This window comes from Zingiber officinale, chromosome 3A (assembly GCF_018446385.1).
Source record: "Zingiber officinale cultivar Zhangliang chromosome 3A, Zo_v1.1, whole genome shotgun sequence".
In the NCBI taxonomy this organism is placed as follows: domain Eukaryota; kingdom Viridiplantae; phylum Streptophyta; class Magnoliopsida; order Zingiberales; family Zingiberaceae; genus Zingiber; species Zingiber officinale.
Window position 1 is genome coordinate 6,998,221 of NC_055990.1, and position 71,810 is coordinate 7,070,030.

Genomic DNA, 71,810 nt, shown 5'->3' on the forward strand with positions numbered 1-71,810 from the left:
TAGGGATGACAATGAGGCGGGGCGGTGGCGGGTTTGCTATTCTCATCCCCGCTCCATTCTCATTTTTTCGGGTTCGGGGATTCCTCGAACCCGAACCCATGGGGATCAAATCCCCATCCCCGTCTCATTCCCAAATTTAATTTATATTATTATTATTATTATTATTTAATAATTATTATTAATGATAATATTAATATTAATATCAATGTTAATAATATTATTATTATTAATATTTTCAAAAATTTTAATATTAATATTAACACTATTATTAATACTTTTTTTAAAAAATCATATTATTATTTATTAATATTAGTAATAATAATATTCGGGGTGGGTTCGAGGATGGGGATAGTATTCCCATACCCGCCCCGAACCCGCCCCATCCCGAAAAAATCGAGGATCCCCATCCCCATTTCGGGTTTTCCCCACGGGGCCCCAAACCCGCAGGGAAAATTGTCATCCCTAGGCTCGAGGCAGATCCAACGAGTATATAAGTACAAATTAAGATGCATAATAATGACAAGAATGTAGAGTGAGTACGGAGAAAGTACCCTGGCCCAGGGGGGTGCCCTCGTATAGGACGTAACTCGTGTGGTCGTGACTCGGAAGACCAGATGACTCTGAGTTAGATGAAGAGCTAGATTTGACGGCACCTAGCCGAGCACGACCTAGATCCGGCTGGAAGATTTGACACAGATCGGGCTTTGACATCGGCACGCAGGCGGGGATATGACATCGACACGTAGACCGAGACAAGGCACTAGCACACAGATTAGAATAGGATATCGACACACATGTCAGGATGTGACAACGGCACACGGGAAGGAATAGGATATCGACATGCAGACCGAACTATAACAACAACCTGAAGGCTAGACACAAAGCACACAATCCGAAATACAATTGTGGCTCGCAGGTCGGGACACAATGACGATGACACATAGATTGAGATTCAACCACAGCTCGAAGGCCAAACACATAGTAGTTATGTACACTATGGTTGTAGCTCGGGATATGACACACAACTGGATCGGCACGGGGGTCGACATACAATAATGAATCGAGGCGGAGTCGGCACATGGACTGTCGGCGTGTGGTGGTTGCCGACCAGGAAGGCTGCGGCAAGTGGAGGCGGCTGGGGAAGGGGTTGTTGTGCGTGGAGACTGTCGGCGAAAGGGGGGAGGAAGAGATGGCAGTGGGAAGTGGCACGAGGGGAAGCGACACTCGGGCGGCGTTGGCAGTCAAAGTGAAGAAGGGAGGAGGTGGCGACCGGAGTGCTTGTCGGCTGGAGGAGAGGGATTGCAGAGGACGAGAGAGGTCGGCATCGACGAGGAGAGGAGTGTGGAAGGGAGAGGGAGACTGTGGCCTACGTCGCGAGGCGAAAGAGGAAGAGGAAGGTTGTGGCCGGCGTCGCAAGGCGAAAGAGGAAGAGGAAGGTTGTGGCCGACGTCGCGAGGAGAAAGAGGAAGAGTAAGGATGTGGCCGGCGTCGCGAGGAGGAGAAGGAAGAGGAAGGAGGTGGTCGTCGTCGGCAGTCGTCGCTCGAGGGCCGCATCCAGAGAGGAAGCTGTCCCCCTTCCATTCCTCTTGGCGATAGAGAAAAAACCAAGCCCCCCTGTTGTGCGTACAATGCTACCCTCAAAAGCCCTAGTTAGCAATTGACCACAATGCCCTCCCCCCTCCTCTTAATTTCTTCTCTGCCCTTAACCTATATCCACATCATTTTAGAATTACAAATGATGAGCACAATATACAAAATTTGAATTATCATACTTATGTAAAATTATGAAACAAAGGTAGCGTTTAATATAGGAGTTTAGTAATGAGGGAATGGAATAAAAATTTTAGAATGAAACATAAAAACTTGGGTTTTGATGAAGCTCATCTTCTCCTTTGAATTTTGATAGGAATGAGAATAAAAATTAAGTTTTAATGAAAATACTCTTAATATATTTGTTCAATTTTTTTCAAATCACTTATTCTCTTCTTGTTCTCTCTCATCATACTTTTTCTCTTCTTATTCTATCATTACATTTTATTTCTTATCATACTTTCTCTCTCCTCAATTTCTCCTATCATATAGTCTGTCTCCTCATTTTTTTTCATCATACTTTTCTCTCCATTCTCTCTTATCATATTTTCTCTCTCCTTATCTTCTCTCATCATGCTTTTTCTCTTCCATCACACTCACTTTCATCAATTTTTCTTATCACATTTTCTCTCTCATCATATTTCTTTCTTCTTAATCTCTCCCATCGCTCTCTATCATACATTCTCTCTCCTTAATCTCTCTTATCACTCTCTCTCCTCATTTTCTCTCATTATATTTTCTCTCTCTTCTATTGGTGCAATACTCCCTAGGTCAAGGTTGATCAGATTGACTAAGCTTGAGTTGTCTCAAGTTTAAGTCTTGATGTTTGGGTTTCGATATTTGACAATATATGGAGATTGTTGGTGATATTTGACTGGGAAAGTCCTAGCTGGAGGTTAGGCGATGGGACGTCCTAGTGAGTGAAGACAGGCAGTTGGAAATCTTGGTAAGTGAAATCAGGTGAAAGACCTAGTGAGTGAAGCTAGGCAGTTGGAAAATCTTGGTGAGTGAAGCCAGGTGAACGACCTAGTGAGTGAAGCTAGGCAAGTGAAAGTCCTGGTGAGTGAAGTCAAGCAGATGGAAAGTCCTAGTGAGTGAAGCTATGCAGATAGGGGTGTTAAAAATGAACCCCGACCCGGCGACCCAACCCGAGTCAACCCGAAAAAATCAAGTTCGGGTTGGGCATTTTCGGGTTCGGGTCGGGTTCGGATTTGAGGGTTGGAGAGTAAAAAAATTTCGGGTTGGGTCGGGTCGGGTTCGGGTTGACCCGGGTTGACTTAAATATAGGGTTTTGTGGATTTTTTGGGGGTTAAATCAAATTTTATTTTAAAAATTTAGATGTTTTTATGTATATTAATATCATGTTTGTATGATAATGATGGAGTATTGAGATAAAAGTGAAGAATTATAGGGAAAATAGCCCAAAAAAGTCATTTTGAATAGGATTTTCGGGTTATATGGGTCGGGTTCCGGTTGATCGGGTTGGTCGGGTTCGGGTTCGGGTTGAGGTGTTTTGGGTTGAACTCAGGTTCGGGTCGGGTTCGAGTTGGGTTAAAAAAAAAAAAAAAACTCAACCCGACCCACCCGAATTGGCACCCCTATATGCAAATGACAAATCTTGGTGAGTGAAGTCAGGTGAAAGACTTGGTGCGTGAAGCCAAACAGATGGAAAATCATGGTGAGTGAAGCCAGATAGATGGAAAATCGACCATTGCGCAGGAAGCGAGCGATAGACAGCTGCGATTGCATGGATGTGACGTGACAATCGATTGAGAGCCCTAGAAGCGCAGAGTATAAAGTCATGGCAAACTTTCTTCTTCGCAGCTCTCTCGACACAATGACATACGATTTTCTCCGACAGGTCTTAGAAGCTCTTGGGGACAAGTGTTACTACACTTCCAAGGTTCAAGAGGTGTTCTTCAACAACAAGGTCAAGCAAGAAGAGGTTGTTCTTTTGTACACTTGTATTTTCTTTTTGTGTGTGTTGTATTTTGTTGTGTGAGTGTTGTACAAGGCTTCTCCGCCTTCAGTAGTTACCGAGAAGAAGTATTTTTCATAATGGAGAGTGTGTCGTGTGTGAATCCTTGGATTAGTCTCCTCTTCTTAAGGTGGATGCCAAGTAAATCTACATGTTAGCGTTATGAGTCTTATTTCAAGTCTATTCCGCTGCATATCATCATACCAAAGCAAGTAAACGAAGCGCAACGAGCTATTCCTCCACCCCCTCTCTAGCTACAAATCGACCCTAACGTCTTTCATCCTCTCTCATCATACTTTCTCTCTCCTCATTCTCTCTTATCATATTTTCTCTCTCTCTCATCCTCTCATCATGTTTTCTCTCTCATCGCACTCTCTTTCATTTTTTTTTCTCATCACACTTTCTCTCTTATTATACTTTCTCTCTCATCATACTCTCTCTCCTTAATTTCTCCCATCACACATTCTCTCTCTTTATTTTCTCTCATCACACATTCTATCTCTTCATTCTCTCTTATCACACTTTCTCTCTCATTATATTTTCTCTCTACTTATCCACTTTCATCATGCTCTCTCCCATCACACTATTTTTTCTCATTTTCTTATTTTCTCTCATCACTCTTTCTCTCTCTTCATTCTTTCTCATCATATTTTCTCTCTCATTAGACTTTCTCTTTCATCATCCTCTCTCATCGTATTTTTCTCTCACATTCAACTTTCTTTCACATCTAATTTTGTAAACCCCTCTAGTTTTAAATAAATAAATAGCTTTTTTATACAAATAAATAACAAAAAATGAAAATAATCTATAAAATAATTTATTTAGTTAGTTTATAGGTATCTGAACCCAATGCAGAACCAGTCAAACTCAAACTAATGCGATAACCATAAAGAAGTAAAAGAAAACATGTCTTTTTATTTTAACCTCCCTCAACACTCCAAAAGAAAATCATGTGGAAAACATAGGAGTCACTGGGTCGAGTGCCTTGCTTCCATGCAGTCCGCTCAAGAATCCTGCCCCTTCGCCTCTGGTTCATGCTCTCCTACACCAAACAACCACAGTGAGTCTTAAGACTTGACTCAACAAGTACAAAATTCGTAAATAACAAGTACCACATATACAAACCCATGCAATTTAAACTAAGTGAACTCAAGTAAATATTTATGAACTAAAAAAAAAAAGATGAATGAACTTTCTCAACTAAATTTCTTAAGAACTCATCTTTCAGATTTTTATTTCTATTTTTTTTTCTTACCACTCAACCTCATGTCGCTTGATCAAGCTCTGTCAAACCATGGTACCAGGCTGATATGGCATCCTAGTACTTTTCTGGAATCCATACTTGTCAAGAGTAGAGCACCCCGGTGCTTGTCCGAAGTCCACTACGCGTCAATTTAATATGGCTAAACGAGATGACTCTCGGCTCCATATCCGTCAAAAAACACTACATTCAAGTCACCCTATAAAAAAATTATTTTTTTCCTCGCCTCAAATCTCAAAACCCTTTGTTTTTTTTTTCAAACTAAAGTTTTGAAATAACTACTGAAACATCATAAGACATGCTTGACAATCGAAATAATCATTCAATGTAAATCGGCTGCCGCTAGGAATCCAAAAACTCCTCTTGCTCAATTCTGCCTTGACAATACGCAGTTTGAGTAGTTTCACCGTAAAATTCATAACTTATTCATTTCTAAGCCAAATCGCTCCCCGTTTGAACTCACATGACCCTAACTCGAAGGACTATCACCTGGACTTGATCCTAACCGTGCAGACCCAAGAAAACGGCATGTACTACTCAAACCAACTTACTGGTCGTGCACAGGCAGCAAACCGGCGTACACTCACCAAATAAATTCATAACTGACTCATTTCTAAGCCAAATCGACCTCCGTTTGAACCCACACGATTCTAACTCGAAGGACTATCACCTTGACTTGATCCTAACCATGCAGACCCAAGAGACAGCATGTACGACTCAAACCAACTCACTGGTCGTGCAGAGGCAGCAAACCAGCGCACACTCACCAAATAAATTCATAACTAATTCATTTCTAAGCCAAATGGACCTCCGTTTGATTCCACACACTCCTAATTCGAAGGACTATCACCTAGACTTGATCCCAATCCATGAAGACCCAAGAAAACAGCATATACGACTCAAGCCAACTTACTGGTCGTGCACAGACAGCAAACCAGCGCACACTCACCAAATAAATTCATAAGTAATTCATTTCTAAGTCAAATCGACCTCCGTTTGAACCCACACGCTCCTAACTCGAAGGACTATCATCTCGACTTGATCCTAACCGTGCAGACCCAAGAAAACAGCATGTACGACTCAACCCAACTTACTGGTCGTGCACAGGCAGCAAATCAGAAATCCAGCATATTTTTGGGGACCCTAAGCAGCCTTGACATGAAAGGAATATCATGAAACATCAACTTTAACATTCTAATATGTCTAAAATGAAAGAAAAATGTATAAATCATAACATACAATAACTATGGACGAATGGTGCATAGAGAAAACTTTGTACTTGCCTTCACCTGGATATCTTACAACCACGACGTCACGAGGCGGCAAAGGAGACTGGGGAACACACGAGCACCCTTGGATCTCTCAATTCCAAGCTTGAAAATTGACGGGGAAAACTTAGGGGGCGGCGGCCAAGGGTTCTTGGTTTTGTATCCGAGGAGGTTAGGTTATTTTAAACTTTATATAATATGCAAACAATTGTTACACAATACTTATAAAAATATTGATCAAAAGTCTAGCCATTTACCCCCTTTAATTTTTTTTCTGAAATTAAGGATTATTTGAAGAGGAAAACTTGTTTTGTAAGAGGGGAAAAAGAGGATAATCAAATAAAAATAAAAATAAAAATAAAAATAAAAAAAATAAAACGTGTGCACAAAAGTTGTTATTTTATTAATAAAGGTGCTATCCAATCTTTTATATATATATATATATATATATATATATATATATATATATATATAGCTCAAGAACCCATTCTATAAAAATAGTCTTTACATCGGTGTTCCCGTCCTCTCCTTTCGGGGCCTCGTAAATTCTAAAATTCTAAAAGAACTTGTCATTAAACAATTTAATTAAATCAAACAATATTATAATGAAATAAAATTCATAATGCTACTACTAACAATAATACTAGAGCATGTGACTTAGTAGTAAAATTTTTTGGACGCTACAAATTTTTTCTTTTATTTTTCTCTAAGGGTAAAAAAAATTTAGGTGCATTCCGATAGAAAATATTCAACTAACCAAATATCATTTTTAAAAGTGATACTCATACTCATTCTCATTCCACAATACTATGATTTTCATTTTAATTTCGATTCCTAGGAAAGAACCAAACGACATCAAAATCTTGTTAAGGTTTTGAATTGTGGATTTGTTATTTCATAGTTTTGTAGTCGTTTCATGAGAAGGATCAAGTATACAGTTGAAAAAAAGCTGTGATAAATATAAAATTTAAAATATTTTCTAAAAACGTAAATTAACATAGTGTAAGTATCCCATGATCGTTTTAATGTGGTTAACTAAGTTAAGTTAGATCTTGTGTATTTGATCCTTATTTTTTAGTGTGTAGGAGCTTAGAAACATAAGAAGTCGAGTGGAAGACGTAACTAGCAAGAATGATGACACTGAAAAAGAAGTCGATTGGCTTAGTGCATCCGAATGACAAGATGCTGCGGAAAAGTATATCGATGGGTGAGAAGGACGTGCGTGGCGTCCGAGGGACGAGAAGCCGAGGAGAAAGTCTACTAGAAGAGAAGGCCGGAGTTGGGTTCAGATGAGCTCAACTCCGGAGAGTTGGAGCATCACCCACACAAGAAGAGATCAACTTATGGGAGCGATATGCCTTCTGTTTTATGGAAGGCGCCTTCGATGGCTTGAAAGGCACCTTCTATCCCATGGAAGGTGCATTCCCTATCCATTACCCGAGGATAAAGTTTTATCTTCAAAAGATAGAATTTATTCGATGGAAGGCGTGTTGGACCACCTTGAAGATGTCTTTAAGCTGCAGAAAATATTTTCCAAGATCTATAAAAAGAGCTCTAGACTTAGAAAATATTCAACAACTCTTATATTAATTTCTTAATTTATTTCTGAGTATCCGTAAGAAGCTTCTCAACCGTTAAAGGAAGAAATTTTCTAATGCTTTTCATTTGCTAATAACCTCTTAAGTGGTAATCAAGTAACTTTTTATCTCTTTTATTTTATTAATTCTTCAACTATTTTAATTTAATTATATTATTAATCTGAGTTAAAAAATAAAAAAAAAATATTTTTGTTTGACAAGTAATTCACCCTATTCTTATCAGTCGGCCCAGCTGGTCAATCACAGAGTATTAGATAAAACAAAAGCTAACTCATTAAGCATTTAAATAAGTTAAATCTAAAATTATATAAAAGGTCCTTTATCCCACGGGCTAAAATTTAATGTATATGTGCCTTAATTTAACAAAATATATAATTAAATATTTTAGATAATTCCAACTGGGGTGGTGGCGCAGTTGGCTAGCGCGTAGGTCTCATAGCTTGATGAGTCATCCTGAGGTCGAGAGTTCGAGCCTCTCTCACCCCATGCATTCCCTTGGCGATGAGGATTAATGCGCTTCAGTGATGTCAGGGTTCATCACAACCATCTGATTAAGATGACAAAAGTGCTTCTGAGCCCAGCTTTTTTTTTACCCATTTTTATTGAAAAGTGCTTCTGAGCCCAGCTTTTTTTACCCATTTTTATTGACATATGTTTATCACTCGGCCGCTCCTTTCTTCTTGATTTAGACAATTATAACCTAATTTACTAAAATATTATTTTTTTTTAAAACAAAATCTTTGTTAATCTTTTCATAGAGGACTCTCCTTCTGCAGTTCTACTGCACTTCTGCCATTTTGTCTTGTCAAGCAGCATCACTTTTGGCTGCGAGATCGAGAATTCGAGATGAAGGCCGTGGTGATCACGAACCCTGGCGGCTCCGAGGTTCTTCAGGTGCAGCTAGGGTTGTAAATGAATCGAGTCGAGCTTTGGGGTGTTCAAGTTTATTTGATAAGATAATCGAGCCGAGCCGAGCCGAGCTTAAAATGAACCAAGCTTTTGAAATGAGTGTTCAAGCTTGGCTTGGTTTATTTTTTATGAGCTTGAGCTTGTTTGAAACTTGACTTGAGCTTGGTTCGTTTATATGTTATCAAGCTCTCAATTCAAGCTTGGCTTGGGCTTGGTTCGAGCTTGGCTTGAGCTTGGTTTGAGCTTGATTCGTTTAGATGTTATCAAGCTCTCGATTCAAGCTTGTTTGATTGGTTGAAACTTTTAATTGTTTGATTAGTGATTAAGATTGATAATTTAAATTTATTTATTTTATTTTATTTTATTATTTATTTAGCATATTGAAAGAGTTTTATTAATAAATATGGTTCGTGAATATTGTTCACGAACGTTGTTCACGAACATTGTTCACGAACGTTGTTCACGAACATTGTTCACGAACGTTGTTCACGAACGTTAACGAGCTGAACACATATGTGTTCAAGCTTGTTTGTTTAGCTTAACGAGCTGTTCAAGCTTGTTTGTTTAATTGATCTTATATATATTGAACGAAGATAAACAAGCTCTTACCAAGCCGAACACCAAGCTTGTTCACGAACGCTTGGTTCATTTACAGCCCTAGGTGCAGCAGGTGGACGATCCGGCGGTTGGTGACAACGAGGTCCTCATCCAGGTGGCAGCCTCCGTCCTTAACCGCAGGCTGACCCTAAGGCATGTCACCGGAGACGATGATCAATCATTTTTAAGGACTCCCAAATTTTACATACATATATAATATATATTATATGAGCTATGATATTCATCTAGAAAATTCATCTAGAAAATTCATTTAGATAGACACATAAAGATGGGACCCACCATTTCACTTTTTGTGGGTCCCATCATTTATGTGTTTATCTAGATGAATTTTCTAGATGAAATTTCTAGATGAATATCATTTCTCATATTATGTATACTTAGATTGTTTTAATAAAAATCTAAAAAATATATTTGATTGGATTATTTTAATAAAGGTTCAAAAATATATAAATTGTTGAATTGTTTTAATAAAGGTAAAAAAAAAACTATTAAAATTTAAGAAAAAAATCTAAATAAAAATAAAAATAAAAAAATGAAGGTAAACGATTTTTTTTTCTCTTTCTAAGATTTTATTTCTTGTACAATTCTTTCTTCGTTAATTTATTTTCTAAAGAGTAAAGTATGAATTTTAAACGCTAATTTCCTTCTTTCTTCTCCTTTGTATCTCTTCTAATTAAATTAGAAAAGTTTATTAATTTTAATTTCATCAACATCATCATTCATTAATATACAAACTTACAACATAAGTTACCTACTTATTTATATTTTTTCTTATTGCCAATATTTAATATTGATTTTTAATATTGTATTAGAGTCAATATTTTATAATTTTTCTTACAGATTTAAAAGAGTTTAAATAAATCATCCCAATTTTAATCATTATAGAATAAGCTATATCGATTGCTTCAAGCACAAACCAGACTTTATTGTTCTTTGACTATTATTTTCACTACTTTGTTTGTTTCATTGTTAGCTTTGTTGTTGGTTTTGTGTGTTTTATTTATACACTTGAAATTTGTAATACAAACATATTTCTAAAAAAATATCAATCTTGGAGTTAGAAAAGAAAAAAAAAGTGAAACAAATTATTAAAACTCACAAAGGTGTTTTTCGTAAGTTTTTTAAAACTAACTCTTCAATTGAAAATTCAGTTGATGAATTGCAAGAAGAAAGTCAAAAAGAACTAAATGATCATGTAACAAATAAGAAGCAATCGAGTAATCAAGAAAAATTAAATAATCATACAATCAATGAGCGGAAAGAATTGAGAGAAAATGATGATCATAATCATGCAACGAATGAGCAAGAAGAATTGAAAGAAAATGATGATAATGATTTGAATATAAATGACTTGACAATTTTATGTATCGAAAATAAGATGTTAGTTAAACTTAATTTTGAAGACCTTATTGATGATTTTACTTCTCAAAATATTAAAAGATATAGATTTTTTCAATGATTATTTCATACTTATTGATCCGGTGGTCAAGGCAGGGGACCCCATTGCGAGGGGTCAGCGCCACGTGGAAATCAAAGGGCCGGGGGGTCCACCGGAGAAGGGTGAGCCGACCGGACTTGGGAGAAAATGATAGACCGATCGGCCGACCGATGAGCATCCAACAGTAAAAGGTGCCCTGACAGGGGTCGGGGTTCCGACGCTCAGTTGAAACGATAGCTAAGAGCCAAGCGGAAGGCCTAAGAGAAGGTGACATACTGCTAACAGTCCTTACGTAGCACCCGCCCGGAAGTCTCCCCAGCATATCAAGGCAAATGACAGGCGGGACGTGATGGGCGTGCCGCCCGGCCGGCGCAGGGGATGAGGGCCATCCGGACGACGCTCTTCGTCCAGCTGGCCGGACGGACGTCCCGGCCGGTGGTGGGTAAAGAAAGGACAGGAACATCTTCTGACAGCCGTCAAGTCCTATGGCTAGGCTATACTCCAAGTCTGACAACGAGGTGTTCTGTTGTCCCATCGAAGACATGATTGGACTGTAGCAGTATGGCATTAGGTAAGCTTTCTGACAGACACATACCGAGGTATGGGCTGCGGACACGTACGCACCTCGGTGGACGTGTAGGAGCTCTTTCACCGCTCTATATAAAGAGCCGCATACTTCGCCGGAGGTACGCGTTGAACACCTTTGGAGCTACTTTTTCCACCACTTGCTTACCTGACTTGAGCGTCGGAGGGTCGCCACTGGGAACCCCTTCCCGGCCCGACTTCTGTGTTCGCAGCTTCGTCGACTAGCGAGATCTATATCGAATCGGAGAGCACCACGTGCAGTCCAGATAGTCGGTCGGACAGGATCAAATTGGCGCCGTCGCGTGGGAGCCTCACGATCCGAACGGAAACAATGGACGAGGTTGGACGACAACACACGGTGGCGCTTTCCACGGAGGAACTCGACGCTCGGTTGAGGGCCGCCAAGCTTGTGGAGCAAAAAAGGCATGGTAGGCGGCGAGGCGGAAGCAACCTCGGCCTCACGGTGGCGGCGGGGCACCTCAAGCCACCGTTGCATTCCACCGGGCCCTATTCCTCACCCCCGAAGCCGCACCCACTCATAGAGATCGGGGATCTTCTTCTGATGAGAGGCCGAGACGAGATGAAAGAAAAGGGAAAGCCCCCCGAGCGGACTCATCGCCCGAGCGGATTAATCGCCAATTTTCAGAGGCTATTCTACGAGACCCTCTGCCCAAGCACTACGTGCCTCCGACGATTGGCGAATACAATGGAACCACCGATCCGGACGATCATTTGGGCAAGTTTGATAACACGGCAACCCTGCATCAATACACAAATAGGGTGAAGTGTCGGGTTTTCCTCACCACCCTATCTGGATCGGCTCAACGATGGTTTCGGAGGCTGCCGGATGGATCCATCACCAGCTTCAAGGACTTCTGGACGACCTTCCTCCATCATTTTACAAGCAGTCGGCGCTATCAAAAAAACAGCGTTAGTCTGTTCGCCATTAAACAAGAAGCCCGTGAATCGCTCCGAGCTTACATCCAGCGATTCAACAAAGTGGCCATGGATATTCCAACGGCCACCTCGGAGACCATGATGAATGCCTTCACACAAGGTCTCGTGGATGAGGATTTCTTCCGATCGCTCATTCGGAAGCCGCCCCGAGACTATGATCACATGCTACACCGGGCCAACGAATACATCAACGTGGAGGAAGCGCAAGCGGCCAGGAAAAAAGAAACTCCAACCGAGCGGGCCCCTCCTGCCGAGCGGAAACAACACGCCGCTCATCAGCCGCCCAGAGGACCGAGGGCCGAAGTAATCCGCTCCCCCCATGCCAGGTCTCACGTGCAAGAGGTAGCTGCCGCCCGGCCCAAGCCAAAGAAGAAATGGACCCCGATGTTCTGCTCCTTCCACCGGACGGATACGCACAACACAAGGGATTGCCGAAGTCTTCCCTTCGTGGCTCATCCCGTTCCCCGGAATGTTGGCCCACGGTCTCCCTCAGTCGACAGGCGACAGAGAACTAATGAAGCCGACCGGACGCGAGCTGATAGGCGACAGCAACAGACCCCCGATCGGCATCGCTCTCCAAGGCAGGAGAATCGTCGAACGTCAAGAGAACGGTCTCGACCATCCGCTCGGGAGGAAGAAAATAGAAGTAATACTTCCCGAGGCGAGATCAACATTATCGCTGGCGGGCCGACCGGAGGAGACTCCAACCGAGCAATAAAGGCGAGCGTCCGGCAGCTCCAGATCCATGCTGTCGGCTGCAGCCGGGAGCGGGCGAGTGGACCCGAAATTAGTTTTGGGCCTGGGGACTTGGAAGGAATTGAAGTGCCCCACGACGACGCTCTGCTCATCAAAGCGGTAATAGCCAACTACACTATTCACCGCGTTTTTATTGACACAGGAAGCTCGGTCAACATCATATTTAAAAAGGCGTTCGATCAACTACAAATTGACCGAGCGAGCTGCTGCCCATGACAACCCCGCTCTACGGGTTTACGGGCAATGAAGTCCTGCCGGTCGGGCAAATCCGGCTAGCCATCTCATTGGGAGAAGAGCCGCTTAGGAGGACGCGGACAGCGAACTTCGTGGTGGTGGACTCTCCCTCATCCTACAACGTCATTTTGGGACGACCGGCGCTTAGTGAGTTCCGGCCAGCCGTCTCCACCTTCCACCAGAAGATCAAGTTCCCCGTCGACGACAAAGTAGGAGAAGTACGGGGAGACCAATTGGCAGCTCGGCGATGCTACATTGAAATGGTCCGAGCAGAAGCAAGTTCCGCTCGGAAATCGCCACGGATCGAGGTGAATGCTATAACTGAAAAACCTCCCTCTTTAGTTTATGAAGAAAAAGAGGAAGTGCAGATACACCCAACCCGATCGGAGTCTACGACATTCATCGCGTCCGATCTGGAGGCCAACCAGAAGGAGGAGGTGATCCAATGCCTCAGAAGAAACCATGATGTCTTCGTCTGGTCGACACATGAGCTGCCCGGAATTTCACCAAGTATTGTGCAGCATGAGCTCCACGTCCGACCGGACGCTCGGCCAGTCAAGCAGAGAAAAAGAGATTTCAGCGCCGAGCAGAACGCTATCATCCGGGCGGAGGTGGAGAAGCTTGTGCAGTTCCCGAGCTGACTGGCGAACGTAGTATTAGTCTCCAAGCCGGGCAACAAGTGGAGAGTATGCATAGATTTTCGGGATCTCAACAAAGCCTGCCCGAAAGACTTTTATCCTCTGCCCCGGATAGATCAGCTAGTGGACTCTACGGCCCGCTGTGAATTAATATGCATGCTCGACGCTTACCAAGGCTATCATCAAGTGCCGCTCGCCCGTGAAGATCAAGAAAAAGTCAGCTTCGTGACGGCCGACGGCACCTATTGCTATAATGTGATGCTGTTCGGATTGAAGAATGCAGGAGCCACTTATCAGCGCTTGATGAACAAAGTATTCAGAGAGCAGATCGGGCGAAATCTGGAAGTGTACGTGGACGACATTCTCATCAAGTCCGTCCGAGCGGCCGATCTCTTCAAAGACATGGAGGAAACCTTCCGAACGCTACGCAAATATGGAGTCAAGCTAAATCCCCAGAAGTGCCTGTTCGGAGCAAAAGGAGGGCGTTTCTTGGGGTACATAGTGACCGAACGGGGCATCAAAGCAAATCCCAGCAAGGTGAAAGCCCTACAAGACATGCCGCCTCCAAGAAATACAAGGGAAGTGCAGCGTTTGACCGGACGGATAACTGCTCTGTCCAGATTCATCTCCAAAACTGCCGACCGGAGCCTTCCTTTTTTCAAAATCTTGCGCAAGGCGACTAAGTTTCACTGGGATGAGGAATGCGATCAGGCGTTCGAAGACTTGAAGGCATATCTGAACTCCCTCCCGGTATTAGCCAAGCCGGCTGCGGGTGAGCCATTATGTATTTACTTGTCTTCAACCGAGCAAGCAATCGGCTCGGCATTAGTGAGGGCGAGCGGAGAAGAGCATGTGTATTTCCTTAGTCATATTTTAAAAGATGCTGAATCTCGCTACACTGGGCTCGAGAAGCTGGCTTTCGCTCTGGTCCTCGCCGCTCGGCGCCTTCGTCCATACTTCCTGGCGCATACCATCATTGTCAAAACCAATAGCCCACTCGGACGTGTATTACTGAATATAGAAGCGTCCGGGCAGCTCATCAAATGGACGACAGAGTTAAGCGAATTTGACATTCAATACCAGCCCCGCTCGGCAATCAAAGCGCAGTCCTTGGCAGATTTTGTGACTGAGGTGCAGAATTCAGAGTCAGAAGCTATGTGGAAAATATTTGTGGACGGATCCTCCACTCGGCTCGGAAGCGGGATTGGAATACTGTTGCTCTCCCCACAAGAAGAAAAGATGCACTTATCCGTCCGGATGGATTATAAAGCTACGAACAACGAGGCAGAGTATGAGGCCCTCATAGTCGACTTGCAGGCAGCACGGCATGTGGGTGCCGGTCGGGTAACACTTCACTCGGATTCCCAGTTGGCCGCTCAGCAACTCACAGGTACTTTTGAAATCAACAACGCTCGGCTCAAGCTTTACGCTCAAGCCTTCGAGAAATTCAGGGCCGACTTTAGAGAAGTTATTATCTAGAAGATACCCCGAGCGGAGAACCAAGCGGCTGACGAGTTAGCCAAACTTGCAAGCTTAATAACACCGATCGCCATCCAGCAGCCAATTGAACAAGTATCTTTGGTGGTGCACGTCGACCGGATGGAGGGCCTTACGTTTCCGAGCGACTGGAGGACACCCATCACGGAGTTTTTGCGCTCGGGAGCCACACCGTCCGATCAGAATGAAGCCCAACTGTTAAGGAGGAGAGCCGGTCGGTTCACACTCATCGGCGATCAGCTTTATAAGAAGGCTTTCTCACGGCCGCTGTTGAAATGCGTGAGCTCGGAGGACTCGGCTTACATCCTCCAAGAAGTACATCAAGGATCAAGCGGAGGGCATCCGGGTGGACGATCGCTGGCTAAGAAGATCCTGGCGGTACTCGCCAACATTACATGAGCGTCGCCGGACCAGTATCGGCGTGTCTTCGTGCATACCATAACTTCTACCACCGACCGGCAGAGGAAATGAAGGCATCAGCCCTCATGTCCGTTCGATCGCTGGGGAATGGATATCGTGGGTCCATTTCCTATGGCGACCGGCAGCGAAAATTCTACTAGTGGCGGTTGATTATTTTTCTAAGTGGGTGGAGGCCGAGCCGCTAGCCAAGATCACCGAGCGGATGGTCAAGAAATTTATTTGGCAGAACATCATCTGTCGGTACGGCATCCCCCGTCGACTTATCTCCGATAATGGGCGGCAATTCACGGGAAAGTTGCTCGAAGATTGGTGCAAAAGCTATGGCATCGAGCAACACTTCACATCTGTAGCCTATCCCCAAAGCAACGGTCAAGCCGAAGTAGCCAATCGGGAAATTCTTCGCATTCTGCGCGCTCGGCTTGACCATTTGGGTGGATGAAGTGTCGGGCGTCCTATGGGCCATCCGAACGACGCCAAAGGAAGGAACGGGCGTCACGCCTTTTCATCTGGTATACGGCGGCGAAGCGGTGATTCCCGTCGAAGTCGGCGTCGAATCCGCTCGGATCCAAAATTATGATGAGGACAACGCCGAGCGGAGGAACATGGAGCTGGACTTGGTCGAAGAAGAAAGTGTCAAGGCGTCCGTTCGGCTGATGGCGTACCGGCAGCGGATGAAGCAAAACTACAACTGCCGCGTAATCCCCAGATTATTCCAGGTCGGCGATCTTGTCTGGAAGAAAGTCAAGCCGGTAGGCGACGTCGGCAAGCTAGAAGCTCCTTGGGCGGGCCCCTTCAAGGTTATTGAAAAGCTCCGCTCGGGCGCTTATTATTTGGAAGATGAAGAAGGGCGTCAACTGGACCGGCCGTGGAGTGCGAATCATCTCCAGCCTTATCGGGCTGGGTGAAAGGTGCACTAATGTAACTTATTTTTGCATATATTTTAGTCGCCCGTACCCTTGTAATGCAGGAGGCAAAATTAATTCAAAGGATGGCCAATGGGTTTGCCGAAGCTATTGAAGTTAGCCTTTAAAAAGCCGTCGAGCTCCGGTTAAATATCGAGGCGAGCGGCGTCTATAAACGTCCGAGCGGAAGACCGTCGAGCTCCAGGCGTTAAATATCGAGAGGCGAGCCGGCGTCGATCCAAGCGGAAGACCGTCGAGCTCCGGCGTTAAATATCGAGGCGAGCCGGCGTCTATAAGTCCCGAGCGGAAGACCGTCGAGCCGACGTTAAATATCGAGAGACGAGCGGCGTCTATAAGCCCGGCGGAAGATCGTCGAGCCGGCGTTAAATATCTAGAGACGAGCGGCGTCTATAAATGTCGAAGCGAAGACCGTCGAGCTCGACGTTAAATATCGAGAGGAGCTATAAACGCCCGGACGGAAGACCGTCGAGCTCCGGCGTTAAATATCGAGAGACGAGCCAGCGCCTCCCGGCGGAAGACCGTCGAGCTACGACGTTAAATATCGAGAGACGAGCGGTGCATAAGCGTCCGAAGCGGAAGACCGTCGAGCCCGACGTTAAATATCGAGAGACGAGCCGCCGTCTATAAACGTCCGGCGGAAGACCGTCGAGCTCCGACGTTAAATATCGAGACGAGCCGCCGTCTATAAGCGTCCGAGCGGAAGACCGCCGAGCTCCGACGCAATATCGAGACGAGCGTCTATAAACCGTCCGGAAGGAAGACCGTCGAGCTCCGACGTTAAATATCGAGAGACGAGCCGGCGTCTATAAACGTCCGAGCGGAAGGCCGTCGAGCTCCGACGTTAAATATCGAGAGACGAGCCAGCGTCTATAAACGTCCGAGCGGAAGGCCGTCGAGCTCCGACGTTAAATATCAAGAGATGAGCCGGCGTCTATAAATGTCCGAGCGGAAGACCGTCGAGCTCCGACGTTAAATATCAAGAGACGACTCGGCGTTTATAAACCCACCGATCGGACAGTAGTCAAGTTCCGACGGTAAAATTTGACGGACGACCGAAGCCTATAGGGCCGCCGGATGGGTGGTTTTCTGCGTAGCCCTCGGTCAGACCCGACGTAACAGCGTATGGCCGAGCGGCTCCTTTATAAAATGTACTTGGGGCACAAAAAGCTCAAGACCAAGGCGAAAAATAAAAATCGGACGCAGGAAGAATGGGCAAATAACAAGACACAGTTCATTTACGCCGACCGGCGGATAGACAAAATTTCTAAAGTTTGCCCCGACCGGCACGGATACAGAAAAATTACAAAATAGCCTCACAGACAGATTCTTAGTCATCAAAATTAAAAAGATGGTCAGGGATGGAGCCCATCATGGTCGCCAGGTCTTCGGCAGGGACGGACAGTCGGCAAGAGCATGACCTTTGTTCTTCATGTATTCCACCGCCACTTTGATTGCCTCCTCAAAAGTCAAGGAGAGCTTGTCGGTAAATTTCTCGCCAAACTCGTCCGAGCGGACGAAGGCTTTGCGTACCTCCGCCGATCGACCGAGCTCTCCATCTTCGTAATCCTTGAGAGCGGTCTGGGAAGCATCCAGAGCAGCTTGAAGATCTTGCAAGGCTCCTTTTGCTTGGGGCCGATCGGCGGAGCGACCATCCCGCTCGGCAGTTAGTGAGGCGTCTAGCTCCTTCACCCGTTGTTCCAGCCCCCGGTTCTCCACCTTCATCAAGTCCATATCATCAATGGCCTTTAGCTTCCGAGCGGTCGCAGTCTTTACTTCTTTATCCCGCTGCTTGACTAAGGCTTCGAGGCGGGCAACCTCGCTTGTCAAGCCGGAAGTCTTACCCCGCTCAGCTTCCAGCAACCTTTTGGCCTTCTCCAGAGCGGCCGTTGATTGTCTGCTGTCCCCCGCAGCCTTGAGCTTCTTCAGTTCGTCCTCCAGTTCAGCCAGACGATTGCTGATGGCAACCTGCTCCACCCAGTTCTGCGAACAAATATGAGCAGGTTAGAAGCTCGATCCGAAATAACTAACAAAGCAAGACAACATACCCCGGTCGCCTGTTGTAGATTGTTGTCGCCGAGCTGACCAGGAGTCATCATGGTAATCCGAAGACGAGCATCCTCCCAAGCTTTGGTGAGGGGACCCGTGAGTGTGATTTGCTGCTCGGGGACGATAGGCCGATCAGCGGTTGCCATGTATTCTTCAGACGGGAGGCGCAAGATGGTCTTTATCAATTTCGGACCGCTCGGATCACCTTTAGAAGCAGTAGCCTTGCCGGACGGCTCACCGGCGGAGGAGGAAGGATGGTCGCCCAATCGCTTAATACGTCGCAGCGTTCTTGGAGGACTGGAGGGCGGCACCTCAGAGGTTGCCCTTGGAGAGCCGAGCGGCGTCGGGGTACTCTCAATAGAAACCGTCCCGGACAACACTGGAGCTTCGTCGCCCCGCTCGGATTGCGGTTCATCGGATGGAATCAGTTGAGAGGTTGCCTCCGGCTGTTTGCGCTTCCGAGTTGCCAGAGGAACGTCGTCGGCCGAATAGCCCTCTACCTCGACTTGAGTGGAGGGTTCTATGTCGCCCGCAGCCTCGTCGTGAGAGGCAGGAGCGGCTAAGGCTTCGGGAACATCCTGAGTCCCCTCACCTTCTTCGCCGGCCGGATCCGCTGGAGCAAGGCCCCGCTCGGAGATCTCCTTGTTCTTGGCTGCCTCGATCTCGGCGGCTCGCAGTTTCAGCCGCTCGGTAGCCTTAGCGCGCCACATGACTTCAGCTGCAGAAACAAAGGTTAAATCAGTTAGAACAAAAGAAAAAGAGGGATGAGAATCGCTTACTCATGCTGCAGGGCAGATCGGCTGGGGTAGAAGACAAGCCGAATATGTGCATTACTTCCGGAAGGAGCAGCTTGTCAATATGATAGCGCTGACCAACCAGCCGTTCGGCTGCATGAAGGTAAGCCGCGTCGCCTCTAAATTTGCCGAGCTCCGGTTGCGCTGGCATCGCCGTCTGCCACTTGGTACGGAAGGTTGACGGCTCGGGAAAACGTATATAGAAAAAATGCTCCTTCCAATGTTTGTTGGAGCTCGGCATGTTATCGAAGAGGATGAAACCTATCCTAGACTGGAAAACAAAGGTGCCCCACTCGGCTTGCTTGGGATAAAAAAAGTAGTGGAAAATCTTAGGGTCGAGGGGGATGTCGTTCAGTTTAAAGAGAACTATCACCCCGCTCAGCAGCCTAATGGAGTTGGGAACTATCTGGCCGAGCGGGATGCGGAAGTAATTGCAGACTTGCGAGATAAACTTATGGGGTGGGAAGCGTAGCCCGGCTAAAAATTGGTCTCGGAAGAAAAGAACAGTGCCGGGCGGCGGTTCATGAGGCCGATCGGCCGGTGTGGCTAATACTAGGTGGTGGTCGGGAGGAATGTCGTAAGTCCTAGCAAGACGCAACACGTCCTCCTCGTTGAAACGGCTCTCCATGGTCGTGTACCACAGACCAGGAGCGCCGCCGGTCAACTGTGAGGGCCGGGAATAAACGCGGAATGGATGGAAAAAGAAATAAAACTAGGGAAGATGGCAAGATGATGAAAAAGATACCTAATAGAGAAAAAAAAGAGGCAGCAAGGGAAAGGAAGGCTTACGAGCAAAGGAGATGATCGAAAGGAGCTGTGGAGTCGTCGGAGAGCTGAAACGCAAGGTCGCCGGCGAAAAGAGGAGCAGCGGGATGTCTGGAAACGAGGAGGTCGAAATGCGGCGAAGAGCAGGGGTCGGGAGCTTTATAAGGGCGACAGCGATCAATTTCCACCGTCCGATCCAGGTCGTCGATAACGAGGTTATCATCCAGCCGTTCCTTTCAAACGGCGGCTGTCCCATCGAATGTGACGCCACCGCCATACCCTGACAAGAGAAAGGCAGCCACGTGTCAACAAGTTACGGGTTAACGCACGTGGTTAACAGAAGCTTCGGCATAAATCCCAAGGCACGGGCAAGATATCGCCGAACGGCTGAGCATCCATTAGCCCGTCCGAGCGGACTAAGGTATCGGTCGTCACTCGATCAGATCGGCAGTCCAGTCAGTCGGACTTCTCCTCCTTCGACTAGACTTGAGGGGAAGGCAAGTGATCCGGTGGTCAAGGCAGGGGACCCCATTGCGAGGGGTCAGCGCCACGTGGAGATCAAAGGGTCGGGGGGTCCACCGGAGAAGGGTGAGCCGACCGGACTTGGGAGAAAAGGATAGACCGATCGGGCGACCGATGAGCATCCAACAGTAAAAGGTGCCCTGACAGGGGTCGGGGTTCCGACGCTCAGTTGAAACGATAGCTAAGAGCCGAGCGGAAGGGCTAAGAGAAGGTGACATACTGCTAACAGTCCTTACGTAGCACCCGCCCGGAAGTCTCCCCAGCATATCAAGGCAAATGACAGGCGGGACGTGATGGGCGTGCCACCCGGCCGGCGCAGGGGATGAGGGCCGTCCGGACGACGCTCTTCGTCCAACCGGCCGGCCGGACGTCCCGGCCGGTGGTGGGTAAAGAAAGGACAGGAACATCTTCTGACAGCCGTCAAGTCCTATGGCTAGGCCATACTCCAAGTCTGACAACGAGGTGTTCTGTTGTCCCATCGAAGACATGATTGGACTGTAGCAGTATGGCGTCAGGTAAGCTTTCTGACAGACACATACCGAGGTATGGGCTACGGACACGTACGCGTCTCGGTGGACGTGTAGGAGCTCTTTCACCGCTCTATATAAAGAGCCGCATACTTCGCCGAAGGTACGCGTTGAACACCTTTGCAGCTACTTTTTTCACCACTTGCTTACCTGACTTGAGCGTCGAAGGGTCGCCGCCGGGAACCCCTTCCCGGCCCGACTTCTGTGCAGGTTCGCCGGAGCTTCGTACGACTAGCCGGAGATCTATATCAGCAAATCGGAGAGCATCATGTGCCCAACGTCCGTTGAGTCAGCGTTCGGACAGGATCACTTATATTTTTTTTATTTGTAAGTATTACATATTTTTGGAGAAACTTAGGAAACATATTTTATATGATGTTATATTTTTTGAAGAATCTTGAGAAATAAATTTTGTATGGAATTTACTATATTTTAAATGAAATATATTGATTTTCAAGTTTTTCTATTAAACTATATTCAAATTGTACGTTAGTAAATTTTTTTCTTAAGAGATCATTTTTCTCTTTTCGCCCAAGGACCCCCAAAAGTCAAGACCGGCCCTGCTCAACCGCTCCGATACAGTCCAGTGGGAGGCCTTTTATCTGCTGCCCAAAGGCACAAGCCCTTACCCAGGCCTCGAATGCTCTGGTAAGATCATTGCAGTAAGCAAGTCCGTTACGCGCTGGAAGGTTGGTGATCAGGTATGTTGACCCTCCCTGGTGGATTGTTGGCTCTGTTGGTCTTCATTTATTTGATAGAATTTTCTTGCAAGAATTCATTTAATAAGCTAGGTCAGTAGTCAATTTTCAGTTTCTGGCTCAGTTTGGGTTTCTAGCGTAACAAGCCTTTTGTTATTTGTCTCCTTTAGATCTACCTTGATTTTGAATCATAATTTGGGTGCTTTCGGTGTCTATCGTCATTACATTGTCTTATTCTCAGTTTTGGGATCAAAATTTTGATATAATCTATTTAATCAAACATTTTTTTAAAAAAAATTGGGAACAAACGACCCCAAAATCTTGTTAAGGTCTTGAATTGTGGATTTGTTATTTCATAATTTTTTAGTCATTTCATGAGAAGGATCGAGTATACAGCTGGAAAAAGTTGTGATAAATATAAAATTTAAAATATTTTCTAAAAGCGTAAATTAACATAGTACAAATATCCCGTGATAATTTTGATGTGATGAACTAAGTTAAGTTGGATCCTGTGTATTTAATTTTTTTGTTTAAATGTGTAAAAGCTTAGAAATACAAGAAGTCGAGTGAAAGACGTAGTTAGCGAGAAGGATGACACAAAAAAAGGAGCCGACGGATTTGGTGCATCCAAGTGACGAGATGCTATGGAAAAATACATCGATGGATGAGAAGGGCGTGCACGACATTCGAGGGACGAGAAGCCGAGAAGGAAGTCTACTTGAGGAGAAGGTTGGAGTTGGGTTCGAGTGAGTTCAACTCCTAATAACTGGAGCATCACCTACACAGGAAGAGATCAACTTATGAAAGCTGATATGCCTTCTGTCTTATGGAAGGCGCCTTCAATGGCTTGACTTGGAAGACGCCTTTGATGGCTTGAAAGGCGTCTTCAATGAACAGTGCAAAGACACCTTCTAACCCATGAAAGGCGCATTCCCTAGCCATTGTCTGAGGATAAAGTTTTATACTCGGAAGATAGAATTTATCTGAAAGAAAGCACTTGGACTACTTTGAAGGTGCCTTCAAGCTGCGGATAATATTTTCCAAGGCTTATTAAAGGATCCATGGACCTAGAAAATATTCAACAACTCTTGTATTAATTTATTAGTTTATTTCTGAGCGTCCAACGAATGTAAAAGACTTCTCCACCTTTAAAAGAGATTTTTTAGTATTTTTCATTTATTAATAACTACTTAAGTTGTAACCGAGTAACTTTCTATCTCTTTTATTTTATTAGTTGTTCAATATTTTAATTTAATTATATTACTAATTTGAAAAATTAAGAAAATATATTTTAATTTGACAGGTAATTTACTCTATTCCTATCAGTGGGCCCAGCTGCTCCATCACAGGGTATTAGATAAAACAAAAGTTTAGATAAACCACTAACTCACATAGTATTAGATAAAACAAAAGTTTAGATAAAACCACTAACTCATTAAACATTTAAATAAGTTAAATCTAAAATTATATAAAAGGTCCTTTATCCCACGGGCTAAAATTTAATGTATATGTGCCTTAATTTAACAAAATATATATTTAAATATTTTAGATAGTTCCAACAGGGGTGGTGGCGCAGTTGGCTAGCGCGTAGGTCTCATAGCTTGTTGAGTCATCCTGAGGTCGAGAGTTCGAGCCTCTCTCACCCCATGCATTCCCTTGGTGATGAGGATTAATGCGCTTCAGTGATGTCAGGGTTCATCACAGCCATCTGATTAAGATGACAAAAAGTGCTTCTGAGCCAAGCTTTTTTTACCCATTTTTATTGACATATTTTGTCTCTCGGCCGCTCTTTACTTCTTGATTTAGACAATTATAACCTAATTTACTAAAATGTTTTTTTTAAAACAAAATCTTTGTTAATCTTTTCATACAAATAAGTGGCCGTCCTCGGTGGGTCCAGGACTCTACTTCGGCAGTTCTACTGCACTTCTGCCATTTTGGCTTGTCAAACAGCGTCACTCTTGGCTGCGAGATCGAGATGAAGGCCGTGGTGATCACGAACCCCGGCGGCCCCGAGGTTCTTCAGGTGCAGGAGGTGGACGATCCGGCGGTTGGTGACAACGAGGTCCTCATCCAGGTGGAAGCCTCCGCCCTCAACCGCTCCGATACAGTCCAGAGGGAGGTCTTTTACCCGCTGCCCAAAGGCGCAAGCCCTTACCCAGGCCTCGAATGCTCTGGTAAGATCATCGCAGTAGGCAAGTCCGTTACGCGCTGGAAGGTTGGTGATCAGGTATGTTGACCCTCCCAGCCTCCCTGGTGGATTGTTGGCTCTGTTGGTCTTCATTTATTTGATTGAATTTTCTTGCAAGAATTCGTTTAATAAGCTAGGTCAGTAGTCAATTTTCAGTTTCTGGCTAAGTTTGGGTTTCTGGCGTAACAAGCCCTTTGTTATTTGTCTCCTTTAGATCTACCGTGATTTTGAATCATAATTTGGGTGCTTTCGGTGTCTATCGTCATTACATTGTCTTATTCGCAGTTTCGGGATCAAAATTTTGATATAATCTGTTTAATCATAATTTTTTTTTAAAAAAATTTTGGGATCAAAATTTGGTTCTGTATTAATTGTGAATAAAAGTGGTTGTGAAGAAATTACTTGGTGGATCTATGTGAAAAATTTAGGCAGGTTCTTAGAATGAATTGCATTATTACAATCAACATAAACTTTATAAAATAATATAAATTTTATATTTTATATTTTATATTTTAAAAAAATAAAATTCATAGAAATTCTAATCTTTATGACGTTTTCTTTTTCACTCTTAATTATTCTGTTTAACAGAAATATTTAGGCAGCGAATTGTAGTTCTCCACACTTCTTTACTAATGTACTTATTCTTCTATTGTGTCCCCTAATTTTTCCATTGTTGTATTTTTTCCCTAGTTTAGGGAAATTTAGATTCTCTTGCATTTGTGAAATGTTTTACATATGAAATTCTAATCGATATCAGCATAGGGAATATAAGTGAACAGCTGACAGTACAAGTCTGCTGTTCATAATTGTCACACGTTTATGCTTCTTCACCATATCCAGGGCTTTTGTTTTGAAAAATCCTTGACCAGGATATTTAAGTCTATTCTGTATTTGCTACTTCAATTTCCTGTCCTTGGTTCTATATATATTGAAGTCACATTGTTGGATCACTACTAGTACTTGATAAATAATGAAACTAGGTACAACTGTCTGCAGATGAAACTAAGGCTGTTGTGCTAGGACGGCTTCACCTTTTCTCCAACAGCTGCCTATCTCAATTTATTCTTAAAATTGATGAGAGTATATTAGTGGACAGGCTTCCTCTGGAGACTACATATTGTGGAACACTTTAGGAAATATCCTTCAGCTATTTCACCCAAAGTTTCATGATGCTTCCCATAAAACTCAGATGTGCTTGAGTCAAACCTTATAGCGCAGTGTGCTATGGATATCATGTGCTATATGATCCCGTCCGGAATCTGAGTCGGACAGAGGTTGGTTGCGTTGTTGTTGGCGTTGACGAGGGTCGTCGAGATGCGTGGCTGACGCTGTACCTCCGGCAAGGACTACCGCGGGAGGGTGACGGAAGACGATGACGAGGTTGACGAGGTGGGGATCTCCTGTGCACACTCAGACAAGCACCCAACCAGTTAGAGACCAAGAACCAAGGAAAAAGTTCCCGAGTCAGGCCCTCCGATGCTCAAGTCAGGTACTTTTTCCCCAGAAGCACAGTAAATGGACGAAAAAATAAAGCATGAATGTGAAAAGACGGGTGAGTGTACCTGCGTAGAGATAAAGCCTCCCTTTTTATATGGCAATGGGTACTTCTGGAGTCTGATGAGTGTCAGGGAATGTCGGGTGTAAGAATTTGTCTGACGATAAATGACACATGACATCTTCTTATAGGTCTAAGGAGGGATCGGTGGACAATGAGCCCTAGGCCGTTAGCATATTCCCTGACATGCGGTGATTATTCTCTGACGGGTTGTTACTATTCCCTGGCTTGATTGTCGTATAGTGTATGCTCGTCCCGGTCTGTTAACCTTATACTAGGTCCTTGTACCTGCAAATTTTGACCTGTAGGCACAGACCTGCATTCCCTTGCTTGTGTTTGTTGTCCCGTAAATCCAGATCTGTACGCCCAATCCTATATTTGTCATTCAATGAATCAGGTAGATCCAGACTTGCTCTTACCGCCCTGCGCCTTGAGACCCTTGCTCACCGTTCCTCAAGTCTGGTCTTGTATGCACGATCGTACTCCGTACGTTGTCTTATAAGTCCTGACCTGTACGTCTTAGTTTGCCTATCCGGACCTATACGTCCCAATCCGCATATCTTGACCTGTAATTTCTGACCTGTATTCCTGATCCGCATATCTTGTCCTATAATTCCTGACCTGTAAGCTTTTAGTCCACTTCCACCTACCTGCCCTGTACATTCTGGTTCATGTATTTTGTCCTGCATATCTCGACCTGTAATTCCTGACTTGTATTCCTGATCCGCATATCTTGTCCTACATATCTCGACCTGTAAGCTTTAGTCCGCTTCCCCCTATCTTGCCTTATACGTTCCGGTCCATGTATTCTATTCTACATGTCTTATCTTGTAAATCACGCCCTGTAGGCCTTAATTCGCCTATCCCGACCTGTATGTCCTACCTTTTGCGTTCTTACTGGCCCTATGGGTCTGACCTCTGAATCTTACTGGCCCTGTGGGCCTGACCTTTGAATGCCTCATAGGCTTAACCCTGACTGGTCTGTAATCTTGACCTTTGACCTACACGTAGGCTGACCCTTTGACCGCCTTATAGGCTTGACTTCTGACCTTCATATAGGCTTGACTTCTGACCTCCACTTAGGCTTGACTTTTGACCTCCACATAGGCTTGACTTCTGACCTCCACATAAGCTTAACTTCTGACCACGTCAGCTATCCGACCCCTTCATCATGCACTGTAGCACTATAGATTTGACGTATCAAATATTGCTTAATAGTTTCTTGCTTTGAAATACTTTTGAAGAGTTTTCATCCCAAAAGCTAGCTTGATCTTTCTTGCATCGAAATACTTTAAAGTGTTAGTTTTCAGCCTGAAAGAGCATGAAATGAAGTTGTACAATAAGTTCTTACCCGAGCCTTTTAGAATCACAAATGATGAGCACAATATACAAAATTTGAATTATCAGACTTATGCAAAACTATGAAACAAAGGTGACATTTAATTTAGGGGTTTAGGAATGAGGGAATAGATTCATTCCTGAACCTTATGTTTGATTAATGAAAATGGAATAAAAATTTTAGAATGAAACCTAAAAATTTGGATTTTGATGAAACTCATCTCCTCCCTTGAGTTTGATGAGAATGAAAATGAAAATTAAGTTTTAATGAAAATACTTTTAATATATTTGTTCAATTTTTCTTTCAAATCATTTTTTTCTTGATCTTTCTCATCATACTTTCTCTCTTCTCATTTTATCATTGCATTTTCTTTCTTATCATATTTTCTCTCTCCTCAATCTCTCCTATCATATAGTCTCTCTCCTCATTTTCTCTCATCACACTTTTCTCTCCATTCTCTCCTATCATATTTTCTCTCTCCTTATCCTCTCTCATCATGCTTTTTCTCTTCCATCACACTCTCTTTCATCATTTTTTCTTATCACATTTTATCTCTCATCATATTTCTCTCTTCTTAATCTCTCCCATCACTCTCTATCATACGTTCTCTCCTCTCAATCTCTCCCATCACTCTCTCTCCTCATTTTCTCTCATTATATTTTCTCTCTCTTCTGTTGGTGTAATATCTCTCCTCATTTTCTTATCACATTTTATCTCTCATCATATTTTCTCTCTCTAGGTTAAGATTGACCAGGTTAACTAAGCTTGAGTTGACTCAAGCTTGAGTCTTAATGTTTGAGTTTCGATGTTTGACAATATATATGGAGATTGTTGGTGATACTTGACTGGGAAAGTCCTAACTGGAGGTTAGACGATGGAAAGTCCTCGTGAGTGAAGCTAGACAATTAAAAATCCTAGTGAGTGAAATCAGATGAAAGACCTAGTGAGTGAAGCTAGGCAATTGGGAAATCCTGGTGAGTGAAGCCAGGTGAAAGACCTAGTGAGTGAAGGTAGACAAGTGAAAGTCCTGGTGAGTGAAGTCAGGCAGATAGAAATTCCTAGTTGGTGAAGCTAGACAGATGACAAATCATGGTGAGTGAAGCCACGTGAAAGACCTGGTGAGTGAAGCCAGGCAGATGGAAAGTCCTGCTGAGTGAAGCCAAACAGATGGAAAATCCTAGTGAGTGAAGTTAGGTGAAAGTTTTGGTGAGTGAAGTCAGACACGTGGAAATCCAGGTGAGTCAAAGTTGATCAGACACTTGGTGTTGGGAAGTTCAAGTAGGTCAAAGGAGTGATCAGATTCTTGGCCCAAGAAAATCCAGATGACTCAAAGGTGACCAGACATCTAGTGGAAGGAAGTCTAAGTGGGTCATGAAGGACTGGACACTTGGCACGAGACGGTAAGTCAAAGTGGGTCAAGGTTGACTGGACACTTGGCACGAGGAGAAAAGTCCAAGTGAGTTAAATGATTGACCGGACACTTGGTGAAGAAGTTCCAGCATGTCAAGGTTGATTGGATGTTAGACACGAGGAGTCCCAACAGGTCAAGGTTAACTGGATGTTGGGTTTGGGAGTCTTACGCTTGACTCGGGCGAGCTAGGGTTGGTCAATTTGATCAAGTGATCAAATTGGACCAAGCCCAATCGATCAGCTGATCGATTGGGCACAATGCTGCGACAAACAACAGCCCAATCGATTAGCCGATCGATTGGGAAGCGATGTCGCGAGAACAGAACGGTCCCTAATCGATCAGTCAATCGATTGATCATCGCCAATCAATCGGTCGATCGATTGGGGATGGAAATCTCGCGCGATGCGAGAAAGGCTGAATCGATCGGATCGGATGATCGATTCTGATCTTTTCCAGCGAGAGAAGCGCTCTGAATCGATCAGCTGATCGATTCAAGTCTCCCAAATCGATTGGTCAATCGATTGAGATATGACTGTTGCGCAGAAAGCGAGCGATAGACGACTGCGATTGCGTAGATGTGACGTGACAATCAATTGGGAGCCCTAGAAGCGCAGAGTATAAAGCCATGACGAGCTTTCTTCTTTGTAGCTCTCTCGACACAGTGACATATGATTTTCTCCTACAGATCTTAGAAGCTCTTGGGGACAAGTGTTGCTGCACTTCCAAGGTTCAAGAGGCGTTCTTCAACAACAAGGTCAAGCAAGAAGAGGATGTTTTTTTGTATACTTGTATTTTCTTCTTGTGTGTGTTGTATTTTGTTGTGTGAGTGTTGTACAAGGCTTCTCCGCCTTCGGTAGTTACCGAGAAGGAGTATTTTTCATAATAGAGAGTGTGTCATGTATGGATCATTGGATTAGTCGTCTCTTCTTAAGGTGGATACTAAGTAAATCTACATGTTAGCGTTATAACTCTTGTTTCAAGTCTATTCCGCTGCATATCATCATACCAAAGCAAGCAAACGAAGTGCGACGATCTATTCCCCCCTCTAGCTACAAATCGATCCTAACATCTTCATCCTCTTTCATCATACTTTCTCTCTCCTCATCCTCTCTTATCATACTTTCTCACACTCATCCTCTCATCATGCTTTTTCTCTCATCGCACTCTCTTTCATCTTTTTTTCTCATCACACTTTATCTCTTATCATACTTTCTCTCTTATCACACTCCCTCTCCTTAATTTCTCCCATCACACATTCTCTCTTTTTATTTTCTCTCATCACACTTTCTATCTCTTCATTGTCTCCCATCGTACTTTCTCTCTCATAATATTTTCTCTCTCCTCATCCTCTTTCATCATGTTCTCTCCCATCACGTCCCCTCGGATGGGTCTAGTGACTAGCATATAAGGTGTTGCCACCATGAGGTCTGAGGTTCGAATATCGACAAAAGTTGAGGTAAATGCCTCCCTTATGTGGTAGTCACTATTTCAAAGGCTAGTAGCCGTTCGTGATTTACCTCCTCCGTGTTAGCCCTGAGACGGGTTGGCGGGGGCCCTGGGGCGAGCGTATTCGCCTTTTGTCACCATGTTCTCTCCCATCACACTCTCTTTTCTCATTTTCTCTCATCACACTTTCTCTCTCTTCATTCTTTCTCATAACATTTTCTGTCTCATTAGACTTTCTCTTTCATCATTCTCTCTCATCATATTTTTCTCTCACATTCAACTTTCTTTCACATCTATTTTTTTCTCTAAGGGTAAAAAATTTTTTAGGTTCATTCTGATAGAAAATATTCAACTAACCAAATATTATTTTTAAAAGTGATACCCATACTCATTCCCATTCGACAATACTATGATTCTCATTTTAATTTCGATTCGTAGGAAAGAACCAAACGACACCAAAATCTTGTTAAGGTTTTGAATTGTGGATTTGTTATTTCATAATTTTTTAGTCGTTTCATGAGAAGGATCAAGTATACAGTTGAAAAAAAGCTGTGATAAATATAAAATTTAAAATATTTTCTAAAAACGTAAATTAACATAGTGTAAGTATTCCGTGATAGTTTTAATATGGTTAACTAAGTTAAGTTAGATCCTGTGTATTTGATCCTTGTGTTTAAGTGTGTAGGAGCTTAGAAACATAAGAAGTCGAGTGGAAGACGTGACTAGCGAGAATGATGACACTGAAAAAGGAGCTGACGGGCTTTGTGCATCCGAGTGACGAGATGTTGCGGAAAAGTATATTGATGGATGAGAAGGACGTACGTTGCGTCCGAGGGACGAGAAGCTGAGGAGGAAGTCTACTAGAGGAGAAGGTCAGAGTTGGGTTCATGTGAGGTCAACTCCGGATAGCTGGAGCATCACCCACACAAGAAGAGATCAGTTTTTGGGAGCTGATATGCCTTCTGTCTTATGGATGACGTCTTCGATGACTTGGAAGGCGTCTTCGATGAACAGTACGAAGACGCCTTCCATCCCATGGAAGGTGCATTTCCTATCCATTACCCGAGGATAAAATTTTATACTAAGAAGATAGAATTTATCCGATGGAAGCCGCCTTGGACCAACTTGAAGGCGCCTTCAAGCCGCAGATAATATTTTTCAAGACCTATAAAAAGAGCCCTGGACCTAAGAAATATTCAACAACTCTTATATTAATTTCCTAGTTTATTTCTGTGCGTCCAACGAATGTAAAAGACTTCTCTAATTTTAAAGAAAAAGATTTTTTAGTGTTTTTCATTTGCTAACAACCACTTAAATTACAATCAATTAACTTTTTACCTCTTTTATTTTATTAGTTATTTAACTATTTTAATTTAATTATATTACTAATCTGAATTAAAAAAATAATAAAAGATATTTTTATTTGATAGATAATTCACCTAATTTTTATCAGTCAGCCCAGCTCTGCTCTATCACAGAGTATTAGATAAAACAAAAGTCTAATTCATTAAAATAAGTTAAATTTAAAATTATATAAAAAGGTCCTTTATCCCACGGACTAAAATTTAAGATATATATGTGCCTTAATTTAACAAAATATCTAATTAAATATTTAAAATTATTTCAACTGGGGTGGTGGCGCAGTTGGCTAGCGCGTATGTCTATGAGTCATCCTGAGGTCGAGCGTTCGAACCTCTTTCACCCCATGCATTCCCTTGGTGATGAGGATTGCTGCGCTTCAGTGATGTCAGGGTTCATCACAACCATCTGATTAAGATGTCAAAAGTGCTTCTGAGCCAAGTCTTTAATTGCCCATTTTTATTGACATATGTTGTATTACTCACCAACTATTTACTTGTTGATTTAGACATCCATTCCAACGGGGGTGGTTGAGCAGTTGGCTAGCGCGTAGGTCTCATAGCTTGATGAGTCATCCTGAGGTCGAGAGTTCGAGCCTTTCTCACCCCATTTATCCTTGGTGATGAGGATTACTGCGCTTTAGTGATGTCAGGGTTCATCACAACCATCTGATTAAGATGACAAAAAGTGCTTCTGAGCCAAGCTTTTTTTACCCATTTTTATTGACATATTTTGTGTCACTCGGCCGCTCTTTACTTCTTGATTTAGACAATTATAACCTAATTTACTAAAATGTTATTTTTTAAAAAACAAAATCTTTGTTAATCTTTTCATACAAATAAGTGGCCGTCCTCGGTGGGTCCAGGATTCTACTTCTGCAGTTCTACTGCACTTCTGCCATTTTGTCTTGACAAACAGCGTCACTCTTGGCTGCGAGATCGAGATGAAGGCCGTGGTGATCACGAACCCTGGCGGCCCCGAGGTTCTTCAGCTGCAGGAGGTGGAAGATCCGGCGGTTGGTGACAACGAGGTCCTCATCCAGGTGGAAGCCTCCGCCCTCAACCGCTCCGATACAGTCCAGAGGGAGGGCTTTTACCCGCTGCCCAAAGGCGCAAGCCCTTACCCAGGCCTCGAATGCTCTGGTAAGATCATCGCAGTAGGCAAGTCCGTTACGCGCTGGAAGGTTGGTGATCAGGTATGTTGACCCTCCCTGGTGGATTGCTGGTTCTGTTGGTCTTCATTTATTTGATTGAATTTTCTTGCAAGCATTCATTTAATAAGCTAGGTCAATAGTCAATTTTCAGTTGCTGGCTTAGTTTGGGTTTTTGGCGTAACAAGCCCTTTGTTATTCGTCTCCTTTAGATCTACCTTGATTTTGAATCATAATTTGGGTGCTTTCGGTGTCTATCGTCATTACATTGTCTTATTCGCAGTTTCGGGATCAAAATTTTGATATAATCTGTTTAATCATACATTTTTTTTATAAAAATTTTGGGATCAAAATTTGGTTCTGCATTAATTGTGAATAACATATGACCTAGTTCGCTCCATCCTGCAGGTATGTGCCCTCCTAAGTGGAGGAGGATATGCGGAGAAGGTAGCAGTACCTGCTGGGCAGCTACTTCCCATCCCAGAAGGAGTGTCCGTGAGAGATGCAGCTAGTTTTCCTGAAGTTGCATGCACTGTTTGGTCAACTGTATTCATGATCAGCCGATTGTCATCAGGGGAGACCTTATTAGTAAATCTCTCTCAATTCTTTGTTGTATTGTTTTATATATGTTGCCTTAGGTGTGTCCTTGAAGGTTCAATACGAAATATGAAATCTTAGTTGTTTGTTGTTTCTCTAAGCTGATTGGAAGAAATGCATTTGATTGACGGATAGTTAGATCATTATTTAGGAAATAGGTAATATGTTGGCATATGTTGCTATGTAGGATTCTCGATATTTGGTGTAGTTTAGATGTTATCTCTTATGGTGCTATCCTTAGTTGCTGATTAGATTAGTGAGATATATGTTGAGAAGAGAAGAATACTGACTTCTACTAACAAGAATGTCTTGAGAATTAAACAATTGAAAATTTAAGGGCACTAATGCACTAGGTATTGTCTTTAACTTTGGCCAAATCAGCTAATACTAGTTTGTACTAGGTGGATTTTCTCTAATGCATCCTTCTGGGACCAGACTTAAGTATGCTCCTTTTTGGCATCCAATCAAATTTCTTGTTTCTCCTACTTAAATTTGGGGTCTTAAGGTTCAACTCAGGTTTAATTCTATTTGCCCCAAAATAAAATCACCTTGTTTTGACCCAAAATCAAATTCAGCTGAGATTTTTTTTTTTTCCAAATGTAATGAGTTAGATAATATAAAAAAATTTTAGTTTGAAAAAGATTAGTAGATTTGCATGGCCTTTGTTTGGAACTACATTCAAAGACTTAATGGTAGTTGATACCTATGAACTATGAAAACCTACTAAATCTGTGTTCTTGTCGGGTTGTTATTCATTTTTCTCCTCATATTGCAGAAGAGTTAATTGAATATTTCAAATATTTGAAATTTCAAAATTAAATCACTTTGTTTGCTTGTGTAGCAACTGCATGGAGAAATTTTTAAAAAATAAGTGACATTATAGTTGTCAAACATGCATAGAGGCAGGTGATCAGTTTATTTTGTTATCTTTAAAGCACACTTGTAAGCGAAAACCAAATCCAAAATATCAAAGGAATCATTGTCTCGATGAACTTGCTTTATAAGTTGTATACAAACTTATCCATCAACATTTGATTATAAGACCACATGAACTATCTGTTAGAAGGTGAATTGTTATACCTTTATTTTTTTAGCAATGAGAACAAATTTTATCCATAGGCTTTCCCTCTAATATTGTAATCATTTCAATCTCTTGTGACCGTGACAGAATTTTTGTTAGCTTCATTTGACTACTAGAAGTTGAGTGCTCTTCTTTGTGATAAAGTTCCTCACCAATCCAGGAAATGAACTGTAGACTCTCATGAACTAGGATAAACAGATAAGGTTACACTGATAGTTTATCTTTGTATATCACTATTACTCATCATATGCAATTGAACTTCCAGATTCATGGTGGATCTAGTGGAATTGGTACCTTTGCTATTCAGATTTCTAAACACCTTGGAATTAGAGTATTTGTCACGGCAGGTATGATAGTGTTCAGAGAAAATTTACCTTGTATGAAGGAAATCATATTGTAGCATGAACGTATGGCAACCATGAAGAAACATCATGGCATGTATGTATTGACCACCTTTGACAATACTTACTTGGAACAATTTTTTTTATAGTATTTCACCTAATTATTAATCAGTTTTGATAAGTAAGAAAATAAAATAAAGATGAAGCATAATGGGTTATCTCGTAGAAATATCAAGGAATAAGCTTTGATCCTATTCATGGGGTTGCTGGATTTAGTCTAGAGGTTTGTCTATTTACTGAATTTTAAGAAAATATTCCATATCCTTCATATGGATTCTAGGTACTGAAGAAAAATTGGCTGCTTGCAAAAATCTTGGCGCTGATGTTTGCATCAATTACAAATCAGAAGATTTTGTTGCAAGGGTGATGGAAGAAACTGGAGGAAAGGGTATGCCATTGATACTACAAGCTGCGTTGCAATGCAGCTATCTAAAATCCAGTAAAAATCTGTTATGCAGGTGTAGACGTTATATTGGATAATGTTGGTGGTCCGTACTTGCAGAAAAATCTTGAGAGCTTGGCCATTGATGGTAGACTTTTTATCATTGGTTTCATGGGAGGAGCAGTGACACAAGTAAATCTGTCTTGTCTATTGGCAAAGCGCCTTACCATTCAATGTATCCTCTCTGCCATTTCGTGTTCATTCTCTTATTCTACTTGATTCTTATAATGTTTTGAAACTCGGGCACATATAACTTGTCTGTGTGGACTCAAATGAGTATTTTACACTACAACACTACACGAATGTAGAACTAAGTGTCTAACACAACTACTTTGAACAACTGTACACGTGATCAATTGAGTCGCTGAGTGTCCACTCGGAATGTCCGTATCCCAGATAGAGGGAACAGACTAATAGTCCAAGTATTAGAGGTATTTGCCCCTAGTTACCCTTGTTGTCAGTAAATTTTCTCAAAAGCATATAGAAAGTATATCTACAGCTAATGTCGGACTTGCTCAGGAATAATTTGTTAAATTTTGCTCAACCTTCGAATGTCATTCATAGATCCCCAATCCTGTTATGAGTTAATATGTTGGTAGCAGATCAGATGCAAGTCTTCACTGTTCATATATGTAATAGGTCTATGCTTGACTAGTGATATTTTCTGGCGGAGGCGATCCAAGTAGCAACCTCAACTATTTTGTAATATATATATATATATATTTTTGTCTTCTATGTTCTTAAAATTATTCGTTTCTAATTCAAACATATGGTTGCTTTGCTAGACAACGTCATCTTATCAGGAACCTCATAGTCTTGCTGTTTTATTTTTGTTAAATGTTACTAACTTATGGGAGACATGCTATGTTCTTAGTTGTCTGACGTGGATTGTTCTTGCTGATTTTTTTGTTTGAACAGCTGCTGGTCTGCGAAATAGAAGCAGTGAAAATAAAGCCCAGATAGTCGCGGAGGTGGAGAAGCACGTCTGGCCAGCCATTGCCGCGGGCAAGGTGAAACCTATTGTATGCGAGACCTTTCCTCTGTCTGAAGCGGCTGATGCTCACAGGATGATGGAGAGCAGTGCTCAGATTGGCAAGATACTTCTCATTCCATGATCATAACTCATAAGAGGATTCAGCCCGAAGCCTGGTGGAGCATATCTATACATCATGTAGATCTGTTGAAGCTGTCGTCAAGTCATATATAATGAAACGGAATTATAGACTTGTTGAAATATCATGATTGAATGATGCTTGTCAACTGAATTCAAAATAATACAGACTGGATGTGAAGAAATTACTTGGCGGATTTATGTGAAAAATTTAGATAGGTTCTTAGAATGAATTGTATTATTAGAATCAACATAAACTATATATATTAATATAAAATCTGTTAGAATGGAGATTAGTGGATTAGTGGTCAAATGGATGATTTAACCACGTCTAGGTGCGTAAATTTTGGAACACGTATGCTAATCAATTAGTATTTAATAGTAAGAATAAACAAATCAAATTGAATATCACGGTGTCGGAAAGGAAACTAGGGTTTCCTAGGCAAGGCTCGGCCTTTTGTCTTAGGTATTTATTCGTGACGATATCTGAACGTCTCCGGCGATCCGGCTTCCTGCGCGATTTCTTCTCCTTGTCAGTCGATTGTACTTTTCTTCGTGCCATCTCTTTTCTGTGGGGTCGCGATGTTCGGGAGGAAGCTTTACAAGACGAAGCTCTGCTTACTGTTCCAGAGGGGTCGGTGCCCTCGACAGAGCTGCAACTTTGCCCATGGCGAGGCGGAGCTCCGTCGCTTCGGCGGATCTTTCAGTGGTAATCGCTTGCTTGTCTACTCGTACGGTTTCCTGCCTTCTTGACGATTCATTAAAGTTGGTGGAGAGGTAGCTTCTTTGGTTATTGTGTCTGTCGACACCTAAAACATGCAATAAAATTAATTAATTAAATTTTTTTGATTATTGGAGGTTGATCCTCCTGAAGTGATCATCTCATCCCTTTCTTTTATCAATTTTTTGTTTCATATTTTTTAAGAGAAAGAACTCCGCCCACAACTAGTCATGATTGGCCCCAAGCTCGGATAAAAGTGCAGAGTTACGTTAGGTTGCCAGTCATCGTTAAAATTATAACAAATATTCAATGATATATCTATTAAAATATTGTGTTAATACTAGGTTATTCCCCAGAAGGAACGCGTTGTAGGATCTGACTGTAATGTCTCGGCAATGACTGCTACATCTCCATAACTCGGGTGTAGTGCCACAGATGCAAGAGTTTGCATTGTAGGGTTTGACTGTAACGTATTGGCAAGGACCACAATATCTGCATGAGAACTTGGATGTAGTGTTAGGCAAGAATTTTCACACCATAGGTTGGATAAGAACAAGTATCATAGTAAAACTAATAGTCTAAAATTTGAAACATGGAATCAATGGAGGTAGTATATATATGATGATTAGGAGAAGAATTAGTATTTTGTGTGTATAAGAGACAAAATGGGTAGGCGAGAAGGTAAAGATGATAGAGAACTCAAGTTTTAAGTTATGATACATAGGAAAAAGTACAGTAAGAAATGGAGTGAGTATTATTGTATATAGTTCGTTAAAGGATGAAGTTGGAGAAGTAATTAAAAAAAAGGATCAAATTATAACCCTTAAGATAATAGTGGCAAAAGAAACTATGAACATAATTAACGTATGTGCATCGCAAGTAAAATTAGATGAAACTACTAAATCAGGATTTTTGGACGACTTAGATAAAATATTATAAAATATTCTATCAAATAAAATGATTTTAATAGGAGGTGATCTAAATGGGCATGTCAGAGTGAAACATGAGGAATATGAGAGAGTACACGAGGGTTATGAGTTTGGAACGAAAATGAAGAAGGGAAAATTATATTAGATTTTACGATAGCATATGACTTTATATTAGCTAATTCATTTTTTTAAAAAAAGAGAAGAACACTTAGTCACGTTCAAAAGTGAGAATAATAAATCACAAATTGATTTTCTTATGGTTAGGAAGAAGAATTAAAAGATTTGTAAAAATTGCAAAGTCATTCTTGGAGAAAGCTTAATTACCCAATGATCCTGTCCGAATCGCTGAACCAATGGGCGCTGGGCACGTGGCACTCTCATAGTCGATGACGTAGGTCTCCTCCTGGTCGCACGAATCTCCGGCGAACCTGCACAGAAGTCGGGCCGGGGATCAGACCTCCTGGTCGCACGAATCTCCGGCGAACCTGTACAGAAGTCGGGCCGGGGAGATCCCGACGACGACCCTCCGACACTCAAGTCAGGCAAGGGGACAGATGAAGAAGGTGGCTGCAGGATGGTCCTGTCAGGAGAGCATGTCTGAGGCCGCGGTATGGTCCTGTCAGGGGAGCATGTCTGAGGCCATACTCCTACAGTTTAGACCATTCCCTTGATGGGACGGTTAAACCTTTCTCCTCATGAATATAAATAATACCTAGCCATGGAGCATGTGGGCTTCTTCCTCTCGAGCCGAGAACTCACCCGCCCCGCTGAAGCTCTTCTCCCAACCGGACATATGTGCCGGTCTGGCTTAGAAGACCTCTAGTGCTTGAACACCTTTTCCCCTGTTTCCCTGTGGAACGGCCAGGCGGTCTAATCGCTCGGCCTCTGCCTCCCTTCCCTGCCTCGGCCGGGCGGTTCTTCCGCTCGGCCACTCGATTCCTTGCGTCAGAAACCCAAGCCCCTGGCCGGGTTATCTTTAGTTACGCTCGGACCAGCCGGTCGGGTCAACCAGGCCGTTACCCGATCGGCTTACCTTTGGATTGACCTTACCAAGGACCCTCCTTAAAGCGGGGCCCCCTCTTCTTAACACCGGATCACCCAACATATGTTAGTAGTGTTAAATATATGCTTCAAGCATAATATCAATAGAAAGAAAATATATACGATTCCTAAAATTAAGTGGTGTAAATTAAAGGATGAGAAATAAAATATATTTAAGGAGAAGGTAGAAATACAAGTAGTAGGTGAAATATATGGTGACTCTAATATGATATGAGATAAGATGATATCAAAGTTGAAAATAGTAGCTAAGAGTGTACTCGGTGAGTCAAGGGACATGTACCACAAAATAAGGAATTTTGGTGATGGAATGAGAAAGAACAAGAGAAAGTGAAGAAAAAACGAACAACTTATAAGAAATTATATATTTATAAAAACGAGAAAATTTTTAAAAAATATACAATAGCCAAGAAAGAAGGTAAGAAAGTAGTGAATGAAGCAAAGAATGAAATTTTTGAACGATTATATAAAAAATTGGATACATAGGAAGGGGAAAAAGACATTTATAAACTAGTTAAAGTGAGAGAAAGTAAGACAAGAGATTTTATCTAAATAAAATGTATTAAAGATGAATGTAATAGAGTACTAGTAACGATGGAAAAATAAAAGAGTTGCGGAAGAAGTATTTTCATCAACTTTTTAATGAAAGTTTAGGGGCCTAACTTAACTTAGGTAATTTAAGTAGATCAAGTGAGTATAAAATTTTAAATTTTTATCGTAGAATTCAAACTTTAGAAGTAGAACAAGTTTTAAATGGGATGCATGAAAAGTCATTGGACTAGATGATATTCCGATAGAGGTATGTAAGTGTCTAGGGAAACAATGTATTAAATGACTTACAAAATTATTTAACATAATTTTGAAAACGAAAAAAATGTCTGATCAATGGAGGGTAAGTACTCTAGTTCTCTTATATAAGAATAAAGGAGACGTACAAAATTATACAAACTATAGGGATATTAAACTAATGAGACATACTATGAAACTTTAGGAAAAATTAATAGAAAAAAGATTAATAATGGAGACACAGTGACCGAAATTAATTTGGGTTTATACTTGGAAGGTTGACAATAAAAGTATACATCTTCTTAGACAACTAATTGAAAAATATCGGGAGCAAAAACGAGATCTACACATGGTATTCATTGACTTATAGAGCCTCAAGATAAATTATATGGAGAATTTTAGAAAAGAGAGATGTTAGCGTAACATATATTGAACTAATTAATGATATGTATGAGGATGGAACGACCAGAGTAAAGACTTTATGTGTGGTAACTGAAGTATTTCTAATAAAGATAGGGTTACATCAAGTATCAGCTCTAAGTCTTTATCTTTTTATACTAATTATAGACGAACTCGCTACATATATTCAAGACATAGTACCGTGATGCATGTTGTTTGCAGATAATATTATTTTGGAAGATGAAACACTGAAGTAATAAATGCTAAACTAGAATCTTGGCGAAAAATACTAGAATGGAAAGGTTTTAGGCTTAGTAGAATAAAGACAGAATATATGAAATTTAAGTTTAGCAATATTAGACGTAATGAGGCAATTGTTAAGATAGAAGATGATGAGTTGCTCGGAACTGAGAACTTTAAATATTTAGGATCATTTTTGCAAAATGATGGAGGGATTGAGAGAGATGTCTTACATAAAATACAAGCAGGATGGTTGAAATGGAGGAGAGCGTCGAGTATTTCATGTGATCGTAAAGTATCTCTAAAACTTAAAGGGTTCTATAAAATCGTAGTTAGACTTGCTATGTTATATGGAGCTAAATGTTACTCAAGCACATGAGCAGAAAATGAGAGTTGCAGAGATGAGGATATTAAGGTGGATGTGTGGACATACAAGGATGGACAGAATAAGAAATGAGATCATTAGATAGAAAGTCGAAGTTGTATCTATTGAGGGAAAATTTCGAGAGACACGTTTAAGATGGTACAGGGTTAGGCGATGTGAAACTATGACAAACACATATATCAAACGAGGAAGAGGAAGATCAAAAAAGACTTGGTTAGCAACAATAAAACATGATAAAATTTATTTAAGTATGGATGATGATATAGTAGGGGGATAGAGCTCAATGACATAAAAGGATCCATATAGCTGACTCTACCTAGTGGGATAAAGCTTGGCTGTTGTTTGTTATTTCTTAAGAGAAAGAATATGAAATCCTATCAACTTGGTATCAGAATTAGGTTTCTCACCACTGGCATATCTTTACATTATAATCCCTCTACCATCACCATCGCTATCTTCCTTAGCACAATCTTATCATCATCCTCAGATACCAGTTATATGCATTGATTGTATCAGAGTTATTAACAACTCAAGTCTATATCTATTTTATTTTAAGAAGCTTCCTTTACAATTTTATTATTTTTTATTTCTATTAGAAGAATAAAAAATATATAAAAAAAGAATAGCCCGGTGCACGAAGCTCCCGCTATGCAGGTCTCGGGGAAGGATCCATTGTATGCCGTCTTACTCTGCTTTTTACAAGAGGCTGTTTCCAAGATTCGAACTCATGACCTTTTGGTCACAAAGCAACAACTTTAAAATATGTTGGTCAATTCTAACACATGATAGGAAGATTTCATATGGTAACAAATTGAAGATTCTCTAAGATGGAAGATGAATTTGCCAACTGTAGAAGTAGACATCCTACTGAATTCGACTAGATGCATTTCGAGATTTTTTCTCCTACATTTCACGCTAGATGGTGAAACTCTCCATTGATATCAATTATTCGTGTCATGTCATGGATCTGCATCATACAAGGAGTTTGTAGGTGGTCTTCTCACCCATTTTATCCCTCAAGATTATGAGCGTGTGGATGAAAAGCTATCCAAAATTCTATAAATTAAAGTGGTAGAGAAGTACCATTATCACTTTCTTCAACTTAATTAAACTCACTTTCTCTAAGATGGAAGATGAATTTCGCCAACTGGAGAAGTAGAGATTCTATTGAATTTGACTAGATGCATTTCGAGATTTTTTCTCCTACATTTAACGCTAGATGGTGAAACTCTCCATTGATATCAATTATTCGTGTCGTCATGGATCTGCATCATACAAGGAGTTTGTAGATGGTCTTCTCACCCATTTTGTCCCTAAAGATTATGAGCGTGTGGATGAAAAGCTATCCAAAATTCTATAAATTAAAGTGGTAGCGAAGTACCATAATCACTTTCTTCAACTTAATTAAACTCACAGTTGGCCATAGTGAAAAATGTTGAACATTTGTACTGAAGAAACAAAAGAGGTTAAGATTTGTCATCCTTGCATTGTAAAAGCTTGTTATCCTTTGCAGTCTGCAAGAAAAAAAAAGATGTTTGAAAATGAATGGAGAACTAGCAAAGTTGAAAATTCTTAATCCATAAAAGCTATATTAAACTCGTGGTTGGAAAAAATACTAATGGAAGGAGAGCAAAAGAATGAAGAATAAAATAGCTGTACAGACAATCCACATAAGGATCTAAACCGTGATAATAGCAGAATAATTCATCTATCACAATCATCGTAACATCTACGTTTGAAGCCACTTATCATAAACCATCCGATTTCAATCCCAAGAGAGGATTGTAGTCTACCTCTTTGGCTTACTCTCTTGGCCCATGGTCTTTCTTCTAGGTTTTTTTCCTTGAGATTATTTTAGATATTTTTCTAAAATGTTCTCATCGTCGAAATATCTACATATTTTAGTGCCTTCTAGAGCTGTAATGTACACTATTGAATTAATTTGATCCCAATCGTTTATTTGGGAGAGGATGCGTATAAATGCTTCCTTTCCTTTACTTGAAAATTATCCTTAGGAATAAACACTCTTTGTTTACTAATCTTTCTAGTCCTCTCAATATCTTTTATTTTATCTTGTGTGGGTCTCTAGCGAGTTAAGCTCACTTAGCAATTTTGCAGATATAAGTTGTCTTAAGTGTCTTGTGGGTGAATGGTGCTAAAATTAAGCCCATGATAGGATCATAGTTGGTATCATAGCTAAGTTCTCATCTAAGTATTGTGCTTAAGAGCAATTATGTCATATGTTAGGGTCTTAGAAAATCAATCTCGTGCACTAGAAGAGCAGTGAACATAGGGTAGGTGTGGCAAGGCTAAGACAACTGAGGTAGATCCTATTGAAGCATGAGTTGCTACCTTGGAGCAAGCTATCTTTAACGTGCAATCCACCATAGAGGTGATTAATGTCGATAGCTTGTAGGAAGATATATCTGAGGTAAAGTTCATTTTGGGGATCTCACTAACTTTCTAGACAGGGTAGAGATAGAGTGTGGTGAGTTAGGTGTTTCCACTAAGAAAGTCATCCTTGATTGCAAGAATGCTACCATGTGGAGCTGTAACGCGTCACTCGGGAATTTGGTAGACTTAGGGCATTCGTTAAGGAATAGTTGCGGGATTTATGGGCAGAAGTAGAAGCACATACACATGAGGATGGTCATGAGCACACATATGGGACTAGCTCGAGGTGTGCAAGTGTCAACAACCTTAGCTCTATTCCAACGCTAACAATAGCCGCTTTCAAGGGTGCCCGCGATGCCAAGGAGGTTGATAGTTTCTTGTATAACCTTGAGATGGTTTTTGATTTCAAGGGCATATAGGATGACGCTTTGAGGATCAATAGTGCATCTATCTACTTATAAGATTTTGTGTAGATGCAGTGGTGTTATTGAGCCAAGATGAACTAAGCTTTGTGTCATTTAAGTTTGCTTTATAAGGTATTTAAGCCAAGCCAAGCCAAGCCAAGCCTAAAATGGACCAAATTGTTGAAATGGTTGTTTAAGCTTGCTTTCTTCTTCTTCCTTTTTTTTTGAGCTTGAGCTTGGGCTTAGTTCGTTAGATGTTCGTTATCAAACTCTTAATTTGAGTTTGATTCATTGTTTGAAACTTTTTCCTTTTTTAAACTTGTTTAATCAGCTAGATTGCTTAATATTACAAGCTTGTTTGTTTGAGAGTTTCTTTGTTTATTTATAAGTTTGATAAGAGATTTGTTGATGAATATGGTTCATAAGCTCTCTACAAGTTTACATTTCTAAAGCAATGGATAAACTGAGTGCATCAATAGGCTATTTAAGCTTTACTTAAGGCACTATGTGAGTGCTCATTAGCGAGATTGGGCAAAGTTGCTAGATGTAGCCCAATTCTCCTATAACATACAATAGAGCGAGGCTACAAGTAAAAACCCATTTGAAACTATGATTCGACAACAACCTATGACACCTAATGCCATCGCCTTGACTTATGAAGGGAAGGGCCCAACGACCCATATGCTAGCCAAGGAGCGGCATGAGCGAGCTACTGATATTTTGATGGTTTATGTGGACAAAGCTGCTAAGAAAATGAAGAAATAAGTAGATATAAAGGGGTGACATGTAGAGTTTGAGGAAGGCGATATAGTTGTGAAAACACACGCTTGGTTAGGCCTAGGCGTAGCCAGGTGCGCCATTTGCGCCTAGGCAACCCAAGTGCGGTCTTTGAATGAAGTGTGCCCCTTTTGAGAGGTTAAGACGTGCTTAAGGAGTGATTTTCCTCGCCTTATTGAAGTTTTAATTTTTTTTTTTAAAGCCCAACCCATACCTTTAATTATCCTTTAAGTTAATCAGGTTGCATTAACTTTTGCATGCAACACATTTTTCTTGCGTGATTCTTCCTCTCCACTAGAAAATAAACATCAGCTGCAAACTTATTTCACTATTTTCTATCTGCGTGACTCTTCCTCTCCCCTAAAAAATTACCATCAACTTCCTCTCTCCTAAATAATAATGTAAATATAAAATTTACTAACATTCAAATTCACAAACTATTTCACTGTGGTGTCAATTTTCAAAAATCAACACCACTGTGACATTTGAAATCAACACCACTTTGATGATGTATTTTGAAAATCAGCAAGAAAATCAGTGAAATAGTTTGTGAATTTGAATGCTAGTGAATTTTATATTTAAATTATTGTGTAATAATTTGTGGAATATTTGAATTTTATTAGTGAAATATTTTGACAGAAATTCCCTATGTATGTTTCAATTGTAAAAATTTATATCAAAGCGCCTTACTTTGAGCCAAAGCTCAAAGTAAATATTTTGACAAAAATTCCCTCTTTTTGGGCGCTTCACACCTTAAATAACTATGTGATACCTGTGAAAACTCTTATCCAAGCAATTTAAGTCCTTACAGGAAGTGCACAAGTGGCTAGTAAGAAGATATGAAAGTCCCTCCCTTTCATCAAATGTGTGGGTAAGTTATCTTACCATGTCCAACTTCCGCCAAAGCTCAAGATATCATCTCTTCCATGTGAGCATTCTCAAGCCTTACCATGAAGACAAGGATGACCTAAGTAGAAACGAGTCCAATTGTGCATTAGCCTTCATTGTCAATTCCTTCAATAAAGATGAATACATTTTTGTGGACAAGATCATCCAAAGGAGAGGAGTTCTTAACTATTTTGAATACGTGTTTGAGTGGAAGAATCTACTAGATACTAAGGCGAGTTGTGAACAAGAGGATGCATTGTGACAAGTCATTGAGCATATTAAGTGCTATATAGGGAAGAGAACATATCAAGGATGTCGTGAGCTTAGGCGGGGAAGAGTGTCGCAACCCCAATTTCAAGTCCAAGAGGGCTTCTTGGTCCTCCCCTTTGACCCACACTCTTGGCCGATTATCTTTCTTTTAAATTCTTATTTGAGATCATTCTAGACATTTTTTAGGAGCCTTCTAGGCTCATAATACACCATTAAATTAATTTTATCTCAACTGTCTATTTGGAAGGAAAATGGTTATAAATATCTTTCTTCCCCTCTATCTTCAAAAATATCCTCAAGAAGAGTAAGCAATCTTCAGTTACTAATCTCTCAAGCCTCTCAATTTCTGTTGGTTTATTTTGTGTGCGTCTCTAGTAAGTTAGATTTAGCAATTTTGTGAAGATAATTGCGGGTATAAGTTTTATAAGTGTCGCCCATAGGTGACTGGTGCTAAAATTAACTCTGTGACATACTACATTAAAGGCTTTTTGTGATCTTCAATCATCTATAACAATCTCTACTTCCATCATTTAAGAGAACCAAAGAATAATACCTTCTCCAAGGCGATATCCCCTTCAACCAGTGCATCAAATCCACACAGGTTTGGCAACGACCACAAATTGCTAGAGATCATTTAAAATAAGGGATGGTTTAGAATATTATTATGTTATAACTCAATGAAGACGGGAAGCAAGGCAAAGTGAAGGAAGACTCAATGCAAAAACACTCTTACAAAAGAAAGTATTAGCATTCTTATAACTTCTCAACGAAGACTCGACACAACACACCACTTCATCAAAAGAATTTTAGGTATATTCACTCGGACATAAGAAAGAACTATAACTTGTCTATCACAACCTTATCAAAAGGAAATCTCGACTGGTCAGCAATAAGAAGATATTTTATGCAAGTCATCTAAAAAAAAAAAAGAAAAAAAGATCATCCTTGATGACAAGGGTATTTTGAAAGATGGTGGAATGATATGATCCCAAATAGACATATTCAAATCACCCCTTCAAAATATTATCATTTAGGTTAGTAATTTAGAGTAGTAGGTCAATATATCTATTATTGTTAGAAATTATTATGTTCCCTTCTTAGGCAAGCAATAAAATTAAAATTAATTAATCAAATTATTTTGTTTATTGGAGAATGGTCTCCTTGAAGTCATCATATCACCTTTTTCTTTCGTTCCTATGAGATAGGATGCAGGCTCCTTTCACAAACTCTATCACCAATTACACTTTTTTTAAGCGTTTCTCATGTTTACACACTTCAAAAGGAGATTCTTCAGCTCTGCCCATTTGGAGTTTATTTTTAGGCGTTATGCTCTATACTCCAATATTATAAATGATAATTTAGTATCCAGTCTTTGAGGAATAATGGAGTTTCAAAACACTGAATTTCACTAATTTCTCATAATGGTTGACCATCTGTTGTGCTATTATGCATTCTTATGTTCTTATGGAAGATTAGTCTTTTCATGATTTCTTGAGTGGTTATGAGACCATCCAAATATTTTATAGAGTTTGATACTGGTTAAAAAGAACTTTTAGTTGCTTTGTTCTGAATTCTGTCTTGGTAGGACATGTGGGTTTGAAGAGAAATAATTTCTTGCCATTAGAGAAATGAATGTCTAAGAGTTTGAATGTCAATTCCAGTGTTTTAAGAATGGAGCCAGATTCCACTTATCATGTCATTTGACTGATTTGTTCTTGGTTTATATTTTTGATACCTACTTAAATTTGCCTATCAACATAAAAAATAATCTAGCAAATGAATTTAGTGGGATTAGAAACTCAACCCTTTGAGTTACCGGTTAGAAATTTTAATCTTTATGACTTTTTTTCACTCTTAATTATTCTGTTTAACATAACTTATTGAGACAGAGAATTGTAGTTCTCCACACTTCTTTACTAATATACTTATTCTTCTATTGTATACACGAATTTTTGCATTGTTCAATGGTATTTTCTTTTTTCTAGTTTAGAGAAATTTAGATTCTCTTGCATTTGTTAAATGTTTTTTTCTCAAACATTTTACATGTGCAATTCTAATCGATATATGCATAGGGAATATAAGTGCACAGCTGCAAGTACAAGTCTGCTGATCATAAATGTCACATGTTTATGCTGCTTCACAATATCCAGTGCTTTTGTTTTGAGAAATCCTTGGCCAGGATATTTAAGTTTATTCTTTACTTGCTACTTCAATTTTCTGCCTTTGGTTCTATATATATTGAAGTCACATTTGTTGGATCGCTACTAGTACTTGGAGAATAATGAAACTTGGTACAACTGTCTGCAGATGAAACTCTGTTCTTGTTTTTTTATTTTCCAAAATATTTTCAGGTGAAATTATTAGAGAATGTTTCTTCCATATGTCTGGCCTCTTTTGATAATATAAAGGTTGAGATTATCAACTATCAGACAGCTTTTTGGTATCTCCAGAAATTGGCTCATGTCCTGTTCTTCTTAGCCTCACAGTTGGTGGATGGTAGTTTTGATTGTTCTGGTATTAATAGTGACCAAATGAAGGAAAAGGATTATAAATACTAGGGTTGTTGTGTACTTACTGATATATGCTGGCTCTAGACTCTACTTTATTGACAGGTTCAGCAAGTAATATATGAAACATTCGGTTGATTTCATGCTCTCTGGATTGAGTTTCATGTTTTGGGTCTTTGTTTCACGGACCTTTCTAAACAATTATAGAAGGGATTTGCCTCAAGATTATATTGGGAGATTCTTAGCCAGATCAGCACAATTACCTGATTGAAGGCGCTTTATTTCTTATGCCAATGGTTCATCAGTGGAAAATCTCTCAGTATCTGTTGCTTATGTTTTCTTTTGCTCCAGAAGAGGTCTATTACAAGTTTTCCATCCACTATTTATTGTATAGTCAAAGGATTCTCTCAGTGATCTAAGTTCCTTGCATGGATATTGATTTATTATCTTAATGATCTACTTTGTTTGTTCCATGTTCCCTTGGAATTGTTGAGAAGCCGATATTAGTCATTATTGAATTTATCATATTTCTCATGCTGATGGTAAGCTTGATAAGATTATTTGAGTCCTCCAATCCTGGACAATCTTGGTATCAAAAAGGAATTGCTCTTCTCTTTCTTGAAATTTTCTTGCCTCATTTGCAGGTCGACGTGATTTTCGAAGTGCGGACTTAAGAGATAAACTTGATAGAAGGTATTCACCTCATAGAAGGGTCTCTCCTAGCAGAGTTGCAAGGGTTCAACATCCTTTTCGCTATCGAAAGCCAATCTCCCATGACAGGGGTTAGCATTATCCTGAGTTTCTTTGTATTTCTAGTTTCTTCTTGAAAAACCTATTCTGTCACTTTGCGCTACTAATCTACATGCGTGTACATCTGCCTGATAGCTTTCTGTTCTTGGTTTGCTAGTTATAAGGTTGTTTTTATGTGCCACTCTGATGATTTTATGATTCTACTTGTAGGTTCTAGTCTGTCAAGGTCACCCATTAGGAGAAGGTAAGGCTCCTTTAAAAATATTTACATAGTGCTAAACCTTTTTTATTAACTTTGAAACTTTACTTTTAATTCTTGTGTCTCCTATAATTTTATGAGGAAACTAATTTGTAGCATAACAAGGTGTTCATGCTTTAATACTCCATAGATTCTATTACTCAAGTCATGAAGACATATATTGTGTACAAACATTGTTGATTTGATAGATTAATGCAATAAAGATGGATCCATTTAAAAATAATCTTAATTTTGTATTGTTTCTCATAAATATCCAAAGTTTAAAATATCAAACCGTATTGGAGATTGAGTCTATGACCAGATTATATTATATTGTGCCGCTGAGGCTTCAGTATTTATTTAATTTAATTGAATTATTAATGATAACATGAATTAATTTTACTCATACATATATGCTATTCCTTTTATGTAATTAAATATGTGAACTAAATTTCTTTAGTTGGAGAAAGATGTTGGATATGTAATTTTTATCATCTTTAATTGCTCATTGTGATACATTTTAAATTTTGGACGATCAATTAAGTTGAACCGCTTACTAGGTATGGACTTATAGGATTGGGATCTAGTGAGGGCTAATTAAGCTTTGGGAGACTTCATTAGGTAGGTGCAAAGATTTTGATCATGTGACTTCAAACCAAGATTGATTTGGACTTATAACAACTAAATTATATAGCTAAACCAAGTTCATACTTCGGATGATCTATTCTAGTTGTGTTGATTAAATCAATGAAAAATGTTGATTTTTAGAGTGGATATATATTTTTCTTCTTTTGCTATGCCTCATACTTGTGCCACTCCACTTTATCTTTTCTTACCTTGTGTGATCACGACACTACTCCACTCTCAAATTTGTCCGCTGGATCTTTGCTGCCTATGAACCTCCCTTCCATGCTGGCTACCCTTTTGTGTGCGATTCCTCTCTCACCTTATTTCTCTCACGTGGCCTCTCTTTCACCCACCTAATATCTCTCGGTGGGACTGTGATCTCCCCTCTTGCATGCAATTCCCCTCTGTCCCACTCAGTCTCTCTTGCGTGAAAGCCTCTGTCCGCTACCAGATCTTTCATGCTGAAGCCAATCTCTCCCATCTAAAGCATCTCACGGAAATTGTTGTCGCCTTGCACTTCACCCTAGTCTGAAACACTTCGCGCTGCATTAGCGTCATCATGAAAGTTTAAGTGACATGTTTTGAGGTTGTGGGAATGAAACCAGAATATCTCAGGCCCATAAAAGAGATCGCCTTCCATTGTGTTCATCTTTTATTTAAGAAACAGTACTCTGTGCTATTTGGCGATTTTCTCTTCTTCATGAAAGTGCTAATCATATCTGAGACACAAATTTATTCTTGAACTATGTCAAGTCCCATGCAATTGCCATGGTTCTTACTCATGCAACATTGATAAACCCATTTAGATTTATTTTTTAATGATCTAATAATTAGCGTTGATCAATATACTTATATATCATGTCAAGTGTTCATTATATGATGGTGGCAATCAAATTCACAGTGACAGAAGGCATAGAAAGAAGCAGCGTACAGATGGAGGAAGTGATCAGTCTGAAAGCTTTAAAGCTTCTGATGATTCGGAAGTGAGGAAAAAGGGTGGCAAGGATCCATCCTATAATGAGAAAGATGATCTTGAAGAGCAGGTTTAATTTGTTGTTAAGCTTTACTTTAAGGATATTGCTACTTTTTTTTCCTCATTGAACTTCATGCAGTTAAAGCAACTTCAGTTGGATATTGAGATGCTTGATGATCACAAATACCAACTTGAGGTAAATTTTAGGTTTATCTTTGAATTTACCATGTTGTTTGTTCTTTTATATGAGCCGTCTCATGAGTTGATTGATATATCACTTTTTTCTTTTTATGCTTTAGTTGTTACTTTGCTATTAGCTCTTTGCTATGTGCATCATCAGCCATATTAATTGCACTGTGGTGATATTTTATTTTGAAGCTACTGTCACTTGATTATATATGCTGAATTCACTTTGTATTGTTCCTATTTGTATAGCTCGTGTTTTTTTCTTAGGAATTTTATAGTTGAAATCTTTTGGGTTGTAGTTCTGGTGTTACTATTACTCTGTTTCAATGGAAGTGGCTAATGTCTATTTTTCTTTATTTATAAACTATATATATAATTACGACTAGGATGGTTAACCATCAATGTTTCATTGTTGCTAAAAGGTTGTCATTTTTGCTCAAGTTTGTGCTTTGTAATTCATTTTTCATATGCATTAAAATTCATTGAGATTGGTGCAGAATTGAGTAGAGAAGATACAAGAAAGAAAAGAGGAAAGAGTGAAAAGAAGAGAAGGGAAAGAGGGGGAGGAGAATGAGAAGTAAGAAAACATGGGTTTCAAGAAGGATAATTCAACAATAGATAACAAAAACATATGCTAGAATTCAAGAACACTTTAGAATACTGGAAACCTTGACAAGTCTTTACACAAATAACTACCTACTGACAAACATACTTTCTATAACTAAAGAAACTCCTTTGAGTCCATTAAACAAGGCCATTAATTTATTAGAACAAAACTTGATAAATAAAACATTCAGTTCATTTCCCTTCATTTCATATTCATTAAAAGGAAACTCATTCATTTTTCACTTTTTAGGAAAGGTAAATATCATCCATTTTTTAGGATTTTTCAATGGATACATTTGTTTTTGCTAACCAATAAACCAACCAATAAACCAAATCATGCCCACCCTTAGTCCTTGGTTAGGTTGGGTTATGTTTGGGACTTTTGGTTATTGAAGATCAATATGATCTTAAAGAACAATTGGTTCAGTTATATTTTCTGGTTTAAATTTCATAGCGAATCAAAATTGTTGAATTGGTTTAGCTTGCTTAGATCCAAGAAATTTGTAAAGGTTAATGGGAAATTATTCAACTCCTAATACCCTTGGTAGTCTCTATTTATTTCATATGTATAATATTGTATTGCTACTTTGTATCCTATATGTTATTTAGGACCGGGTCCTCAACATTTACAATTTTCTTTTGAACACTTTCCTTCTAGTTGGTTCATAGAAATTGCGGAAACTTAGCACATTATAAATATATTTGATTTTAGGATCGCCTGAGATTTAGTTTGCCATAATTAGTGGAGATGACAAATGATGTAACAATTTCATTGGACTACTGAGAAAATGACAATTAGCCTTTGTTTCGGGTTTAGTATTTGAACTGAATTAGAAATTATGTGCATGGCAGCATGAGTTTACTAGACAATTTCATTGGCTTTATGGGTAATTTAGTCATTAGTTTGATCTAAATGATCTCACATGTGGATAGACTGGATGCCTGATAACTTAATACTTTGTTCCAACACTTGACTTGCTATGATGACCTACTTCTTACTCTAGGAAATTATTTACTCCACAGAATAACTCAATTCTTTGATGTGGATTGCTATGGGGAATCTATCCTATCAATATAAGTATATTTGACAATTTGAACATATCCTTAATTCAAGTCCTTAGGTCATTCTTCATAGAATTCCCATGGTTGCCATCTAATAATTTTTTTACATGGGGTCTCATAAAAAGTGACCATTTGCATTCACTTGAATTTGGTGTTTCTTCTGAGTGAGCTCACATACAGATAAGGACATACTCTTATACTATACTTTCTCTGCACTGGACTTGGTTCTTTAGGAAATTAGATTACCTCTTAGAAGAACCCTAATAGTTGGATATATATATATGTGTGTATGTGTGTGTGTGTAATATATGTGTGTATATGTATATGTATGTTTCTATCTATCAATACAGGTATAATAGTGTGTATCAATTGATTTATGCAATTCAAAACAAGTAGTTCATTTTAGAAGGGGCACCCAAAGCTTGCAACTCATCACACTCAAATAGTGGGTATCATATGACAGTGGTGTTGTGGTTCATCTTCGCTGTCCATAATGATAGTTGGGTCCACCAAATTCCATTATGGTAAGTGAGCACCATGTGCATTGTGGTCTTCCTCCACGATAGAAAGGGATTCCCTATAACATCAGAGTCCAAGATGAAGTGTGTATTATAGTAGTTTCTTCAAAAGTAAGTATGATAGTAGTTTCTTCAAAGGTAACAAATATGAACACATCTGAACCCTTAATGTCAAGATTTGCCTTTCTCACTGTCTTTCTACTATGAGCTTTCTAGTTTGTTTCTCATAATATCCTTCAATAATCCAATTTAGCTCTACTCTTTCCATATGCAAATTTCCTACCTCGCCATTTATGTATTTATGAAGGTGGCCGACTCTTGTTCTTGACTTCCTCCACAGGGCTTGTTGGATGAGAAAATAAATGAAACACACAACCTTTCTACTCGAATAGAGGATCTTGAATCACAACTTCATAAAGAACAAGATGATTGCAAAAGGTTGAAAATATTCCTAATCCTGGTGTTTAATCATATTTTATTTTCATTTTGTAATTTTGAAGTATATATTTATTTATGCCCCCCTTTTTTTTAACGAGATGCAGGATCTCTTCGAAAATAAAAAGGTTCATCAAAGCTCATGGGCGTTACATAAAAGCACAAGAGGAGCTAAAACGGCAAGTATAATTTTTAGAACAATAAAATTCCCTTCACTTCTACCTGTTTTCATTTGAAAGATGTGTTTCTTTGGGATATATGATATTATGTCTTCAAACTGTATTCCTAGATTTTATAGCGTTCAACTGCCAGATTATAGCCCTTCAGTGATTAGAGGGTCTAGCACTTGGCTGGTTGCTTTGCTTTATATATTCTTTGAATCTGACACCTAATACTCGAGTATTGGAATGTGATGCTGAAACTTTTATCTACTTGCAGGTCACAGACTCGTCTGCAAAAGATTGGAGATCAACTTTTTTCAGACACCTTAAAACTGAATGCTTATGAAGATGATCCAAGTGTTAATATTATTAGTGATGGGGAGCATAATGTTAATGGTAAAATAAGCGCAGCGAACAATTATCTTTTAAATAATGTTTTATTTGTTATGAAGAGACCATTTAAATATCCAGCTAACTAGCAAAGAAGTAGAACATGGTAATTTGATGATAGATTATGGTGTAAGAAGTTTTGAACTGCCTAAATTGTAAATTTTGTTTGTTGTTTGTTTTTGGTTAATTTAGATATCTTGTCTTCCTCACCTTCATGGAAGTAATTTTGAGCAATCTAAAGTTCTATTAACATCCTGCTGCTGTGTGGGGCGACCCCAGTACCCTATTGAATGTTAAATTTTGGCACTGACAGTATCATCTCAATGAATTTGTTTGCATTGTTCCGTTCTAATTTGTGTTGGGTGTATTAGGTGAAAAACTTGATTTGTCACTTGAGGCTGCTGCACTGGTACTAGTACTATTCTGTGCCTAGGCTGTATCCATTCACAATTGCGATTTTGAACCATACTTTTTACAATATGTAGTTGTTCCTAATTGATTTACTCTCATTTGAGCGTTTCTATATTGAGATTTAATTTTACAGTCTAGAACAAATTATGTTGTGCTGCGTGTTTATTCTAGACTGCAGTATGCAACCTCCAGATAAAGTTCTATGCTCCATTCAATACACACCATATTTCTATTCTCATGGTGTTATCATTTTCTTGTTGCAGGTAATTCAAGGAAGCGGGAGATGACTTTCAGATCTGAGAAATTACAAAGGTCTGAAGGACCTGCACCCCTGCCAGAAACTACCATAAAAAAAATTGAGATGATGAAAGCAATCCAAAAAAGAAACAAATCATCAGTAGAAGATTACAATCACAAACATGGAAGAAATGCTTCTAGCATTCTATATTTGGACAAGGTCAGAGGGAGCTTTTCATGGGTCCTTTTTACTTGCATTTAAACTGTTTATTTGGTCTGGCACAATGACATCAATATATGAATTTAATTTCCTAACATATAAATGATTAAGTTTGACAATATGACTAAGAGTAAAAACTTATTATCTTAATTATTTTGAACGTATATTTTCAGAGGTACAAGTGTGAACAAAATTGAAGGCCATTTTTTTTCTGTTCTCTGGGATTTTTTTTTAAATATTTTTTTTTAGTTTTCTAAATGTCCTTGCAAATTTATCTTTTATTCAATTAAGTATGCTAAGGCAACACTTATAACTAACAGGGTAAGGGTTCCGAAGTGCGTCATACCTTGCCTTTGACTGGTATGGCTGCTCATGCTGTAGATGAACTGTTAGAAGCCAATGAGTTTGACGAGAAATCTGAAGCTGCAGAAACTACTGCAATCAATGAGAGTGATGATGCAAAGCATTCAACCAAGACTACTCACATACCTCCACCACCGACGGATCAAAATGCATACAAGCAGGTGACGTCGCAATCTATCCTTGTAGGTTTAGACATTTGTAATGTTGGCTTTACATAACTCTCTCCTTTCACAATCTCAAATAATCGGGCAAATTTGGTTTGATGATGATTCTATTTCATTGGTTAAATCGATGGATGAAGTTCGTCACAAACTTCGCCTTATAGGCCTTTATATAGTACACAATTTCATTTTTGAAAATTTCACGGGGAGCTCTCTTTAAATTTAATGATACCAGTGACCTGTGACCTGCAGAAAGGTTTCCTTTTACATTTTACTTGGGCATGAAATTTAATCCTCTTGCCTCTTGACATAATGCTGAGGCTTGATATACCTGGTCGGAAAGATAGGAAGGGAAAGGCAGGGAAATGTCAAGGGACATGCATTTTTTTATTGCCATTTGGTTTTTCCCTACTAGTTATCCATCTAAGTTTAAACGTTCTAGTTCTGATACACATTATCCTCATCCAGTACGAGGGTGATGATGAGGAAGTCGACGTCGAAAAGGTGGATTCGGAAATGTTGGACATAGACATCAATAGTGAGCTGGATATCTAGCAGGTATGATATACTCGGTTGGCGATGAAGCTGATGCTGCCTTGCAACTGTCTCATTACCTTTTTTTTTTTGAGGTTCTGAAGTAGTTTAGCAACTGAAGTAATATGTTATCCTCCGACTTGTGTAATAGTGTTGAATGTTGTATTTTTTTGTTCCCTCCTGAGATGTCATAATGTCCGATATTTATGAAATTATAACACACTAACTGTTTTGCATTTCAAGCAAGATTTAACAAAGCAGATGACTTCTTGATCTGAACTATTCTAGTCTCGTCTTTTTAATACAAGCTTTAGTTCGTTTGGGGGACTTTAGTTGTCTAAATTGTTAAATATTGTTCTAATAATCGATTACTGGGAATCATCCTCCAATTATACTTAAATTTGGTTGCCAATAATTAAAATTCGACCAAAGTGCATCTCCAAAATAAAATTATAGACAATTTATATCTGAAATTCGCGTTGTTCGGCATAACGGATTTTAACTTCCATTCCACCTGTAGAGCTTGCTTGTTTGTCTAGGAATTGCTACGCTTAACTTTCATGATGGCTTAAGAAAAGGATTTGAAATTTTTCTTGCCACTACTTAAACCATTTGAAGTATTTTACCATTTTTTCCTTTCTTTTATCCTCTTGATGAAGTTGTTAGTTTTTAAAATCATTTTTCTTTTATCCTCTTTTACCATATCCGTTACTTGTACTTCCTCATCAGTGTTGAATGATGAGGATGATAATGATGATGAGAAATAGGGGTGTAGTCGAGTTGAATCGAGTCAAATTCTTGAGTCGAGTCGAATTCTTGAATGCTTGAGTTTAACTCGTTTATAATCGAGCCGAACTTGAACTTTATTTAATGAATATATTCATGCTTCACAAGCTTATTTAAGCTTTTATCGAACCTAAACGAGTTTAATAAATATAAATTATAAATTTAAATATTCATTAAAAATTAAATTATATATTTAGAGAAAACTATAATATTTTTATTAAAATTTATACTTTTATTCTAATAAATAAATTTGATATATTTGTTTATATATTTTATAAGTAGAGTGTAAAATCTATAAATTTAATATCAAAATTATTATTTGTTTTATTTAAAAGTTGATTCATGAACTTAACGAACATGTTCACGAACTAACGAGTCGAATATTGTGAAGTTTGAGTTTGGTTTGTTTATCTTAACAAGTCTCATTAAACGAACTCAAACGAATTTTTATCGAATCGAGTTTCGAATAGCTTATGAGCGGCTTAGTTCATTTACACCCCTAAGGAGAAAGATGTGCTTTTCTTCCTCTTTTCTCCGTGTCACAATTGCTATTGTTATTCCTTTTGCTTTACTTTCCTTGATATTTTGGTTTGATTTTTTCGTGGAGTTTTACTTTTCAAAATAGCACATGATACGAGATGTTACGGGTAGATGTAGAAGTGACATGGAAGTCAAGGTCAAAGTGAGGTGACAATTAAAGTCAAAAGAAAGTGGCAATCAACCGGTCGCCCTCAATAGGACTATTGCTCCTCGCCTAACACTAAGACCTTCAGTACAAGGACGACTGACCAAAGATTCGATCGGATCCAAAGGACCAAGTGCTCCATTCAAGTGCTAAGACATCTATTATATGCGCCCAATTGGCAAATAATCGATCGAGTTTAAGGGATGACCGACCTAGCTTAAATTCGATCGATCATAAGTTAGGTCGGATTTAGAGGACCAGCTTCCCATTCTCATAGTACAAGTCTTTCAACACATGGTCGGTCAACCTTTAAATAGGTCAAACTTAAGGAGCTCAATACCATTACGAACATAACCTGAACGACATTACGACCGGACGAGTGTATAAGACAACCCTCTTTCATATAGCTGGTCAGTAACAATACCGGTCAGGTTTACATTGCTCAAAGGTAATTCTCATTATAAACTTGATCGAACTTCCAAATCTCAAGTTACCCCCTTCAAAAGCACGTCTCCTATCATATGGATGATCGACTTAAAGTACAAATTGGATCTCTCGGGATTCAGTTCCCCATCTTTCAAAGATAAGTATCCCAGCATATGGTCGATCAGTCATATAGCCAGCCAAGCCTATGGGATTTGACTCCCTCTTGCTTTAATATCATATCCCCAGTATCACATAGTATATAGCCGAGCGACCCAAAGGTTGAACAGTCTTATGGGACTCAATACCCTACTTACATATCAATATGCCAGCATAATATATAGTTGGTCGGCTAAAGGTTTGGCTAAGATATATTCAGGGGATAACATTATCAGAGAATCATAACCACCTGTCAGAGAGTAACAACCATTTGCTAGAGAATATTCTTCGGTTACAACATATGCATTCAATGAAACTTCTTATTAAGATGAATATACAACTTCTATCATTATTGCAAAGGTTACACGAGATTGTTCATATACCTATAACAGAAGATTCCTTGGAGGATAACTGTATACATTTCAGACTGTACCCCTTCCATTATCTGACATCTCCTGACATCGAATATTTCATGTCGCCTTATTATTGCAGAGTTTATGAGAGGTGATATAAAAGGAGGGCTCTCTTCATTGACGAGGTATGCAATACATTCTAGGCCAACTTGATAGCACACACTCACATTTTTATTGTTCTCCACTTTTCACTGGACTATTTATTGACTTGAGCGTCGGAGAGCCTATGCCAGGGATCCCTTCCCTGATTTTTGTCCTAACGTTCTATTGGTTCTTTCAAGTGTGTGCAGAAAGGAGACGAAAGGAGTGCTAGATGCCGTCGTTTCTCCCTAGCAAAGTCTTCTCCAAGTCAATGTTAGTGCCACCTTTCCTAGTGCGCCATCTTCGCAGCTTTCAGATAGGATCAAATTAGGCACAATTTGTGGGAACTTTCACCTGAATCTGAAACGTAGAAATGGAAAGTTGAACGATTTGCCAGCGTCACCCTGTCTCAAGAGGATTTCGAGTTGCTGGTAGCCGCTCGAGCACAAAGGTTAATGCTGTTGGATCATGATGTTTCGATAGAGAGGGGGGGGGGGGTGAATATCGATTACAAAATTCGTTCGAAAAGAGTTACGCGTAGTGGAAATAGAAAAACAACGCTAACACAAACCAGTTTTACTTGGTTAAGAGCCTATGTCGACTCCTACTTCAAGACCCACACACAAGGGTGCTTTCGGTGGGCAATCACTAGCAGTTCAAAAAATTATTACAAACTAAGCGCTGAAATGCTAATGAAAAATTAAAGTGATACCGACAAGAAAATTAACCAAAGAAGAAAGAGCGTGTTGTTGGAGCTTTGTTAGCGTCGCAGGAGCGCAGAGCAGCAGAGCAAGCAGTATAAGATCTCTCTTTTTCAGTTGTTTTTGAAGGTCCCCTTTGACCCTCCTTTTATATGAAGCTCGGGGCGCCCCGGATCCCCTTCGGGCGCCCTGGTGAGACGTGGCAGGTCCAACTAGCGAGCTCCACGTGGCGACGCGCGATCGGGATAAAATTCGCCTCCCGGGCGCCCGGATCCCTTCCGGGCGCTCGGACCACCTTTCTCCAGAAACCAGCTTTCCTGCAAGACAAGTTTAGTCCGAGCAAATAAATAATGTATATCCTGCAAAACAGAGTGTTAGCACAGTTTATAAGTTTGACATAAAACGTATGACTTAGATTCCGTCTTTTCGAGACCGGAATCTAGTCACGATCTCGACTTAGATATCCAAAATGGATCTAAGTCGGATCGACGCCTAATGTTCCCTTCCCGGGAACGCGTCCTCACAGTCACTCCCTTCTAGTGACTTACCTTTACTCACCTGCCAGACGTCCGGTCAACCCTTCGACCCGTCTGGACTTCTCACCAGCTATCCGGTCAGCCCGTCGACCTAGCTGGACTTCTCGCCAAGCGTCCGGTCAGCCCGTCGACCCGCTTGGACTTCTCGCTAGCTATCCGGTCAGCCCGTCGACCTAGCTGGACTTCGTCTGCACACTCGGTCAGAGTGTTAGATCACGACAAACCTAACTTAGCCCGATTTGTTATTCATCAAAACCTGAGTTAGACCGTTAGTGCTAACCACACCAATAATCTCCCCCTTTTTGATGGAATGACAACTTGATTAAATTAGTACAAATATGCGAGTAAAAAAGTTAAACATTTTGTTCTAACATGAAGTTTAAGTTAGTTTTTTTAATTTTATTTTGTTTTTCTAACTTAACCACCTATCCCTCCCCCTTTGGCATTCATCAAACAAGGATATATAAAAATACAGAATACATAAAAAATATGTAGGAAACGATGTCAAGTTAACTTGGGGGAGTTTAAATTTTAACACATAGTAATTTAACTTTTGTAATATAGTTAAGTTTTGAAAAATAACTCAGTATTTAGCGTTTAAGGATAATGAACTCAACAAGAATTTTCTAAAAAGAGTTTAAAAACTTATTTTCAAGTATAAGTTTAGGAAAGATAAGTTTTAGATAGTCTAATTTTCAAACATAAGTTTTTAAGTTCTAAATTTCAAGAAATTAAAATTTCAAAATAAGTTTCAACTTGGAATGCTTTACAAACATGAGTTTTCAAAATCTAAGTTTCAAGATCAAGGTGTAGATTTTTCAAAATAAGTTTCAACTTTGAAATGCTTTTCAAACCTGAATTTTCAAAACCAAAATTTCAAAATCAAGGTTAAATTTTCAAAATAAATTTCAACTTTGAAACAATGAATTTTCAAAACCAAGATTTCAAAATTAATTTTGAAAAATCTATTTTTCAAAACTAATTAAGACTAAGTTCTTAAAATTTATTTTTCAAGTTTAAGTTTGCAAAATCCAGATTTTCAAAATGAAGTGAAGTTAAATTTTCAAATCAAACTTTAAAGCTAGATCCAATTATTGAAATTTTCAAAATAAGTTTGTAAAGTTAAAACACCTTTTTAAACATAAGTTTTATAAAGATAATTTTGCAAAAGTAAGATTTTCAAAACCAAGTTTATCAAATTAGATTTTACAAAGATAAGTCAGATTTGTTAAACAGATTTAAAATATTTTTAAGAAAGCATTTTTCAAAAACCAAATTTAAAATATTTTTAGTAAAAGAAAAATAAATATGAGACTAATTAATACTCCCCTTGAACCTGACATAAAATATTTTTTTTAAGTAAATATAAAAGGAAGTGAACCTCCCCTATAATTTGATGCTCTTTTAATTTATTACTTTCCCTTAATTTATTAATCCTTCTTATTTTATTACTCCCCCTTAATTTAATGCTAAGATTTGGGTGTATTAAATTTCAAAGCCCTAACACATTTGTTTGATTTAGTAACTCTTATATTATTATCTCTGTATCCTTGGTATAATTGTTTATTTGAGTTTGATTAATCAATAATTAATTTAGATTCAGGCTTTTAAGCTTTAGTTTAAGGTTAAATAAGATTTTATTAATTCAATAACAGTTAACAATTATCAATAATTGATTAATTTTTACTTGATTTAATAATTTAATACTTATTTAAGTCAAACTTTAATTATGTTTCAATTAAAATAATTAATATTTTAAAGGTTGATTAAAAATGAATTAGAATAATTTTTTTAAAATAGTTTTAAATAATTTTTAAAAGAATTTTTTAAAAGAGTTTTTTTTTAAATGATTTTTAAAAGAGTTTTTAAAATGATTTTTAAAAGGATTTAAAATAGTTTTTTTTTAAAAAGGATTTTTAAAATAATTTTTAAAATAGTTTTTTTGAAGTGGATTTTTTAAAGGTTTTTTTAACCGGATTTTTAAAATAGTGTTTAAAAGGATTTTTTAAATAATTTTAAAAATAATTTTTAAAAGAATTTTTAAAATAGTTTTTAAAGGAATTTTTAAAATAATTTTAAAAATAGTTTTTAATTTTTTTTTAAAAATAATTTTTAAAATAGTTTTTTTAAATGGATTTTTAAAATAATTTTTCAAAGGATTTTTAAAATATTTTTTTAATGGATTTTTAAAATAATTTTTTTTATTAAAATTATTTTTAAAATAGTTTTTAAAGAATAATTTTTAAAGAATTTTTTAAACGAATTTTTAAAGAATTATTAAAATAGTTTTTAAAGAATTTTTAAAGAATTTTTAAAATAATTTTTAAAGAATTTTTAACATAATTTTTAAATTAAAATAATAATTTTTAAAGTTAAAGTAAATAATTAAGTTAAAATATTTTTTTTAAAATAATTTTTAAGTTAAAATAATTTTTAAAATAATTTATTAAGTTAAAATAATTTTTAAGTTAAAATAATTTTTAAGTTAAAATAATTTTTAAAATAATTTATTAAGTTAAAATAATTTTTAAAAATAATTTTTATGTTAAAATAATTTATTAAGTTAAATTAATTTTTAAGTTAAATTAAGTTTTAAAATAATTTATTAAGTTAAAATAATTTTTAAAATAATTTTTATGATAAAATAATTTATTAAGTTAAAATAAAATTTTAAAATAATTTTTAAGTTAAAATAATTTATTAAGTTAAAATAAATTTTTAAAATAATTTTTAAGATTAATTTTTAAAATAATTTTTTTTTGGTTTAAAAAAATTAAGTTTAATTTTAATTTTAATTTAATTTAATTTGAATTTAAATTTAAATTTAAATTTAAATTTAATTTAATTTAATTTAATTTTAATTTTAGTTTTAAATTTAATTTAATTTAATTTAATTTCTTTTTATTTTAAATTTAATTTAATTTAATTTAATTTTAGTTCTTAGTCATCTCACCCGATATATGTTTTCAATCAGGGAATCCTATAATTTTGTGAGATGAATTAGGTTCAATTTTAGGGTTTATTTTTAACTTGTGTTAGATTCAAGTTTAACTTTGGGTTCAATAAATATACATTTTTTGGATAAACTTCTGGGCTATGGTGAGTCACTTGGACATCATTAGAGTAACCATGACTTCGAGATTTTCCAAATAGTCCTATCCACTTGACTTAGTACAAAACCTTGGTCTAACTGATTAGGATTCATAAAGGGTAGCTTCGGTCAGTTCCACTTAGCCAAATACACCAGGTCGAAGCTATATCTTTCTAGACATGCATAGACTAAGCTTCCCTAACGTACTATCATCCAAAATTTCACCAGTACCATTTTTCAAGTTAAACTTGAACCCTTTTTAACTAGTCCTAATTGCCCTGTCGGGTAGGTTGGTTAGGGTTACCCTGCCGGGTAGGTTAGTTTTAGTTACCCTGCCGGGTAAATTATTTTTGGAGGTGTCAGCTATTCTGGAGTCTCCCCTTGAATTATTGGCCTTTATTTTAAGATTTTTGTATAATTAGAGTTGGGTTTAGTTAAGTTTTAATGTTTAATTAAATTTAAGTTTTTAATTTGAATTAATTAAATTGGTCAAATTATCTTTCTTTAAAAGAGTATATTTAATATTTAAATTTTCTTTTAATTTTAATTTTATTGGGTTAATTGAATTATCTTTCTTTAATAGCTTATTTTTAAAGTTTAAATTTTTTATTTATTTTTAAATTTGAATTAATTAGATTATATTTCTTTAAAGATTTATCTTTTAATCTTTTATTAGCTATTAATTTCAAATTTTCTAAATTATCTTTGTTTAATATGTTATCTTTAATATTTAATTTTTTGTTAATTAGATTATCTCGAGTTTGGATAAGATTTTCTAGATTAATATTGTCTAGATTAAATAATCTATTAATTTTATCTAGATCACCTTGTCATCTTTTTTGTTTGAATTTTCAAATTTGTTTAGGTTTAAATTCAAATTTTTAGATTTATTAATTATTTTCAGATTTTCTGTATTTTCTAAATTAATTATATTTGTTTTATCAGAAAATATCCAGGGGTATTTTCTGTATTTTCTGAATTAATTATATTTGTTTTATCAGAAAATATCTTAGGGGTATTTTTGCAAGTATTGTCATGTACACTATTTTCACATATACTTTCAGACATATTCAAATTAACATGCACATATTTTAAACTACTACTAGCAAGGGTGTTTTGGTAAATATTACTAACCTTGAGCGCAACCCCTAATTCAGTAGGCTTCTCCGTTTGATCTGACTTGAGTACGGATTCGATTTTAACTTGATCTTCTAGCTCCATTGGCGTCTCGTGAAGCTTGATCAACTGGGTCCACAGCTAATATGCATTCTTGTATTTTTCTAGTCTGCATAAAATATTGTTAGGTAAAACATTACAAATAATTTTACTTACATTTTTGTTCAGTTCCGAGTCCTGAGATGGTTTCCTCAGTACATAATCAAAATCTAAGCTTCCTAAGAAGCATTCCATTAATCGCTTCCAGTAGTTGAAATCTTGATCGTATGGTGGTGGTTCGTGAGGGTTCCGTCCTTCTAGAAGAGTCATTATTCTTGCACACAGAGGAACAAACAAAAAATCCCAAGACTTGGTCTTGGATTAGTAGTGCTGAAAAAAATAATATTTCACTATTTTTGAAAAAAGTAATAAAATATAAAAAAAAAATATTATTTCAAAATTTTGAAAATGTAATATTTTGTCAATACTAAGCAATGGTGAAGAGATGACAATGTATTTTTCAAAAACAGTTTTGGAGGGAAAAAATGAAAGGCGTAAGGTTTTATTTTAAAGACAAACAATATCTATTTTTCTTTTTAAAAAGAACCCCCCTTGCTCGATTGGTGGTTGCACCAATTCAGAGCGATACCCGCTTTGATACCACTTGTTAGATCGTGATGTTTCGATAGGGGGGGGTGAATATCGATTACAAAATTCGTTCGAAAAGAGTTACGCGCAGCGGAAATAGAAAAACAACGCTAACACAAACCAGTTTTACTTGGTTCGGAGTCTATGTCGACTCCTACTCTAAGGCCCGCACACAAGAGTGCTTTCGGTGGGCAATCACTAGCAGTTCGAAAAATTATTACAAACTAAGTGCTGAAATGCTAATGAAAAATTAAAGCAATACCGACAAGAAAATTAACCAAAGAAGAAAGAGTGCGTTGTCGGAGCTTTGTTAGCGTCGCAGGAGCGCAGAGCAAGCAGTATAAGATCTCTCCTTTTCAGTTGTTTTTGAAGCTCCCCTCTGACCTTCCTTTTATATGAAGCTCGGGGCGCCCCGGATCCCCTCCGGACACCCTGGTGAGACGTGGCAGGTCCAACCAGCGAGCTCCACGTGGCGACACGCGATCAGGATAAAATTCGCCTCCCGGGCGCTCGGATCCCTTCCGGGCGCTCGGACCTCCAGGCGCTCGGACCTCCGGTTGCCCGGATCCCCTCCGGGCGCCTGGACCACCTTTCTCCAGAAACCAGCTTTTCTGCAAGACAAGGTTAGTCCGAGGCAAATAAATAATGTATATCCTGCAAAACAGAGTGTTAGCACAGTTTATAAGTTTGACATAAAACGCATGACTTAGATTCCGTCTTTTCGAGACCGGAATCTAGTCACGATCTCGACTTAGATATTCGAAATGGATCTAAGCCGGATCGACGTCTAATGTTCCCTTCCCGGGAACGCGTCCTCACAGTCACTCCATTCTAGTGATTTACCTTTACTCACCTGCCAGACGTCCGGTCAGCCCTTCGACCCATCTGGACTTCTCGCCAGCTATTCGGTCAGCCCGTCGACCTAGCTGGACTTCTCACCAAGCGTCCGGTCAGCCCGTCGACCCACTTGGACTTCTCGCCAGCTATCCGGTCAGCCCGTCGACCTAGCTGGACTTCGTCTGCACACTCGGTCAGAGTGTTAGATCACGACAAACCTAACTTAACTCGATTTGTCATTCATCAAAATCTGAGTTAGACCGTTAGTGCTAATCACACCAACAAATGCAATAACAACAAGAGGCTACCACCGGTATGCTGCCGCACGACCCGACAACATTAAGGACGGGTGCTCACACTAAAAGAGGAACTTGAGTAGAAGGCCTAACTAGATTTCAGCCAGTTCCTCCTCCACCAGCGGCTGATTTCATATAACCACTCATCCAACCAATCCACCTACCGCCTATGCCACCATCCTTGATAGCACATCACTGGGCACTATTTCACACCCCTTTTGAGGAGATGGGCCGAGAAGAAAGGCCCCAAGTATTGTCCTCTGGAAATGCTCATGTGCGGGATTTACGCAAAGGGAAAGACTCAATGGGCAGTGGTTCTCTTGAGAGGATAATCATGTCGTTCTCTCATGAGATATTGGAGGACAAGTTGCCAAGCCACTTTCGACCCTTGACGATAGGGGAATATGGAGGGACAATTGATCTAGAAGACTACCTCCTCAAGTTTAAAAATGCTGTCATCCTTCATAGTACATGGATGACATAAAGTGTCGAGTGTTTATCACCACATTCTCTAGCTCGGTACAGAGGTGGTTCAATTGACTATCGGTTGAATCCATCTGCTATTTTAAGAATTTTTGCAAGATTTTCCTTCACTATTTATCTAGCAACCGCCATTACCATAAAACCACCCTGGGCCTCTTTTCGATCAAACAGAGGCCCAAGGAGATGCTCAGGGCTTATATCTAAAAATTCAACCAGGTGACCATGGATGCACCCTTTGCCACCCCTGAAATTCTTGTGAGTCCTTTTCTCAAGGGCTCGTAGACAACGAGTTTTTTCGCTCCTTGATCAAGAAGCCCCCAAGGGACTTTGACCATCTACTTGGCCTAGCGACCAAGTATATTAATGTAGAAGAAACTCAATCTGCTCGGAAAGAGGCCTCCACACCCACTCCGACGTTTGCTCTTGAGCGCTAAGCTCCCCTCTTCTTCCTTATAAAGGACTCCTAGTGGGCCCTCAACCTCATCACCAAGAGCCGCGACCTCAAGCTGTACAACTTATGGAGGTCAAGCGGAGGAGATTCCTTGAGCCCCAGATGGGCTCCACCTAAATTCTGTACATACCACCAATTGAAGACACACAACACTGAAGATTGTTATCATTACAATCTAGAGAAGCGTCAGGCGATTAACCAAGGGTTTCGTTGGCGCTCACAGTCTCCTAATCGCCAGCACTATTAGCGGTCGAACGACTTGCTTCGAAGAGAATACCAAGTTGCTGAGCAATGCCAAGGAACCCCCCAGTAGTAAGAGAATTGGGCCCAAGCCCCTGCCCAAGTGTAGCAGGAGCACCCCCCAACGTGGTAAGAGGAAAATCGTAATAATGCGACTCAGGGGGATATCGGTTGATAGTAGGACATCCGACAGATGGAGATTCCAACTGGGTGATAAAGTTACACACTTGTCGATTTGAGATCCACGTAGTCAGATGCAGCCAAGAGCAAACACAAGGACCTGAGATTAGTTTTGAGCATAAGGATTTAGAGGGGATCGAAGTACCCCATGATGATGCTTTGATTATTAAGGTTGTCATAGCAAATTATAACATACATCGTACCTTTGTTAACATAAGTAGCTCGGCCAACATTATTTTCTAGAAGGTGTTCGAATAACTATAAATTGATAAGAGCGAACTCCTGCCCATGATGACGCCTCTATACGGATTTACGGGCGATGAAGTTCAACCGTTTGGACAGATTAAACTGGCTATATCTTTGGGAGAAGAGCCCTTGATGAGGATACACTGATTGACCTTCATCGTGGTTGATGCGCTGATCGACCTTCATCGTGGTTGACGCACCCTTCGCTTACAACATGATCTTAGGCCGACCAACCTTAAATGAGTTCCGAGTGGTCGTATCGATCTTTTGCTAGAAAATTAAATGGGCAACCGGGTAGGAGAAGTTAAAGGAAACCAATAGGTGGCGTGTAAGTGCTGTTGGTGCACGAAGCACCAGACGATCAAACCTGTATTTTGACAATGAAAAAAGATTCAAAAGTTAAGATGTCTTGTTGTCTAACAAGTGTGATTGAGCTCGCAGGAAAGTCCTAGCGGATTCTAGGCAGGTGGAAAACCCTAGGGGGAGGTAACCCTTGGAAACCCTAGGTTATGGAAAACCCGAGGGGGAGGTAATCCTAGGTCCTATGGGGTGGTAATCCTAGGTGGAAAGTCTTGACGGGTCGAACGCTTTGGGCGAAATCCTAGAGTTAGAGACTCTAGGTGAAAATCCTGGTAGTCGCGGACTAAGTGAAAGACTGGACCGGTCGTGGAGTGGACGCCCAGCATGAAGACCAGAAGTCTCGGGCGTTGAGCAAAAGTCCAGTCGGTCTGAAGGACCGGACTGACAAAAGGTAATTTCTCCTAAGAGGAGTAGTGAGGATGCATTCCCCGAAGAGGGAACAGTAGGTGTCGGTTCGACCTAGAGTTTCAGCAAAACTCGAAGTCAGAATCGGATAGTCCGGAGACTGTCAAAATAATTTATTATTTCATATTTTATTGTTGTAACTCTATTTTACAGGGTGTGTGTGGTATTTTGGACTAACGTATTTTGCAGGGAGCGAAAAGAACTTAAAAGGCTCGGGTGAATAGTGTCGGAGGTGCCTCTGGGGCTGTTGGAGGTGCCTCGGGTGCCTTAGTCGAAGTCTCCGCGCAGCAAGGCGTGAAGGTGCCTTTAAAGAGCTTGAAGGTGCCTTGGATGCTGGATGGAAGACACCTTCCATAGAGCTTGAAGGCGCCTTCGGATGGATAAACAGTGCAGGCCACGGAAGTTATCGCCTTCAACGCGAAAGGGATAAGAATCCCTGCTGGAGGAGCCTTCCATGGAGGCTGAAGGCGCCTTCAGTAGGCTATTTAAGGAAGTCTCGAGCAGGTGCTGAATAACACTAGATCTTCACATTCTTTCTACTGCGCGCTGCTCAAAAGATGATCCGACTAAGCCGTAACGCGACTCCGACAACCGAAAGCTCGAAATTCCTTGTTCTTAGTTGTCGGTATACTTTCAATTGTACTTTAATTATCGCACTTGTAATTTCCGAATTGATTAGTGAATTGTTCATCGAAAACACTCTCACATGTCGGCCTTGGAGTAGGAGTTACCACAGGCTCCGAACCAAGTAAAACAAACTTGTTAGCGATTGCTTTGGCTTTGTTCTTCTCCGCTGCATTATAACATCGTGTTTTTCGTAAAACGTAAAAAAGACACGAGCGCTATTCACCCCCTCTAGCGCATCTTGATCTACAATTGGTATCAGAGCTAGGCAGCTCTGAATTGGTGAAACCACCAATCGAGCAGAGGGAGTTCTTTTTGAAATAAAATTATATGCCTTTCATTTTTCCCTTCAAAATTATTTTTAAAAAATTTGTTTTCATTTTTTCACCAGTGGTCAGTGTTGACAAAATATTGCATTTGACAAAATTAATAATAATATTTTTTACTAATATTTTATTTTTTTCTCGAAATTAATGAATTACTATTTTTATTTTTCTTCCACACTACTAATTCAATACCAAGTCTTGGAACATTGGTTTTTGTTTTTGTTTTGTTTTGTGTGCCAGATTTCTTTTTAGCAATGCCCCACCAAGAAGGCTACAACACAACACGTTCGCCTCTTTTTTCGGCGAGGATTTCAATTATTGGAAGGGGCGAATGAAGTACCATCTGTTGGATTGAAAGCGCTAGAGGGGGGGGGGGGTGAATAGTCCTCGTGGTTATTTCGTTCGTTTCGGAATCGTAAAACTAATCGAGATAATAAACACAGCTAAAAATAATAAAGGAGACAAAGCCACACACAGAGACACGAGGAGTTTACTTGGTTTGGAGCCTTGAGCGACTCCTACTCCAAGGCCCACGCTCATTGAGCGTTTACGTTGGGCAACACTTATAATCTCGAAAATATATTACAAGCTAAGTACAGAGAAGAATAGTAATTAACTTAATAGCGACAGCAAAGCAATGAAAACTGAAGCTCCGGGTCGTCGGGATGATGTTGCAGCACTTCGGGATCGTCTCATTAGCAGCTTGTAGCGTTAGGATTGCTCGGGAGTTGTTGTTTTGAGCTGCTGCCTCGACCCCTCTTTTATACTGTGCTGGAGGCGCCTCCAGCTTCATCCAAGGCGCCTCCAGCTCCTCTGGACAACTGGCTTCGGCTTGCACCCGAGGCGCCTCCAAGCCCCATGGAGGCGCCTCAGACACTGTTCATCCAAGGGAAAAGTTGCTTCTTTGTTCCTGCAAAATGTGTTAGTCCCAAACACATACCCTGCAAAACAAAGTTAGCACAGAAATGATATAACAAATGATAGTTGACAGTCATCGGACTATCCGGGTCTAACTTCAAATTTCCAATCGGAAACCCTAGGTCGACCCGACGCCTACTGTTTCCTTTACGGGGAACGCGTCCTCACCTACTCCACTCAGGAGATTTACTTGTTGACAGTGCGATCCTCCAGATCGACTGGACTTTTGCTCAGCGTTCGAAGCTTCCGGACTTTCTGCTGGACTTTCGCTTCCCGGCCCGTCCAGTCTTCCACCTGGTTCACGACACCAGGACTTTCCACCTAGGATTATCACCCCCTAGGACTTTTGCCTGAAGCTCTCGACCCATCAAGACTTTCCGCATAGGGTTACCACTCCCTATGACCTAGGGTTACCACCCCCTAGGGGTTTTCCACTTCCTAACCGCAGCTAGGACTCTTGCCTAAGTACCACTTAGGACTTTCTTGCAAGCTCCATGAACTTGTTAGATAACAAGACGATTTAACTTTGAACCCTTTGCCATCATCAAAACTTGGGTTCGATTATCTGATACTTCCCGCACCAACAATCTCCCCTTTTTGATTATGACAACTCAAATTCAAAGTTAAGTAAAACAAAATGCATAAATAAACGTAAGCATGCTTTTAAATAAGAAGTTTAAGCACAAACGTAAGCATACTTAAGTAACAAGTTAAGTACAAGCTAAAGAAATTTTAAACTTTATGAAAGTTAAGGTAAATTAAATTTTTCAAAGATCAAAGTAGGCTCCCCCTTAATAAGAGAACTTTAATCCTTAATTTGAATTTAATTTAAAAATTTCAAAGTTCAAAGTTAAGGCTCCTCCTTAATAAGAGAACTCTTATACTTAATTTGAATTTTTTGTCCTACTCTCCCCCTTTGCCATATATCAAAAAACTTTGTAGGAAAAACTTAGTAAAAATGTTGAAGCTAAAAAATAACATTTAAAACACCTGGCTTTTAAAACTTTGTAGGGAAAACTTTGTAGGAAAAAGCATAGTAAAATTTTGATAAGTGAAAATAGTTTAAGTGCAAAACAACTCTATTTAGCCAAAATTTTGAAAACTTAAGCTTTTAAAGACTTTATTTAACGATTTTTCATTAAACTAAAAAGTCTTAAAAAAAGGGATTTTCTTAAAAGAAAATTAATTTAAGTTTGGGAAAAACTTTTAAAGAAAGGATAAAAAAACTTTTCAAACACTTAGCTTTTTATAATTAATTTTCATTGTAAAACTCTTAGCTAAATGTCTAAAGAGATAATTTTCTTTCAACTAAGTTTAAAGAGCTAGTAAAAAGTTTAATTTGAAAAATAACTTTATCTACTTTTGAAACTTAGTTGAAGTCTTTTGGGAAAAATAAATTTTCAAACTCTGTTAGATAGTCGAAAAGCTTTGTTGGTAAATATTTTCTTAATTTTGAACAAGCTTTTTGAACAATAACTTGGAAAGAGAAAAAAAATAAACTTCACTAAATTTTCAAAAGACTTTGAAAAGTATATAAAAAAATATTAAGAAAGTCTACGACTATTTTTAAAAATATTTAAATGAATAATGAATTCCAAAATCCTTAACGGCCAAGGAGAAGCAATAAGTTTAAACCTTAATGTCCAAGCATGAGTCGAGTTAAATTGATTGCAAGTTAACTAAGTTCTTTTAGTAAGGTATCAGACCCCTAATGTGCAAGTTGAGTAACCCTAAAAATCAAACACTTAATTTCTTGGCCACATGTCTAACCATCTAGCTACTAGCCGATTGCCTAGAGAATAACAACTTTCACTTGGTTAGTCAAGTTAAATCAATAGATCCAGTTAGATTTGACTAGGGCTGGATGACTTGACTTGACTACTGTAAATTAGGTATTTAACGCCCAGACTCATATTGATGCACAGATATAAGCATTCTTGAGTCCAGGTTGTATCTTATGCATCTCACACCATTCTAAGTTTTTCAAGCACAATCAAGGTAAGCCTAGGTGTTTGTGAGATGCTCTGGCT

At 39.3% G+C, this 71,810-nt stretch overlaps 2 protein-coding genes, 1 long non-coding RNA gene and 6 other non-coding genes across 9 annotated transcripts; 8 read left to right on the forward strand and 1 right to left on the reverse strand.

Moving 5' to 3' along the window:
- Positions 1-4,363: 4,363 nt before the first annotated feature.
- Positions 4,364-6,264, reverse strand: LOC122051114. Its single transcript, XR_006131326.1, has 2 exons — positions 6,119-6,264; positions 4,364-4,610 (listed from the first exon to the last, which is right to left on the reverse strand). It is a non-coding gene; the product is annotated as an uncharacterized LOC122051114 (long non-coding RNA).
- A 1,831-nt stretch (positions 6,265-8,095) lies between these two features.
- On the forward strand, positions 8,096-8,181 carry TRNAM-CAU. The gene is given in 2 exon segments: positions 8,096-8,133; positions 8,146-8,181. It is a non-coding gene; the product is annotated as a tRNA-Met (tRNA).
- A 10-nt stretch (positions 8,182-8,191) lies between these two features.
- On the forward strand, positions 8,192-8,274 carry LOC122054540. The gene has a single exon (XR_006132825.1). It is a non-coding gene; the product is annotated as a small nucleolar RNA snoR114 (small nucleolar RNA).
- Positions 8,275-23,583: 15,309 nt separating this feature from the next.
- Positions 23,584-23,669, forward strand: TRNAM-CAU. The gene is given in 2 exon segments: positions 23,584-23,621; positions 23,634-23,669. It is a non-coding gene; the product is annotated as a tRNA-Met (tRNA).
- Positions 23,670-23,679: 10 nt separating this feature from the next.
- On the forward strand, positions 23,680-23,763 carry LOC122054539. The gene has a single exon (XR_006132824.1). It is a non-coding gene; the product is annotated as a small nucleolar RNA snoR114 (small nucleolar RNA).
- A 197-nt stretch (positions 23,764-23,960) lies between these two features.
- LOC122051110 (quinone oxidoreductase PIG3-like) lies at positions 23,961-36,293 on the forward strand. Its single transcript, XM_042612069.1, has 7 exons — positions 23,961-24,252; positions 32,189-32,518; positions 32,882-33,061; positions 34,417-34,498; positions 34,833-34,940; positions 35,011-35,169; positions 35,913-36,293. Exons 1-7 carry the CDS (start codon positions 24,001-24,003, stop codon positions 36,107-36,109), a joined length of 1,308 nt encoding a protein of 435 aa, XP_042468003.1. The 5' UTR covers positions 23,961-24,000; the 3' UTR covers positions 36,110-36,293.
- On the forward strand, positions 31,681-31,763 carry LOC122054542. The gene has a single exon (XR_006132827.1). It is a non-coding gene; the product is annotated as a small nucleolar RNA snoR114 (small nucleolar RNA).
- LOC122054535 lies at positions 31,941-32,024 on the forward strand. Its single transcript, XR_006132822.1, has one exon. It is a non-coding gene; the product is annotated as a small nucleolar RNA snoR114 (small nucleolar RNA).
- Positions 36,294-36,494: 201 nt separating the features above from the next.
- On the forward strand, positions 36,495-56,016 carry LOC122051111 (zinc finger CCCH domain-containing protein 13-like). Its single transcript, XM_042612070.1, has 11 exons — positions 36,495-36,814; positions 48,509-48,646; positions 48,825-48,858; positions 50,381-50,522; positions 50,592-50,648; positions 53,165-53,262; positions 53,367-53,438; positions 53,698-53,816; positions 54,485-54,678; positions 54,999-55,202; positions 55,671-56,016. Exons 1-11 carry the CDS (start codon positions 36,688-36,690, stop codon positions 55,755-55,757), a joined length of 1,272 nt encoding a protein of 423 aa, XP_042468004.1. The 5' UTR covers positions 36,495-36,687; the 3' UTR covers positions 55,758-56,016.
- The last annotated feature ends 15,794 nt before the right edge of the window (positions 56,017-71,810 follow it).

Excerpts from the sequence above, each read along its gene's own strand:
- LOC122051111 (XM_042612070.1), top strand. The coding sequence starts at position 36,688 with ATGTTCGGGAGGAAGCTTTACAAGACGAAGCTCTGCTTACTGTTCCAG. Across the intron at positions 36,815-48,508 it reads CTTCGGCGGATCTTTCAGTG|GTCGACGTGATTTTCGAAGT; the intron begins GTAATCGCTTGC and ends CCTCATTTGCAG. Across the intron at positions 55,203-55,670 it reads ATCAAAATGCATACAAGCAG|TACGAGGGTGATGATGAGGA; the intron begins GTGACGTCGCAA and ends ATCCTCATCCAG.
- LOC122051110 (XM_042612069.1), top strand. The coding sequence starts at position 24,001 with ATGAAGGCCGTGGTGATCACGAACCCCGGCGGCCCCGAGGTTCTTCAG. Across the intron at positions 24,253-32,188 it reads GCTGGAAGGTTGGTGATCAG|GATTCTACTTCTGCAGTTCT; the intron begins GTATGTTGACCC and ends CGGTGGGTCCAG. Across the intron at positions 34,941-35,010 it reads GGAAGAAACTGGAGGAAAGG|GTGTAGACGTTATATTGGAT; the intron begins GTATGCCATTGA and ends TCTGTTATGCAG.